This window comes from Ranitomeya variabilis, chromosome 1 (assembly GCF_051348905.1).
Source record: "Ranitomeya variabilis isolate aRanVar5 chromosome 1, aRanVar5.hap1, whole genome shotgun sequence".
NCBI classification, from domain to species: Eukaryota; Metazoa; Chordata; class Amphibia; order Anura; family Dendrobatidae; genus Ranitomeya; species Ranitomeya variabilis.
Window position 1 is genome coordinate 756675791 of NC_135232.1, and position 72089 is coordinate 756747879.

At 45.2% G+C, this 72089-nt stretch overlaps 2 protein-coding genes across 4 annotated transcripts; one reads left to right on the plus strand and one right to left on the minus strand.

The window, feature by feature from the left end:
- Positions 1–4183: 4183 nt before the first annotated feature.
- LOC143765746 (uncharacterized) lies at positions 4184–6041 on the plus strand. The gene is made up of 2 exons (XM_077252780.1): positions 4184–4649; positions 4725–6041. The coding sequence occupies exons 1-2, from the start codon at positions 4468–4470 to the stop codon at positions 5725–5727; spliced, it is 1185 nt and encodes a 394-aa protein (XP_077108895.1). The 5' UTR covers positions 4184–4467; the 3' UTR covers positions 5728–6041.
- Positions 6042–32148: 26107 nt separating this feature from the next.
- Positions 32149–41697, minus strand: LOC143783041 (cold-inducible RNA-binding protein B-like). 3 transcript variants are annotated; one of them, XM_077271229.1, is made up of 8 exons: positions 41543–41674; positions 41041–41154; positions 40860–40966; positions 40459–40579; positions 40294–40378; positions 37257–37324; positions 33063–33140; positions 32149–32215 (listed from the first exon to the last, which is right to left on the minus strand). In XM_077271229.1, exons 2-7 carry the CDS (start codon positions 41141–41143, stop codon positions 33136–33138), a joined length of 489 nt encoding a protein of 162 aa, XP_077127344.1. In that variant the 5' UTR covers positions 41144–41154; positions 41543–41674; the 3' UTR covers positions 32149–32215; positions 33063–33135. The 3 variants fall into 3 exon arrangements, with proteins under 3 accessions (XP_077127344.1, XP_077127334.1, XP_077127354.1); XM_077271219.1 differs by having other exon boundaries at positions 32149–32292; XM_077271239.1 differs by lacking the exons at positions 32149–32215; positions 33063–33140 and adding an exon at positions 35924–36686 and having other exon boundaries at positions 41543–41697.
- Between the last annotated feature and the right edge of the window lie 30392 nt (positions 41698–72089).

The following is a 72089-nucleotide window of genomic DNA, read 5'->3' on the forward strand; positions in this document are numbered from 1 at the left end:
ATTTGTTCTCGTTTAATGGCAGTATAAATGGAGCTCTCCGTACAGGTGCTGAGCTTATCAACAATACCAGATGCTGGATTCAGTGAGGGTATCCCCTTTTCTATTTGACTGTAGGAGTATAGGATCATACTCCTGGGGAATCAGGCCAGTACATTCCTAGCATTTTTAGTGCGCAAACATAACGCTTCTAATACAATACTACAGATTCGGGCACTTGATGGTTCATTGGTGTCTTCTATTAATGAAATACTTCGGTGTTTTCATGATTACTATAAATCATTGTATAGGTCTAGTGGTGGTCTTGATGTTTCTGAATGTAGACTATCGGATGTAGCGTTCCCCTTACTAAGCCCAACCCAACAGGCCTTTATGGATGCTGAGTTCACTTTGGAGGAGGTAGAACATGCTATAGCAGATATGGCTACTGGAAAAGCCCCTGGACCTGACGGGTTTCCCATTGAGTTATATAGAAAATATCGTGACAAACTGGCACTTTTGTTGACGGTGCTCCTGGGAATATGGGAGGGAGAATCCGTGCCTGAAACATTTTACGATGCAAATATTATTATGCTTAAGAAAGAGGGAAAGACTCCTTGGAATGTGGATCGTATCGTCCCATATCGCTGGTAAACGTAGATTATAAAATTTTCACCAAAATTTTGGCTACTAGACTGAACACGATCATACTAGACCTTATACACCCAGACCAAACTGGTTTCATGCCTGGAAAAAGTACTTCTATTAACATCAGGCGGGTCCAGTCAGTGATTCAATATAGTTCTCTAGAGTCAGATAATAATTGGGCACTAGCTTCGCTAGACACGGCCAAGGCTTTTGATTCTCTTGAATGGCCCTTCCTTTCCGCATGTTTATGGAAATACGGTTTTGGGGACAAGTTTTTGAGAGGGATAGGTACACTATATAGGAATCTCAGGGCGCGTATAATTGTGAATAACTCCATCTCTGAACCTTTTGCCTTACATAGGGGTACTCGTCAAGGATGTCCTCTGTCCCCGACTCTTTTTGCCCTTGCGATAAAGGCCTTGGCAATACGCATAAGGTACTCCACGGATATTAAGGGAATAAATATTGCGGGTCGGGTGGATACCATCGGTCTTTATGCTGATGATATGATAATATTTATGGATAAAGTAGAGGAAACGTTACCACAAGTAATAGCGACTATAGATAAATTTACTAAATTCTCCGGTCTCTAGATAAATTGGGATAAATCTACTCTGTTGCCTCTTTCTCACACCCCTATGCCCCGTCTTGAAACTCTCTCGTCACTACCTATTGTCACTAATTTCAAATATTTAGGTATCCATATGTCTCAACATAGTCGACTTGACCTACAACTTAATATCTCTCCATTATTGGATTTGGTCAAATCTAAATTTGCAACCTGGAACAAACTCCCTCTCTCTGTTTCTGGCCGTATTAACCTAATAAAAATGATATTGCTTCCCAAACTTACAGTCATGGCCAAAAGTATTGACACCCCTGCAATTCTGTCAGATAATACTCAGTTTCTTCCTGAAAATGATTGCAAACACAAATTCTTTGGTATTATTATATTCATTTAATTTGTCTTAAATGAAAAAACACAAAAGAGAATGAAGCAAAACATTGATCATTTCACACAAAACTCCAAAAATGGGCCAGACAAAAGTATTGGCACCCTCAGCCCAATACTTGGTTGCATAACCTTTAGCCAAAATAACTGCGACCAACCGCTTCCGGTAACCATCAATGAGTTTCTTACAATGCTCTGCTGGAATTTTAGACCATTCTTCTTTGCCAAACTGCTCCAGGTCCCTGATATTTGAAGGGTGCCTTCTCCAAACTGCCATTTTTAGATCTCTCCACAGGTGTTCTATGGGACTCAGGTCTGGACTCATTGCTGGCCACCTTAGAAGTCTCCCGTGCTTTCTCTCAAACCATTTTCTAGTGTTTTTTGAAGTGTGTTTTGGGTCATTGTCCTGCTGGAAGACCCATGACCTCTGAGGGAGCCCCAGCTTTCTCACACTGGGCCCTACATTATGCTGCAAAATTTGTTGGTAGTCTTCAGACTTCATAATGCCATGCACACGGTCAAGCAGTCCAGTGCCAGAGGCAGCAAAGCAACCCCAAAACATCAGGGAACTTACGCCATGTTTGACTGTAGGGACCGTGTTCTTTTCTTTGAATGCCTCTTTTTTTCTCCTGTAAACTCTATGTTGATGCCTTTGCCCAAAAAGCTCTACTTTTGTCTCATCTGACCAGAGAACATTCTTCCAAAACGTTTCAGGCTTTTTCAGGTAAGTTTTGGCAAACTCCAGCCTGGCTTTTTTATGTCTCGGGGTAAGAAGTGGGGTCTTCCTGGGTCTCCTACCATACAGTCCCTTTTCATTCAGACGCCGACGGATAGTAGGGGTTGACACTGTTGTACCCTCGGACTGCAGGGCAGCTTAAACTTGTTTGGATGTTAGGGTACCGTCACACAGTGGTATTTTTATCGCTACGACGGCACGATTCGTGACGTTGTAGCGATATCGTTACGATCTCGCAGTGTCTGACACGCTACTGCGATCAGGCACCCAGCTGAGAATCGTACGTCGTAGCACATCGTTTGAAACTTTCTTTCGTCGCTGGATCTCCCGCTGTCATCGCTGGATCGTTGTGTGTGACAGCGATCCAGCGATGCGTTCGCTGGTAACCAGGGTAAACATCGGGTTACTAAGCGCAGGGCCGCGCTTAGTAACCCGATGTTTACCGTGGATACCAGCGTAAAAGTAAAAAAAAACAAACAGTACATACTCACCATCTGATGTCCGTCAGGTCCTTTCCCGTCTGCTTCCCGCTCTGACTGAGATCCGGCCGTACAGTGAGAGCAGAGCGCAGCGGTGACGTCACCGCTGTGATCTGCTCTCACTTTCCGGCCGGCAGACAGTCACAGCGGCCCTGCGCTTAGTAACCCGATGTTTACCCTGGTTACCCGGGGACTTCGGCATCGCTCCAGCGCCGTGATTGCATCGTGTGACCGCAGTCTACGACGCTGGAGCGATAATCATACGATCGCTGCGACGTCACGAATCGTGCCGTCGTAGCGATGTAAATGGTACTGTGTGACGGTACCCTTAGTCAAGGTTCTTTATCCAACATCTGCACAATCTTGCCTTGAAATCTCTTGTCAATTTTTCTTTTCCGTCCACATCTAGGGAGGTTAGCCACAGTGCCATGGGCTTTAAACTTCTTGATGACACTGCGCACGGTAGACACAGGAACATTCAGGTCTTTGGAGATGGACTTGTAGCCTTGAGATTGCTCATGCTTCCTCACAATTTGGTTTCTCAAGTCCTCAGACAGTTCTTTGGTCTTTCTTTTCTCCATGCTCAATGTGGTACACACAAGGACACAGGACAGAGGTTGAGTCAACTTTAATCCATGTCAACTGGCTGAAAGTGTGATTTAGTTATTGCCAACACCTGTTAGGTGCCACAGGTAAGTTACAGGTGATGTTAATTAGGCTGGGGTCACACATGCATGTTTTACGTACGTAAGAGCGAAAAAACTACGTCCGTAAAACTCGCATTGCATACGGCACAATGATTCTCAATGGGTCTAGTCCTATCAGCCGTATCTTACTGATCCGTAATATACGGCTTTGTACGGGCGCAGAAAATCGCAGCCTGCTGCGTTTGTCAGCGTATCGCGCAAAAAATACGCCAATGCAAGTCTATGGGAGAGCGTATAATACGGAATGCTTACGGACCATGCGTGTGCCTTGCGAGAAATACGGAACTTAATGGCAGATGTCCTGAAACGTCCAAAGGCCTCAATTAGGCAGGTGAGACATGCTAATTAGCTGAAAAAGCCAGACAGTGAACCCGGAAGTCTGCTGCACGCCTCCACGGAGTGAGATTCACCATGTCTCACATTATCAATGTGGACATGCTCATTATTTTGGTCCAAGAAAGGCCTGTAATTTGGGACCAAAGAGATCCAAACTACGCCAACAGAGCCCAAAAAGAGGCAGCATGGAGGAGCGTGTGTGTGGCCCTCTTCCCACATTATGACCAGCAGCCACGTCAGGCACAGCGACAGATAAGTAAGTACACCCATGTTTGAAATGTAATGTTCTTTGGAATTATCAGGCCCTTTCTACTTTGAATTTACTAAATGTACTAAATAGTCATGAAGGAACTAGAAAGCCCACCAGTAGATCCAAGGTGTGGTACATGATATACGGATTTCATTAATGTTTACAATAGGTGTCCCTTTTACTTACTAACAGTGTTTCCCATTATTTGTCCTTTCTGTGATAGAGGTTAGTGGACTCTGTCCTTGTGGCTTTGCTTGCTAATTGGGGTTTTTGTTTCGATTTAAGATGAATTCTTCTCCCCAAAGGCCTATTTGGATGCTACACTTATAAATCTGTGTAGTCATTTACACCTTTTTGGAGCTCACTGATTAATGGTCTAAAGAATGTGTGTTTTTTTTGTTGTTTCAGTGGGTGATGTTACAACAAGGTGGCGGAGTATCCGCGACCAGTACAGGAGGGAGAGGCAGCAGCGGGAGAGAAGTGGAGCCGGGGCACCTCCCAAAAAAAAAAAGTACATATACTTTGACCGGCTCAACTTTCTCAATCCCAGCATGGACCTCAGGCCGTAAGTACCAATCTCAATAATTTTTGGTGTGGGTTTTGGTATTATTTGTGTTCTTACTTTTTTTTTTGGTTCCAGAACTCAGTCTAACCTCACTGACAGGGAGACAGGGTCTGACTCCGAACTGGTCATTGACCCAGTTGGGGAAGGTGAAGAGGTGGCTGGTCCATCTGCTGCTCCCTCTGGCTCCATCCCTCCTGGATCCTCCTCATCTCTTCATGAAGCTGGATCTGTCTCAGTCCCACACCCAGAGGACCCACAGTTTGCCTCTTCAGCGGCAGCCTCATCAGCAGCACCACCACCTAGCCAGGATGACCCTGTAAATAGCAGCAGCCCAACTGTTGCCCTGGCTCCATCCCCACAGGCTGCAGTCAGACCACAGCTTGCACGCCGCAGAAGAGAATTGAGACAAAGCCGCCAAAATGTCGATGCTGGGGTCCTGAGCTACTTGGCACGTGTTCGAGACGATGATGGGGAGGAGGGATTTACCAGGAGCATGGCCAATTACTTAAGGTCCATAGAGAGGGAGTTAAGGCTACGTGTGAGAGGGTGTTTTCAGATCCTTGTTGACGCATGCACCCCCCCAAATAACCCATACAATCTCATGCTGATGATTGAACAGTGGCAGATGTCACCTGAAAATGTTCTGCGGCCTCTGAGATTACAAGGCCTGGCAGCTCAACAAGGATCCGAACCACCCCCTCCACGTCAGCCAACACCTCAGCCCCAACCCCCATCAACCACACAATGGCCACCTCAGCAACATATGGCGGGATATGTTCAACCATCACAATATGGCCACTTGTCCACACCCAGTGCTGGAGGCTGGTCCCAACCTGGGTATGGACAATATGGTCATTTTGGGTTGGGTTATGATTCCCGGCCATATGGTTATCAGCAGCAGGGGTATGTCCAAAATCCACGCCCTACTCTTCCAAGTTCCCAGCATCCTAGCTGGCCAAATGTCCCTCAGGCCACAACATCATCTGCACAGGGTTCTGGACAATTGGGCCTACAAATGCCACCTGATGCAGACCCAGAGCAAGCTGCTTCTCCTGCCCCTACCTACCAGGACTTGTAATTTTTTGTTTTTAGGTTTGTTTTGTTTTTTATGTTTCTTTTAATTTTTTTTTTTTGTTTTTTTCTATGATTTGTATACAATTTGTATGCTTGTATTCTCACTACAGAGCATGGTTGCTTGTGTTCGGAGTGGCAATTTTGGGCAAAAAAAAAAAAAATATGAGACCCAAAAAAGGTTATGACAAAAGAATAACCTACACAGTTGAAAAAGTTACCCAGTAAGTAAAATGTTTTTGTACTAGCAATCACCGTCTGCCTGCGCTGTATTCATTCTTCCATCACACACACATGATATGCTGATAACCATATGTGAAATAAGAAAAAAATAAACACAGAGTTGGAAAATTGTTTCACACATACTTTATATAGCTAATTAATTACACATGCAAAAAGGCATAGTCTTGCCAGGGAATAGCACCTTGAGGAGACAAAAAAAAATTGGTAAAGATATCACGAACTTTCAGACCAGAAAGTGGCCGACGCGGAGGAGGGACATATGGGGTAGGCCTACGAACATTGATCATGAGGTTATCTTCCACGCTTGGTGATGAACAATCATGTATTCTTGTGAAATTATGTAGAATGACACAGGCTTTTATCACTTCGTTGATTGTCGCCTCACTCAGCTGTATGGCAGAGTGAAGAACCCGCCATTTGGCCACAAGAATCCCAAAGGCGCACTCAACCAGTCTCCGTGCCCTGGCAAGTCTCAAATTAAACACCCTCCGCCGGTGGTCAAGGTTGCGCCTGGGGTAAGGCCTCATGACGTTCCGCGACAGTTGGAAGGCCTCATCTCCAACAAAAACAAAAGGCACTGCTTCAGCATTGGAGCCTGGGAGTTGTTGTGGTGGTGGGAGATTCAACTGGTTGTCACGTAGCCGCCGACCCATTATGGACGAATTGAAGACCCTAGAGTCTCCAGTTCGCCCATAGGCCCCAATGTCTACAATGACAAACCTGTAGTTACTGTCAGCAACTGCTAACAGAACTACAGAGAAAAACTGCTTGTAATTGTAGAATTGGGAACCAGAGTTCGGCGGCTTACGCACCCTGATATGTTTCCCATCCACAGCTCCAATGCAATTAGGGAAGTCACAATTATTTTGGAAACCTGTGGCGATTTTAAGCCAATTGTCCTGTTTTGGCTCAGGCAACACAGCTTCATGTAGTTTCAGCCAGATTTGGGAACAGGTTGTCCTAACAATGCCTGAAATGGTCGACCGCCCAATCAAAAACTCCAGGTGGAGACCCGCATAGGACAATCCTGTGGCCAGGAAGCTGCAATACAACAAAAAGGGAAAAGAAAAAAACATGAGCACTAAGATCCAAGGAAGAAGCCCAAGTGTATATTTCATAGAATATGACATTATTTACAGTATACAAATTGGCAGTTGAAAAAATAAATAGACTATAATCTTGCCAACATTCTTGGATATGTGCTTGTGGCTTCATGTCCAAGTGAAGTTAATGAAACCTAGTAGTACACCTCACATTTGTTAAGAAAAACCCCCAAAAAACAGTATTTTCAAATGTGGAATACATACCGTAAGGTTAGGAGCAGACGCTCCTCAGCAGAGATGGCTTTTCTCATCCAGGTGTCCTTAAAGGTGAGCCCAGGACGTAAGAGCTCCAACAACATGTCAAAAGTCCGGATGGACATGCGAGTATACTGGTAAAACTTCTCTGGATGTGCCCTCAAAGCTGAATATAGTCTCTGGAAATGGCCTTTACTCTGGCGTTGGATCAATAGAGGATGGACCCACAATCTTCGTCTCCTCCTTCGCGGATCCACATTGACCGAATATGGCTGTCCAAAGCGACGAGACAACACCCAGTGAAGCAACACCCGCTGAGTTGTGCTTACATACACAGGGCCAGACATGGTTGTAATCTCCAAGCAACACAGCCAAAATATGATAGAGAACATATAGGGCAGATGGGAGGGCTCCACCTGTTGTAGAGGGCTTAAATAGTGTGGTTAATGATGGTTTAAATGATTTGCAGGCCTGAAAACCGTTAAATGTCCATTTTGTGATGGTGCGTGATAAATACGCCATACGGATCACACACGCATCACACACGCACAAGCACATGCGCAAAATACGCGACCACACCTCAGCAACGCCGGAACTACGGAAGTCGCTTACGGAGACATTTTGGCGTATTCAACGCGTAATACGGACGTATAATACGTTGCGTATTGTCTTACGCCATGTGTGACCCCAGCCTTACACAAATTAGAGAAGCATCACATGATTTTTCGAATGGTGCCAATACTTTTGTCCACCCCCTTTTTTATGTTTGGTGTGGAATTATATCCAATTTGGCTTTAGGACAATTCTTTTTGTGTTTTTTCATTTAAGACAAACTAAATGAAGATAATAATACCAAAGAATTTGTGTTTGCAATCATTTTCAGGAAGAAACTGAGTATTATCTGACAGAATTGCAGGGGTGTGAATACTTTTGGCCATGACTGTAGCTACTGCTTTCAACACATTGCTATGCCAATACCTAAGTCTTTCTTTGCAAATTTAAACTCCCTAATCACATCCTTTATATGGGGGAAGACCAGGCCCAAACTTAAGTTGTCTGCTTTGCAGAGACCGAAACGGGGGCGGGGCGGCCTTGCCATACTTTTATTTGTACTATCTTGCCGGGCAGGCTAAGGCGATAAACAAATGGATGCCCAATAATTCCCTACCTAATTCTGAGAGTCATCTGCTCCACTCTGCCCAGATTGATTGTCCACTGGGGTTTTTGGAGATGGAGAAAGTTAGGCTAGGTTCAGATTGCGTTAGTGCAATCCGTTTAGCGCGAGCGCTAGCGGATTGCGCTAACGCAATGTCTTTTTCGGGGCCGCGTTCAGGGGTCGCGTTAACGTCCCCGCTCTCGCAGATCCCCGATCTGCGAGAGCGGGGAACGGACCTCTGGCGCGCCGCGGACGCTGCAAGCAGCGTCCGAGGCGCGCTACAAAAGACCGGCACATCGCTAGCGCGTGCCGAAAATGACACGCGCTAGCAATGCGCTCTAACATTGCCGGCAATGGGAGCGCTAACGGACGCGGTGCACGGCGTTAATTTCGCCGTGCAACGCTGTCCGTTAGCGCTATCCCATTAACGCAATGGGAACCTAGCCTTAGTGCTCATCTGCTGCCTTTACTCCGGCTGGCAAGATTAACATGGAGGCAAATTAAGAGAGTCATTAGATTTGTAGATATAGCAGTTGAAATGCCATTGTGGAACAATAGTTATTTCCCGGGGTTGCTGAACCACCCATCTACCGATTTTTGGATTTAGATCTCAATTCTTCCATTATCTGCAGCTAAGGTCAGCTTTCCAATGGCATATGCGGAATATGGGTACAGGTCGAAAGATCTTATCTTTTCCTTTGATAAGCATCCTCAACTCACAGGGTCCTCAAGGACTCATTTCATCTTTATATACATACTAGCTGTACTACCCGGCTTCGCCCGGGTTAATGACTGCTGTTAGCAAAATAGAATGTGTTAACAAAAATTTATTCTGCACACAAAAACCACAAAACAAATAGATAGAAATGTAATTATTAAAAGGCAAAAACTAAGCAAATAGAAGCATTTCACAACATATATTAGCTTTGTTATACTGAGAATGTCTTTGTTGCCTATATTAACCAATCAGAGCTCAGGTTAATTAACTGTAGCAAAATAGAAGCTGAGCTGTGATTGGTTGCTATTGGCAGCCTGATAAATCCCCAGCCAACAGGAAGCCCTCCCCCCTGGCAGTATATATTAGCTCACACATACACATAATAGACAGGTCATGTGACTGACAGCTGCCGTATTTCCTATATGGTACATTTGTTGCTCTTGTAGTTTGCTTATTAATCAGATTTTTATTTTTGAAGGACAATACCAGACTTGTGTGTGTTTTAGGGCGAGTTTTATGTGTCAAGTTGTGTGTGTTGAGTTGCGTGTGGCGACATGCATGTAGCGACTTTTGTGAGATGAGTTTTGTGTGGCGACATGCGTGTAGCAACATTTTGTGTGTTGAGTTGCATGTGACAGGTTAGTGTAGCAAGTTGTGTGCAGCAAGATTTGTGCATGGCGAGTTTTGCGCGTGGCGAGTTTTATGTGTGGTGCATTTTGAGTATGTGCAAGTTTTGTGTGAGGCAACTTTTGCATGTGGTGCAACTTTTGTACATGTGGCAATTTTTCTGTGTGTGCAAGTTTTGCATGAGGTGAGTTTTCCATGAGGTGAGTTTTGCACGTGTGGCGAGTTTTGCGTGAGCCTAGTTTTGCATATGGCGAGTTTTGCATGTAGCGAGTTTTGAGTGGTGACTTTTGTGTTTCGACTTTTATGTGGCGAGGTTGGTGTGTGTGTGTGGTGAAATGTGTGCTGAGGGTGGTATATGTGTTCAAGCACGTGGTAGTGTGTGGCGCATTTTGTGTTTGTGTTCATATCCCCGTGTGTGGTGAGTATCCCATGTCGGGGCCCCACCTTAGCAACTGTACGGTATATACTCTTTGTCGCCATCGCTCTCATTCTTTAAGTCCTCATTGTTCACATCTGGCAGCTGTCAATTTTCCTCCAACACTTTTCCCTTCACTTTTTCCCCATTATGTAGATAGGAGCAAAATTGTTTGGTGAATTGGAACGCGCGGGGTTAAAATTTCACCTCACAACATAGCCTATGACGCTCTCGGGGTCCAGACGTGTGACTGTGCAAAATTTTGTGGCTGTAGCTGCGACGGTACAGATGCCAATCCCGGACATACACACATACATACATACACACATTCAGCTTTATATATTAGATATACCTGTATGTAATCTCCTGTATATAGTATATACCTGTGTGTCATCTCACCTATATATAGTATATATCTGTGTGTCATCTCCTGTATATAGTATATACCTGTATGTCATCTCCTCCTATACATAGCATATACCTGTGTCATCTCCTCCTGTATATACTATATACCTGTAGGTAATCTGCTCCTGTATATAGTATATACCTGTGTGTCATCTCCTCCTGTATATAGTATATACCTGTATGTCATCTCCTCCTGTATGTAGTATGTACCTGTATGTCATCTCCTCCTCTATATAGTATATACCTGTGTGTCATCTCTCCTGTATATAGTATATATCTGTGTGTCATCTCCTCCTGTATATAGTATATACCTGTGTGTCATCTCCCCTGTAAATAGTATATACCTGTGTGTCATCTCCTGTATATAGTATATAGCTGTATGCCATCTCCTCCTGTATTAGCCCTCGTTCACACGTTATTTGGTCAGTATTTTTACCTCAGTATTTGTAAGCTAAAATGGCAGCCTGATAAATCCCCAGCCAACAGTAAGCCCACCCCCTGGCAGTATATATTAGCTCACACATACACATAATAGACTGGTCATGTGACTGACAGCTGCCGGATTCCTATATGGTACATTTGTTGCTCTTGTAGTTTGTCTGCTTATTAATCAGATTTTTATTTTTGAAGGATACCAGACTTGTGTGTGTTTTAGGGCGAGTTTCGTGTGTCAAGTTGTGTGTGTTGAGTTGCGTGTGGCGACATGCATGTAGGGACTTTTGTGAGATGAGTTTTGTGTGGCGACATGCGTGTAGCAACTTTTTGTGTGTCGAGTTGCATGTGACAGGTTAGTGTAGCAAGTTGTGTGCAGCAAGTTTTGCGCATGGCGAGTTTTGCGCGTGGCGAGTTTTATGTGTGGTGCCTTTTGAGTATGTGCAAGTTTTGTGTGAGGCAACTTTTGCATGTGTTGCAACTTTTGTGCATGTGGCAATTTTTCTGCGTGTGGCAATTTTTCTGCGTGTGCAAGTTTTGCGTGTGGCGAGTTTTGCACGTGTGGCGAGTTTTGCATGTGGAGAGTTTTGCGCGTGGCGAGTTTTGAGCGGCGACTTTTGTGTTTCTACTTTTATGTGGCGAGGTTGGTGTATGTGTGGTGAAATGTGCACTGAGGGTGGTATATGTGTTCGAGCACGTGGTAGTGTGTGGCGCATTTTGTGTGTGTGTTCATATCCCCGTGGTGGTGTGATTATCCCATGTTGGGGCCCCACCTTAGCAACTGTACAGTATATACTCTTTGGTGCCATCGCTGTCATTCTTTAAGTCCCCCTTGTTCACATCTGGCAGCTGTTAATTTGCCTCCAACACTTTTCCTTTCATTTTTTCCCCATTATGTAGATAGGGGCAAAATTGTTTGGTGACTTGGAAAGCGCGGGGTTAAAATTTCACCTCACAATATAGCTTTGACGCTCTCAGGGTCCAGACGTGTGACTGTGCAAAATTTTGTGCCTGTAGCTGCGACGCCTCCAACACGTTTCCTTTCACTTTTTCCCCATTATGTAGATAGGGGCAAAATTGTTTGGTGAATTGGAAAGCGCGGGGTTAAAATTTCACCTCACAACATAGCCTATGACGCTCTCGGGGTCCAGACGTGTGACTGTGCAAAATTTTGTGGCTGTAGCTGCTACGGTTCAGATGCCAATCCCGGACATACATACATACATACATACATACACACACACACACATTCAGCTTTATATATTAGATTTGCTGTCCTTAGGACTTGGGTCTACCATAGACTCCATCAAAGGGAAGTGGGAGGGACATCTTCCTGATGTATTGGGAGAAGAATGGGAAGATATTCTGGAATCTCCAACTAAAGTCTCCCTTTCAATTAATAATAGGATGACCTAGTTATATATTATATATCAATCTTATCTGACCCCGACACGACTCTTTAAAATGGGTCGCCTCCACTCGTCAGATTGCTTGCGGTGTCATACACGTGATGCAGATTTTATTGATATGATTTGGAGGTGCCCTGTAGTTCATTATTGGAAGGAGGTGACGACATTACTAACATCTTTGTCGATCCCTGTCCCACTTGAGCCACTGACCTGCTTGTTCTGGGTATGGGATGCCGAAACCTGGGATCATTACACTGGGATCTTTCTACGAGAGACGCTCTTTATGGCACGGAAGGTGTTAGCGTTAAGGTGGTTCTCACCCGTCTCTCAGAGCTTGGATTGATTTAGTGAACTCGATTATCCCGTATGTACCAAAATAGAGGATGTCCTGGTAAATTTGAGAAGATTTGGGGTAGATAGAGTATGATAAGAGGAGTTCCATAGTTTACACTAACTGGACACTTATGCAAGAAGCTGGTTTATGGTTTCGGGGGGCATCACTTACAGGGCGGGACTTATGTATAATTTCCTTTTGGCGACTCACTATTGGTAGTTAAAGTAGTTAATTTTATACAATAGGTGATTTATAAGATACTAAGGATTTAACATGCACAGTTTGCTATTTCTGTAAAACTTTGGTTACGATGATGCACTAATTATTTGTGTTTCATGTTATAATTGATAATAACGAATGCAACTTTGTGTAATGTTTAATTTATTCTGGAATCAATAAACGAATTTAAAAAAAAAAAATCTAGTCGAAAAGGCTTTTGTTGAAAACAGCTGACATGTCGCGGCTTTGAGGTGGGCTCACCGCCGGAGCCCACCCCAAAGCGGGGGATACTGCCAGCTGACAGAAAGAGGTTAATAACAATACTTATAAAACACATCTAAACGGACCCTTACTAGATAAGTTAGATTGGCTATTTCTCTACCCTATTCAGGCAGACACCCAACTCCTCTACAAGTGTGGCATCTACCTTGTGGTCAGAAAGGGCTAATGTCTCTCAAACAAATCTGCAGAACAGCAATTTGGTCTTCACCATCTAAATTTTTTAAGCACTATCAGTTGGATTGGGGTTTTTCTGATCTTTGCTTTGGGAGAAATGTTCTTCAGTGGTCCATCTCTAAGTATTTGTCATCTCTCGCATGACACTGTCATGGGTTCTGTAAAAAAAAAATTAAATTACTGATAACTATCATTTTTATTTTTACTTTAACCCCTTCCTGACATCTGATGTAATAATCCATCCATGTGCCCTGGGTCTATCTGACCAGGGACAGATTATTACGTCATCATGATTGCCTGCACACACGGGTTGTGTGTGGGCAATCGTCGACGGGTGTCAGCAGATTCTGACAGGAACAGTCACGCATCACTCTTGGCACTTTAACCCCCTAAATACTGCGATCGAACGCAATCACAGCATTCTGGGAGCTGGCAGAGGGCTGACAGCCCTTTGGATCGTAGACCCCATGGCGTGACGACATCCGGGTAACTAGAGCTAAGAAAGTTGCTGATCATGCGCAGTGCATGACAGACAACTATCTATGTCGGTGCAGAGCTGACAGTTTGTACAGCATTGGGATGCTGCTGCTTCCCCACACTGTACAAGCGATCAGCCTGCAAAAAATGATATTCCCATAGTCGGACAAAGTGTAAAAAAAAAAGATTTTTTTTTAAATGTAAATAATTGTAAAAATATAAAAAAATGAAAATTAATAAAAAAACAAACAAACAAAAGATATTGTATCAATAAATAAACATTTTTATGAAAAAATGCTTAGTTACTTACCGGTAATGGTGTTTTTCGGAGCCCATGACAGCACCACGAGAAGTGATCCACCCTTCAGGGACATAAAAGGGTGGCACCTCTCTCCCGCATCAATTGGATTACAGCGCATGAGAGGATCTCCCAAGTTAGTAGCAATATATAAATATTATTCCGTACACAAAGTAGCATAATCACATGTGAAAAGTTAAGGCAAAGGGAAGTGCTCACCCACATGTGAAGGTAGGGAATACAACGGTGCCGAGTATGGGTTCTGAAAAACAGTTACCGGTGTGTAACTAAGTATTTATTCGTTCTCCCATGACAGCACCATGAGAGATTACAGAGAGGTAAGAAAAATTAGGGAGGGACTACAGCCTGAAGCACCCTTCTCCCAAATGTGAGATCGGAGGAGGCACCCATACCAAGCCTATAATGTTTGAAAAACGTGGCGGGAGAAGACCATATAGCCGCCTTATAAATTTCCTCAATCGACACCTCCGATCTCTCTGCCCAGGAGTCGCCACAGCTCGTGTGGAGTGAGCCTTCAGAACCTCTGGAACCAGGGTCGTACTGGCCCACCGGAGAACCGGAGGATTCTCCGGTGGGCCCAGGCACTGACACCTGCTGGCATACTGGCCAGCAGCTGCCTAAGACCCTCACCAGCCAGTGGTTATGGGGCCCGAGGCAAGGGGGCCCGCACTGTGCCAGTGGAGCAGCAGCGGGTGACAGGAAGCCACGCCTGTCCCCACTGCTAAAGAGAAATGAGTATTCACGCTTCTCCACACCCCCATGGGGGCGTGGAGAGTGAATACCATTTCACTTTAACAGGGAGCAGCGTTAGCCGCAGGCGGCAGCTGACACTGCCTGAATTTAAAGCCCCACCACTGCACCACTCACGCACACACAAAGCACCACACCACATACACACACCTCGCAGCACATCCCGGCATCCTGCCCGGCGCTTCCTGTGAGACAGCGCAGCTGGATGACATCATTCAGCGCGCGGCTGTTCCAGACAGAAAGCTGCCGGCGAGGAAGAGGCTGCCAGGATGTGCTGCGAGGTGAGTGGTGCTGTGTGTCTGTCTGTGTTCATGTGTATGTGGTGCGATGCAGTGCTTTGTGTGTGAGTGGTGTGTGTGAGAGTGGTGCGGTGTTGTGTGTTTGTATTGGAGATGTGTGTATTGGAGATTGGCAATAATGGGGTGGTTGGGAAGGAGGCAATGATGGAGGTGGTGGGGAAGAAGGCACTAATGGTTATGGTGGAAAGGACAATAATAGTGGTGGGGGGAGGCAATGATGGGGTGTTGAAATGGGCAATGATGGGGGTGGTGGGGGTGGAGAGGGGCTGCATTATACCCCATGAGGAGGCTACATTATATTCTGTGGGGGGAACTGCATTATTCTCTCGGGGGACTACAATATATTCTTGGGGCAACATCATACTATATGAGGGGGCTACAGTATACTCTATGGGGGGGCTACATTATATTCTGTGGTGGGGTTGCATTATTCTCTCAGGGGACTACATTATAATTATATTCTGGGAGACTACATCATACTATAAAGGGGGGCAGCATTATACCCTATGAGGGGGCTACATTATGGACCCACACCTCCCCCAAATGAGCCCCCCAACCTGTGGGGCTGGCATCTGTAGTGATAATCCAGGAGATATGGTTTATCCAGGGAACCCCTCTGGACAAGTTTGATAAGTTTAACCACCAAAGAAGGGACTATATCGTAGAGGGGGACAGAGATTTTCTTTTCCAGACAGCCCCCCAAGCTGGCAGTCGTTTTATAATTTATGCCACTGCAATGCCCTAGTATAGAATTGGGCCCAGCGAACTGCCGGAATGCAAGAAGTGAGTGAGCCTGAGAAGGGACATCGCCCTTCTAAGCAACATAGATGAAATCAATCACTGCCTTCTGAACTTGATGCCGAATACCATCTAATTTAGACATCGGTAACCGACATTGCTGATTATCAGAGTACAGCACCAGACCCAGGAATTCCTGCACCTTCAGGGGCTGTAACCATGACTTTTTGATATTCACAAGCCACCTCAACCCTTCTAGTGTGGACATAACCCTTTTCAACTGAGTAGTGCAGTGCAAGACTGAACTGCCACAGGTAAAAAGTCATTCAGATGGGGGACCACCACAATATCCTGTTCATCGAGATGTGCCATTACCTCTGCAATCACCTTGGTGAAGACCCATGGAGCAATGGCGAGACCAAACGGGAGGGCTCTGAACTGGAAATGTTTAATCGTACCTCCCAGTGATACCGCCACCCTAAGGAACTGTTGGTGATCTGTATGTATAGGTATGTGGTTGTATGCGTCCTTAAGATCCAATACTACCATAAAGCAATCTTTGAAAAGCAACTTTAAAAATGGAGTCTTTTAGGTCAGCAATAAAGGGACGAACCACCAGGAATTTGTTCAGACCTTTTAGATTAATAAAGGTCCGAAAAGAACCATCCAGCTTTTTAATCAGGAACCTCTACCAAGACCGGCTTGTTCCAGGACTTCTGATTCCAGAGCCTGGTGTTCCGTCGCTGAGGAACGAGTGGGAGTAATCATAAATTTGTCCGGAACTCCAATTTTAGTCCTGAACTGATATTATGGATCCATGCGCTATTTGAGATTTTTGACCAGGCCGGGTAGAAAGCAGACAGCCTTTCCCCTACCTGGGCTGGCAGTCATTAGGCCGGTTTCCTGCGATCCTGTGAGGATCCAAACATGTGTCCTCTACCCCTCTTTTTCCTGTCATCCCATCTGCTTTTATCCATGGAAGACATCCTACGGCTGAATCTTCTCCTGTTGAAGGTACTCCGTAGAAGGACCAGACAGGTTCGGGAACTTCTTTTCCCCGCTTTTTCCAAGAGTTCGTCCAACACTGGTCTGAACAAGTGCTCGCCTTCACAGGGGATGGTGCAAAACTTTGACCTGGCCTGGATGTCTCCCAGCCAACACTTTAGCCACAAAGCCCTTCGTGCTGCATTAGAAAAGACCGCTGCTCTTGCGACTGGCTAACCTGAGTCCGCTGATACGTCAGATAAAAAAGCTGCAGCATCCAGCTTCAGGGCTTTATCCCACAAGGATGAGGCAGACTCCTCGAACAGGTACCTTCTTTTGAAGGCCGGAGGTAGGGAGCCTTTCCTCTCTGGTCTCTTCCATTCCCGTAAAATAAGAGAACAGATTTTATCGTTCAGTGGAAAGGATCTGCGAGCTTTCTGGTCCAAACACCCGAAAATCACATCCTGCATGGATTTTTCAGGAAGGGCCCCAACCATCCCATGGTATTAGAATATCAAAAAGAGAAAAGTAAAAGCGCACTCACCGGTGATGAAAAAATGCGGTTTATTCACACATAATTATGTGGTGCAGGGAGGGTTGTGAACACACCGCGTGTGTTCACAACCCTCCCTGCACCACATAATTATGTGTGAATAAACCGCATTTTTTCATCACCGGTGAGTGCGCTTTTACTTTTCTCTTTTTGATATTCTCATATGAACTGTTTTTTCTTAAAAGCGGCACCCAGGTGGAATATTTATGGTGAAAAAAGATTTTTGTTTGACAAAAAGGCTGATACGATATATCATCACATATTCCTGAGGAACGAGGGTCTAATTACGGTGGTGCAGATGTGATATTTCTCCAGCTTGGATTCATCCCATGGTATTATTAACCGCCTTGACCAGTTTGTTCACCCGGCCGACAGGGAAGCATCAGACGATGAAGCTGAAGCAGATGAGGCCGAGATAATCTCCAGAGTCACTACCACTATCAGAGAATGGGGACCTGGGCCTCCTTACTCTTTCCTTACGGACACATTCCTGGGAAAGGGATCTTAGGCTACGTTCACATTTGCGTTGTGCGCCGCAGCGTCGGCGCCGCAACGCACAACGCAAACAAAAACGCGGCAAAACGCATGCACAACGCTGCGTTTTGCACCGCATGCGTCCTTTTTTCTATTGATTTTGGACGCAGCAAAAATGCAACTTGCTGCGTCCTCTGCGCCCGGACGCGTGCGCCGCAGTGACGCATGTGGCGCAAAACGCAAGTGCACCGCATGTCCATGCGCCCCCATGTTAAATATAGGGGCGCATGACGCATGCGGCGCCGCTGCGGCGCCCGACGCTGCGGCGTGGACCGCAAATGTGAACGTAGCCTTACAGAATCCCTAACATTTGCCCTAACGATCTTCCCCTCAGGTAGGATGCAAAGTCTGGTGTCTCTTCCGCCAACGTCCGTTGAATGTACGGCTGGCAAAGCTTCTTCACATAAGAATATGGTAGCAAGGCCCTGCAAATTGTGCATTCTTTATGCTTGGTCTAGAGGTATATTTCTTTCTCTAGCAGAAATTAGGGAGAGAGAAGGGAAAGACAACATCACGGAGCTAACTTTCACGAAGATCACTTACCAGTGAAGTGTAACTAAATGGTATCGGAATGGGGACATCTCAGCCGAAGGATCCTGGAGCAGACGGACTGGAGACTCCTTCTGGTCTGCTGGAACTCCTCTGACCGTATTTTCTATCACCCATACGACCACCTCCTACACAGTCATCGTTGGGTCACTCAGGTGGGGCTCCTCAGCGAGCTGCTGTTGCACAGGTGAATGCTGCACCTGTTCCTGGAGCTCTAGCGACTTCCACGATTCCTAGGTGGATTATGGGTCTGGAAGCACCTGGTTTCGCTCGTGGCCTGCTTTAAATATCCAAGGCCACTCCCCCAATCTGGTACTTCCCCGGACTACCAGGTCAACAGGTCCTCTACGTGGCCTGCCAGGTGCTTCTACCACCGGTCTGCCGGACGTGCCCCCCGAGACTGCATCCACAACGCTCCCATGTCTGGCAAAACCTCCCCACCAATGACCCAATCAACAAGACCCGACTGGTGCCGCCCATTACCCTGGACATGCCTGCCCATTGCCCCAGGAACCACGTCACCGCCCCAGACTTACAGCCGCGGCAGCCACCATATTGCCGGCATCAGAGGGACAGTCCAAGCCTCGTCACAGTGGAGTACATCCAATGGCAATATACCCCACTTTGATGTGGGCTCCGGTGGTGAGCCTGCATCAAAGCTGGGACAGCGGACATGTGCCCACAATTGGTGCAAATTTAGTTCCCAACACCTGCTTTGGAGACCACCTGCTCTGTCTGCCACATGAGGCCTTGATTTTAGCAGGACAAAAATGTCTTAAAATACAATCTCCCATGTAAATTATTATACTTTTCATGCAGCAGTATGATTAACTCTTCATGAGAAAACGTTTCAACCCTTATGTAGTCTTCTGTCATAGTCTACTTTAAGGCAAGTTCCAGCACTGAGCCCGCGTTTTCTGAAGCTCTGGTATGTGTAGCACAAGCGATCAGATGATTGTAGCTTCAGGGGAGATTTTGAATTAGGAATGTTTAAGATTAAAAATGTAAGTTCAAATCACTCCTTTTGACCCATTCAAAATAAAGACATTTAGTATCAGTGTTCAGAAACACCACATCAAAAAATATAGTTCTTACCAATAACGGTATTTCTCTGAGCCCATGACGGCACCACGGAGAGGGGATCCGCCCACCAAGGACAGGAAACCTACAGATAAAAAGGCGGTACCTCTCTCCCGCATCAGTTGTTTACTAGAGAACGATGGGAGAGTAAGGAATAGAGTCTTGATTTTAACATTACTTAAAGACTTAACTGAGATACCGCGTGACTATTTATACCATTAGCATAAGGCACTATATTAATGTGCACACCCATAAGTGAAGGGAGGGAATGTACGGGTGCCGTCATGGGCTCAGAGAAATACAGTTATCGGTAAGAACTATATTTTTCTCTGACGTCCATGACGCCACCACGGAGAGAATTGCAGAGATTGTACATTAGGGAGGGACCACCGCTTTCAGAACCCTTTTACCAAAGGTAAGGTCCGAAGAGGAGATAAGGTCCAATCTATAGTGCTTATAGAATGTTGACGGTGAAGACCAGGTAGCAGCTCTACATCTCTGATCAATTGAGGCTCCGGCCCTCTCCGCCCAAGAGGTTGCTACTGCTCTCGTTGAGTGTGCCTTGATATTTCCCGGGACGGGTATGCCACTCGATGAGTACGACAGGCTGATGGCGTCCGTGATCCATCTTACCAGGGTGCCCTTAGATGCTTTCTTCCCCTTCCGGGGACCCTGAAAGCACACAAAAAGAGAGGCATCCTCCCTACTCTCTCTGGTGGCTTCTATGTAATGCATCAGACATCTCCTCACATCCAATGTATGTAAGGACTCTTCCTCCTTGTTTTTAGGATTAGGACAAAAGGAGGGAAGAGATATCTTGTGTCCTATGAAATCGGGATGCTACTTTTGGGAGATACGCCGGATCAGTTTTTAGGACGACCCTATCATCCAGAAATTGAGTGAAAGGGGGGTTCGCGGATAGAGCCTGTATGTCACTAACTCTACGTGCAGAGGTGAGAGCGACGAGCAGGGAAGTTTTAAGGGACAAGATTTTTAACGGGACATCCCCCAAAGGCTCAAAGAGAGGTTTAGTTAATGCTTTGAGGACTAAATTTAAATCCCACTGAGGGGTAGTTTTTACAGGGAGTGGCCTTGATCTACCGGCTGCCTTGATGAACCTGGAAATCCACCGATTCCCTGCTAAATCATAGTTGAATAAAGCACCTAAAGCTGCTATATGAACTTTCAGGGTACTTGTGGCCAGACCAATCTCTAATCCATTCTGACGAAACTCTAATATGGCTTTAAGAGCGACACCCTCCTCTATTTTGGCGCCTGAGGTTGAAAGGAATTTTTTCCATACTTTCCTATATTGTTTGGTTGTAACAGGTTTTCTACTTTGTAGCAGTGTAGATACCAGCCCTGGAGAAAACCCTGTTTTCTAGTAGCTCCCTTTCAAATGCAAGGCTGTCAAGTGTAAACTTGCCACCTGCGGATGATGAACTGGGCCCTGGGAGAGGTTTGGGAGGGCCGGTAGTACCCATGGGTCGGAGATGGACATTCTCATCATCCAGGAAAACCAAGGCCTCTTCGGCCAGAACGGGGCTATTAAGATTACGTGAGCCCCGTCCTCCCGAATCTTCCTCAGCACTGCCGGAATCAGAGCAATTGGGGGAAAGGCATATGCTAGTTGATGGTACCAGGGAATCATGAACGCATCTCTAGTGAAACCGGGCTCCCCAATGGCGTTATTGAGCAAAAGGTGTCCACTTTTTTGTTCAGATGGTTTGCGAAAAGGTCTGTTTGGTACCCCCCCATTTTCCTGAGATGAGTGAACACCGATTGATTTAGCGCCCATTCCCGTTTTAGACGGGAACGACTCAGGAAATCCGCTCTGTAGTTGTCCACCCCCTTTATATGAAGGCCTGATAAGGATTGAAGGTTGCCCTCGGCTATATGGAAGATCGATTTGGTTACCTCCATCAGACTCTGAGAACGGGTACCCCCTTGGTGATTTAGATATGCTATCACCACTCTGTTGTCCGACATAATTCTGACATGGTGAGACCGAAGGAGACCCAGGAACTCCAATAGTGCGAACTTGACTGCTAGTAGTTCCTTCATATTGGAGGACACTTTTTTTTTTTTTTAGATATGTCGGCCAAGCCCCCTGAGCTAACAGGTCGTTCAGGTGTGCCCCCCACCCGCTGGGACTCGCGTCCATTGTTACTATTTGAGAGACTGGAGTTACCCATGGGACTCCTCGAGAAAGATTGTCTTGCGATGTCCACCAATCTAGTGACCGAATCGTGTTTGGAGATAAATTGAACCAACTTTCTAAATTCCGTTTTAGAGAGACTTCTTCTGACAAGATTTGCCATTGAAGGTCCCTTGAATGTAGTTGAGCCCATTGGACTGCAGGGATGCAGGCCGTCATGGATCCCAAGAGGGACATAGCATGGCGGAGGGTTATGGAGGGGAGATCTCGCCTTCTGGATACTAGTCCTATGTTTTGGACTTTTTCCAATGGAAGACGGCATTCTTGTTTTATAGAGTCCAGAGTAAGACCCAGATACTCCTGGTTTTGGCATGGTAACAACCTGGATTTTTTTTTTTAAGTTCACCAACCAGCCCAGTTTTCCTAATGAATGCATGATCATCTCTAGCTGTTTTTTGCAGTGTTGGGGAGAGGAGCAGATTACCAAAAAGTCGTCGAGGTATGGCACTATCAGGGTGTCTTGTTCCCTCAGGTGAGCCATTACCTCTGCAACTAATTTTGTGAAGATTCGTGGAGCTATAGCCAGCCCGAAGGGGAGAGCTGAAAATTGAAAATGGTATATCGCTCCCCGATGTAGACTGCTATCCTGAGGAATTTTTGGTGAGCTTTGTGGATAGAGACGTGATAGTAGGCATCCTTCAGGTCCAGGACTGCCATGAAACAGTGGAAACAGCATTTTTATTGAAGTTTTTATTGTTTCCATTTTGAATGACTGGACTTCTAGGAATTTGTATAGATTTTTCAGATTTATGATAGAAATCGGACGGATCTTTCAGGACTTTCTCAGGAATAGAGGGGAGTAATATCCTTGCCCTTTTTCTTGTAGGGGAACCTCCATGAGAAGCCCTTTGCTCACTTGTCTCATGACTTATTTTTCCAATGCTAGTTGTTCTTCCTCTGAAGACCTTAGCGATGTGGTCATGAAGGAGCGACGAGGAAGTTCTTGAAATTTTAGCTTTAGTCCCGATTTTATTATATTCAAAATCCAAGGACTGCTGGTAATTTTCTCCCAGGCCGAGAGAAAGAGGGACAGTCTTCTCCCCACCTGGGGAAAGCTTTTTGTTGTCATTAGGGTTCTTATTGAATATGAAATCCTTGTTTTTGTTTCGCTTGTCTTCCCACTTATCTTGTTTTCCCGGCTTCCTTCAGAAGAACCTTTTGCTCCGAAAGGGCCTCCTGTATGAAGGGAAACCAAGGGAGGGAAATGGTTTCTTTTTATCACCCGCCTTCTCTAATGTATCGTCTAAAGTGGGCCCGAATGGGAATTCTCCCTCACAGGGGATGGTACACAATTTAGACAGTCTGGAGATCTCCTGGCCAACATTTTAGCCAAAGGGCTCGTCTTGCGGCATTAGAAAAAGCCGATGACCTAGCAGATAGTCTGATTGAATCCGCAGAAGCATCTGCTAAGAAGGCAGCAGCTCCACGCATAACTGGCAAAGTATTTAAGATTGAGTCACGAGATGACCTGTTCTTAAGCTGGATTTCTAATTGGTCTAACCATACCATTAGGGAGCGGGACGTACATGTGGCAGCGACCGCCGGTTTTAGACCTCCACCAGCTGCCTCCCATGAACTTTTGAGGAAGGCATCTGCCTTCTTGTCCATCGGGTCTTTCAAGACCCCCATGTCCTCAAATGGAAGGGCATATTTTTTCAGATGCCTTAGCGATGGCATCATCTAAAATAGGCGCCTTATCCCAAAAGGAACAGGATTTGGCAAATGGATATTTCCTTTTAGGTGTAAGTAGTGCTTTCCTTATAGGTTTTTTCCACTCCTTAATTAATGCCTGGACTTTCTCAGTAAGACGGAAGGCCTTTCTCTTTTTTTGGTCGAGACCTCCGAACATTATATCCTGGACCGATCTTTTCAGATGAGGGTCTGTTAGCCCCATAGTGCTCCTGACAGCTTTAACAAGACTGTCGGTTTCCTCTAAAGGAAAGTAACTACGACCTCCCGAGGAAGATGAGGAAGAATTGGACGTATCCGAATCCACATTTTCCCCTGAATCACTGGACTCAGGAGTTGGGGATCTGTGCTTGGTCTTCCTTCGCTTTTTTCCCCCTCTCTAAGTCTACGTTCACATTTGCGGTCGGGCGCCGCAGCGTCGCCGCATGCGTCATGCGCCCCTATATTTAACATGGGGGCGCATGGACATGCGTCGCACTTGCGTTTTGCGCCGCATGCGTCCCTGCGGCGCCCGCGTCTGGGCGCAGAGGACGCAAGTTGCATTTTCGCTGCGTCCAAAATCAATCAAAAAAAGGACGCATGCGGCGCAAAACGCAGCGTTGTGCATGCGTTTTGCTGCGTTTTTGTTTGCGTTGTGGCGCCAACGCAAATGTGAACGTAGCCTTAGGGATCTAAAGGTATCTTCTACCTGGTCTCTGATCAGGTTTTTAAGGTCTGCTGCGAACCCGGGAAGCCCTTCTGACACTTTCTGTTGAATCCAAACACTGCAAAGTCTCTTTTCCCACGAAGATGGAAGATCCTCTCTACACAAAGCACATATCTTATGCTTAGATTTGCCTGTGCTTTTCCTCCCCTATAGCAAGAAAAAAACAAATATATGCACTCACTATTTACTAGCTTTCACGGAGATCACTTACCACCTTATGGACCCATAAATACCTGTTGGGGACGATCCGTGTCTGTTATCAGTTTATCCCTTGTGCCGGACGCTGTAGTGGACTCCTTGCTGTGCAGTGATCCAGAGCGTCCTTTGCTGGTAGTATCCTGGTGTCCTTTCTGGGGTCATCGCTTCTGCTGCGGCGGTGGAGATGCCCTGGCTAGGGAAGATGCCTGCTCTGCGTCGCTCACAGCTGGTCAATCTCCACTGGAAGCGTTTGCACCCAGGTGTGCCTTCGTTAAATTATTATTATTTATATAGCACCATTAAATCCATGGTGCTGTACATGAGAAAGGGGTTACATACAGGGTTAGAGATATCATTTACAGTAAACAGGGTTACAGTGACACTGGTACAGAGGGGAGAGGACCCTGTCCTTGCGGACTTACATTCTATAGTTAAATATTGGTGGAAGGTGCCATTTTTCCCTGCCATCGCATGTGCAGTTCATACGCAAGACCGCGTTCATAATCTCGCGGCTGCGCAGTTCGTACAGGGGCCTGGGCGTGCGCAGAAAGCGCTGATCGTGGCGCACATGCACGGGATATCGGCCGGCCGCACATGTGCAGAATCCCCACGCCGTGCGAAATCTCACCCGATCTCACTCCTGTGCAGACGGGGATCCAAGATGGCACCGTGCATCACCGCATCTTGCGGATTCCCTGCACCCCTTGGGAACTTCAGCCTGCAGGCTGACGCTAGAGGAGCAGAATATTGGCTCCTATCCATAGAGGGAACCCCCTTGGATACCAGCTGCTGCAGTTTGTCTTATCTAGAGAGGTGGCTGCCCCCTCCTGGGCCCCCATGCCACCTCTCTCCACGCACCCTAGAGGCCCACTAGCCCCAGCGGTGGCGCTTCGGGTCACCACACCAGCTGAGGTAGGGGGACCCTGCTGCCTGAATCGGACACATTGGCCCCAGAATTCCCACGACTGTCTTCTTCTGAGGTGAGTAGTTCTCTCAAGGACAGGAAACCAACTGCGGGAGACGTACTGCCTTTTTTATCTGTAGGTTTCCTGTCCTTGGTGGGCGGATCCCCTCTGTGGTGCCGTCAGAGAAATATGAAATGATTTAATCCAAATTTGTGAACAGTACAAGGTGGGAAATCAAAGCATTTGTTTACAAACATCAGTTCAGCAGGCAAAATTTAGTCCTCATCCAGCCCCAGGAAAAAGATGCTACAAGTTCTTGGAAACTGGTGCTTTGTTAACCCCTTTCTGCCAGCTGACATAGTACGTCAGCTGGCAGAACCCCCGCTTTGAGGTGAGCTATGGCAGTGAGCCCACCTCAAAGCCGCGACATGTCAGCTGACATGTGCACGAGTGGAATCGCGATCCGCCTGTGCCCATTAACTAGTTAAATGCCGCTGTCAAGCGCTGACAGGGTCATTCCATATCAAGTGAACCAATGATTTTTACCACTATATTTTTAATTCTTTTGAGATTTTGTTATTTGGTAATAGGGTGTCAGAGAATGCAAAATGTGAAGAAGAAAAAATTCTAGATATTTTTTTTTTTTTTTATTGATTTTCAAAGTTCGGAAAAAGTGCGAATTTCGGTGTTGCCTGCCTTTACATTTCTCCCCATAACTCAGGCTAGAAAAGAGATAGAGAAACAAAATAAACACCATTCTACTCAGAACTATACAGGCTTTCACCAGATATGTCACAAGAGTATCTTTGATAATATTTTACCTATGCGAACGCAAGCGCAAAACTTTAAAACGCATTTCCGAAAAAAACGTTTAATTTAAAAATTTCAAAAACTGCACATGTGCCTGCTATGCTCCTAGCCACATCTGTACCAAAAAACATGTTGGGATCGTGATGGGATCATATTTTAAAAAATAAAATTATTACAGTGTCAGTTCAAAAATCTTGATTTCAGATCTGTTCAGCCTGTGGTCTAACAGTGTGGGGTCTAGATTTACCAAATAATCCATGATTTTTAGATATTACTGTATTATTTTATTATGTTACCACTTAGAAGCAGGAGAGGACAGAGGAGGAAGCTTTGTTAGGGCTGAGGATGACCAGGGGTAGACGGTGACTGCAGAGCAGATGACAGGCCGGCAGCTCGGGTCTCCAGAGGCCGTATTCACACCAAATCTTATCACCCAGGCAACTCCTCAAATGGAGGGAGAAAAATACTCTTAGGGTATGTGCACAAGTCAGGATTTTTTGCGGGTTTTTTCTGCGTTTTTTCCGCTATAAAACCGCGATAAAAACGCGAAAAAAACGCTAACATATGCCTCCTATTATTTACCGTGTATTACGCATTTTTTGTGCAAATGTTGCGATTTTTTTCCGCGAAAAAATCGCATCGCGGAAAAAAAAGCAACATGTTCATTAAAAATGCGGAATTGCAGGGATTCCGCACACCTAGGAGTCCATTGATCTGCTTACTTCCCGCACGGGGCTGTGCACACCATGCGGGAAGTAAGCAGATTATGTGCGGTTGGTACCCAGGGTGGAGGAGAGGAGACTCTCCTCCACACACTGGGCACCATATAATTGGCCAAAAATAAAAGAATTAAAATAAAAAATAGTCCTATACTCACCTTCGATGTCCCCCGCAGTGTTCCCGCCTCACCGCTGCATGCTGCCGCTTCGGTTCTCATAGCTGGTGTGCGGTGAAGGACCTGTGATGACGTCACTGTCTTGTGATTGGTCGTGAGCGGTCATGTGACCGCTCACGTGACCGCTCACATGACCGCGACGTCATGGAAGGTCCTGCGCGCACACACCAGCTATAGGAAGAGGAACGGACGCCGCTGAGGAGATCCTCTGGGTGAGTATAAGCATTTTTTTTATTTTTATTATTTTTAAACATTCTATCTTTTACTATTGATGCTGCATAGGCTGCATCTATAGTAAAAAGTTGGTCACACTTGTCACACAGTATGTTTGACAAGTGTGACCAACCTGTCAGTCAGTTTTCCAAGCGATGCTACAGATCGCTTGGAAAACTTTAGCATTCTGCAAGCTAATTACGCTTGCAGAATGCTAAAAAAAACGCGAAAAAAACGGAAAAAAAACGCAAAAAAAAAATGCGGATTTCTTGCAGAAAATTTCCGGTTTTCTTCAGGAAATTTCTGCAAGAAATCCGGACGTGTGCACATACCCTTAAGGCCGGTTTCACACGTCAGTGGCTCCGGTACGTGAGGTGACAGTTTCCTCACGTACCGGAGCCACTGACACACAGACACATTAAAATCAATGCATCTGTGCAGATGTCATTGATTTTTTGCGGACCGTGTCTCCGTGTGCCAAACACGGAGACATGTCAGTGTTCGTTGGAGCGCACGGATTACACGGACCCATTAAAGTCAATGGGTCCGTGTAAAACACGTACCGCACACGGACGTTCTCCGTGTGCCATGCAGGAGATAGCGCTCCAGTAAGCGCTGTCCCCCCCACATGGTGCTGAAGCCGCGATTCATATATTCTGTGCAGCAGCGTTTGCTGTAAAGAAGATATGAATAATCCATTTTTTTAGTGGTATTTCGTGTTTAAAATAAAGATCCCTGTCCCCACCCATAGGGGTGGAGCCGCATATTCATTACTGTAAATGAGCGGCCCCACGTGACCGCATACAGTAGAAGGTGGGGCCAGGACAGGAAGCAGCGACAGCCAACAAGGGAGCCGGGTGAGTATTTTCAGAACAGCAGGGGGGCGCACAGGGGGTGGGGACATGGAGCTTTATTTTAAACACGAAATACCACTAAAAAAATTGATCATATCTTAACAGCAAACGCTGCTGCACAGAAGATATGAATCGCGGCTTCAGCACGATGCAGGGGACAGCGCTAAACTTTAGCGGTCTCCTGCACGGTGCGTGTGGTACCCAGTGGGCACACAGGAGGCACACGTGTGCCACACTTTTGTGCCACAGAAACGCAGGGGCACACGGACACGGATAATTCCGGTACCGTTTTTTTCCGGTACCGGAATTATCTGGACGTGTGAGACTGGCCTAACATCCAGTTCATGTATTGTACAAACCAGGACTACGAAGAGGAGGAGAGTTTGTTATAACATCGGTTACAGGAAGCAGAACCCATCACAGGGTCTCAGCAATACCAGACTGTCATCCCATGTAGTGGAAATAAAGACAGTGACGTCCATGACGTGGTAGAAGGCGGCACAAGATCGGCAATGGATGACAACTGGCTATGTGACCTGTGAATATGATCAGGGCTGGCGGCTACTGGACTCTCCAAAGATTGTGAAAATGAAGACGTAGAAGTGACTTTTTTGCCTCCTTCTGGTCCAGCGCCGTCCTTTGTGTATCCAAGAAAACCAGACATTGTAAAAGTGAACAAAAATCAGATATAACTCAGGTGGAGCCGAGCACTATGACAGGCCGTCCATGCTCTGACACAGAAGGAAACGGTCATTGCTAGTTAGCGCTTATGGACAAGATGACATTTCACCCACTAGAAGGGACACTGATGATAGAAGGCCAGTGTAAAAACCTACGATTAATGGTTTGATTAGTTCATATTTTATAGAAAGAGGATTTAACTACTGGACTATTCTTCTTAAACACTTCATAAATTACATGTTTAGTGATATAGTAGAAAAAAAATTGTTCCATGTATAAATAGGTGGTAGAAATATTGGTTCTTTTAATCTTGTTTTTAACATATAATTAGGATCAGACTATTTAGAAAACCACACTTGAGGATGTGATCACGTTTTTTCTGAATTCAGGTTTAAAATGCTGAGCAGGTTGTTATGATGATTAAGATGTATTTATTCTGGCACTTCAGTAGTTGTTTTTTGTGTTTCTTTATTGTTACATATAAATGTTGAATGCAATAAGTTGTAATTTGAAAAGAAAAAAAGAAACTCACACAAACAAAATCAGATGATTCAAGGCTTAAAAAAAAAAATACAAATTTGATAGATCCCAAGTTGAATCCCTGTACAAATATAAACAAGGACACGAGAAACACACATGCATGTTTTCACAATTTTAAGACATACGTTTTTTTCAGAATTGCGCATCAAAATTTTTTATTTGATTACTCCAAATATAGAAAACCATAGTCTTGTGACATATCAAATGAAAGTCGGTACCGTTCTGAGAAAAATGATGCCTCTCCCACCTTTATATCTTAATTCTAGCCTGAGATATGATAAAAATGTAAAGCCATACCAGGCCAAAATCCGCGCTTTCAAAACTTCAAAAATCTGTAAAAAAATTAACTGATGAAGAAAAAAATTCTAAACTTTTAATTTGTAATTAACTAAAGTTTTACTTCATAAAAACAAAAAATAAAAAAAATCTAAAGACGTAAGGTAAAAAAAATATTCATATTTGGATCACTTGATATGGAATGACCTGACAGCGGGATTTAACTAGCGCTCCCGGCCAGAAGTGCTCGCACTGCTGACCCGTCACATGATTGGGGGTCATCGGTGCATTGCCATAACCACCAAGAGGTCTCCTTGAGACCTCTATGGTTGTTGATGGCCGATTGCTTTGAGCGCCACCCTGTGGTCGGCATTCAACGCAACCCTGCATTTCTGCTACAGAGGTGATCTGTGCTTCACCTCTGTAGCAGAGGCAATCGAGTTGTGCATGCGTCTAGCCTCCTATGGAAGCTAACCAGAATTAAAGTGTTATACACACACATACGTTCAAATCACCCCCCTTTGCCTTTAAAAAAAAAACAAAAAACCAACCTACACATATTTTGTATCTCCGCGTTCAGAATCGCCTGATCCATCAATAAAAACAAAGGAATAACCTGATCGCTAAATGGCGTAGTGAGAAAAAAAAAACAAAATGCCAAAATTACGTTTTTTGGTCGCCACAACATTACATTAAAATGCAATAACTGGCGATCAAAAGAACGTATCTGCACCAAAATGGTATTAAAAACACCAGCTCAGCACGCAAAAAAATAAGCCCTCACCCAGATCATGAAAAATGTAGACACTGCGGGTATTGGAAAATGGCGCAATTTTTGTTTTTGTAAACGTTGGAATTTTTTTTTTTAACACTTAAGAGAACCTAGACATGTTTGGTGTCTAGGAACTCGTAATCACCTGGAGAATCATAATGGCAGGTTGGCTTTTTTGCTAGGTTCACCAAATGCTAAAACTAAACAAAACACAAGTATGATATTATGATATACTTTTGCAATATCACACTAGGAATTTTTTCCCGTTTTCTGTTACACGGCATGGTGAAACCAATGGTATCGTTCAAAAGTACATCTCGTCCCGCAAAAAATAAGCCCTCATGGCCATATTGATGGAAAAATACAAAAGTTATGGCTCTGGGAAGGAGGGGAGCGAAAAATGAGACCTCTGGGGGTGAAGGGGTTAAACTTTAATTTTTTACCACTAACCCCTTAGTGACAAGCAAAATTTTTAATTTCTGGAAAGCTCAGTATTGACAATTCTGGACCCCTTCATTAGTTCTCATTGACTGAAATAATGGAACATTTATGCAGACATTTTTGCATTTATACAAATCAGAAAAGTGGCAAAAAATTCAAAAAAGTAACAATTTTCAAACTGAATTGATTATTCCTTGAAGAGTCAGACCACAAAATAGTAATTCAGTAACATTCCCCTTGTGTGCTTTACATTAGCATGATTTTTCAAGTTTCCTTTTATTTTATTAGTACTTTAGAAGGTTTATAAAATTGTAGCTGTAATTTTACACTTTGTTCCCTTAGGGAATTCTAGGGACCTATTAAGTTTGTGACTGTCAGGGGGTCCTACATTTTGGAAAAGCCCAAGTGATATTTTACAAAAACCACACCCCTCAATGTATTCAAAACTGCAGTCGGGTAGTTTATTAACCCTTCAGGTGCTCTTCTGGAATGAATACAAAGTGGCATGACAGGAAGGAAGTTTACCACCTAAATGTTGCCAACTTCTGAACAGGTCACTATAGCCAGACAATAAGGCCGTTATTTGGCTGAGAATTGCCATAAACATCAGGACCACAATCTCAGGGTGCTGATGGGGATAATGAGAGCCCCAAACACTGAAGACTATTTAGATTCTGGAATTGCTAATGAAAGCAGCATCTAAGGGTTAAAAATACATTATTGGTGCCAAAAACAATCAGGGATTATAACAGCAAATTGTAAGCTATAGTGTACAGTCAACTAGTGTTACATTTTCACTAGTCAGGGGACACAATTGTGTGATGTGCAAGGTAAGTAAAAAGATGTATTGTGGTCACTCAGTGGTTAAAGAAAAAAATCTTTACATGTTTGTTTTATGTGAACTCTTAGTGACTGAAGAATGGCAGGTCAGTTTTAGCATTTAGTCACTGAAAAAAGTGGAATTACAATTTTTTTGTATTTCCCCATTTGGATTTTTAGCTCTGGCACCAGCCCTGCCTGTCACCTAGACCTTAGGGATCAGTCAAGCTGTGCTCCTGGATGTAATATTGGAGTCAAAACTCCTGTATAAGTATGTACATCAATGTGATATGCAATACTAGGTTACAATGAAGTTAAGAGTGTAAGGAAGGAGTTAGATGCTGAAAATCTAGAAGCTGGGCATGTTCCAACATTTGACCCAATATGGAGAGGTTTGGAAGAAATACAGTACTCAATTCCTTTTAAGAAACTTTATTGCAAAAATAAGAAAACAAAACATGTCTTCCACATCCTTGAGGCCAGCTGGAAGAAAAAAATAAAAAAAATTATGTTGCCGCTTGTATAGATTTCCCACTGCATTCATTACAGGTACCAGTTTGCTGCAAAGTGAAGAAAATGAAGCTAAATGAAGTTGTAACAGATGAAGTCCAACACTATCCCCGTTGCCCAACAAATCTTTAAAATGTTTGCATTTAAGTGTTACACAACACCTTAAGTCTCAGCTGCTAGTTTGTGACTCACTTAAATAGAAAAGTAACTGAAGCGTCTGATCCATTAAGTGTTTACTGGCAAAACATATGCAAAAAGTGTGCAACTATTCAGTTTTTTCATGCGAGTTTTAAGCAGTGCTGTACATGTGTCAACTCATGAAATGTAGAGATTATGCAAGAAATTGTTAACATTCGTGGACTGACATAACATTCTGTTAGGCACATTGAGTCTGAAGGTTCTTATTGAATGACTATTATTTATTTATATAGCACCATTAATTCCATGGTGCTGTATAGCACTAGTCAACTACTTACAGTTGCTCATTTTACCTTTCAACCCGGTTAAGGCAACTTAATTGGCAGAAATTAACCATATACAGGTTGATTGATGTTTACAGCCTGCTTACAGGCCAACAATGCAGGGAACAGAACAATCACGAATACAATTGTTCTGACCTGGCACAACTGCACATGAAGCACATTCTGTTTGCATGGGCCATGTGCTGCCAACCCAAGAAATAAGTGGTTTGCCTATTCATTGTAGGATTATCTGCCTGCATAAACATGCAGGCACTGCTGGTCAATTATATGCTTGTCTAAACGAGCCTTCATATGAAGGATACACCATGCACTTTAGTTGAATATTTACACATACTGACCTCTAAGAGGTAGATACAAAGAAGTTTCTGTTTGTCCAGAATGACTAACAGGTCTGGAATCAGAAGTTACTCGTTATTCTGAAAGATAAAAATAGACATTGAGATTTAAGCAACAAAAAACACAAGAAGTCACATATAGCAAATAAATCTAAACAGTTGCTGCATGACCAAGAGAAGTCATTCAGTAGATACAACTTCAGTCTACTGCAGAATTCACTGCAAACATTCATATAGATTAGTTTGCACAGGGTAATGATCCCTTTGGGTATGTGCACACGTTGTGGATTTTGCTGCAGCGGATTTGGAAAATCCGCAGTGCAAAACCACTGCGGATTTTCACGCGGTTTCTTCTGCGGATTCCCAACTGCACTTTCCTATTGGTGCAGGTTGAAAACTGCGGTGGAATCTGCAGAAAGTGACATGCTACTTTGTTTCCGCGCGGAATCTTCTGCAGCATGTGCACAGTGTTTTTTTCCCCCCATAGGTTTACATGGTACTGTAAACTTTAGGAAAACTGCTGCGGATCCGCAGCGTCAAATCCGCTGCGGATCCACAGCGTGTGCACATACCCTTTAGCTACACAAAATGCAACCCCATTCATTATGAACCCTCCACCCCATGTAAGTTTTAAAGTGACAACTGAACTCTGTTCTTGCTTGAGCACTTTGGATATATATAAAAAAAAAGTAAATGAGATCTCATTTTAACAGCACTGGTATGTTTAAAGATGCAGTTGCATGTTATTCTTGGCTGGAAGTATTAAAGGGGGTGTCAAAGCATAAGGCATTGCTTAACCTATGTGCCTAGACATTCTTACACCCACAGACTTACAGGGCATGTAACTGCAGGGCCTGCATTTGTGCCTGGCATTTAAACAAACTATAGTAAATCCTTCAAAAGTCCACATCTGAGAAACCTACTGTAAAGTGGATTGAAACAAAGTTTGAAATTGGTTTTCCAGCACATTGGCTGGCCAACTTGTGAACAAAGTTATTAATGAAAGATAAAAACCAGTGTTTTATACATTTTAAAAAGGTGAATGAGCAAGTTGTACACTTAAGCATGGTGTGAGCTCAAGGAAAAGGGATGTGGACATGAGCAAAAGAGTTACCTCAAAATACCGGACTAATTCCACAATTGAGCTAGCCAAGAGCAGCTTTCGGCAGGCTTCACAGGATGCACAACAGTTGACTTCTCCAAGGATATTGCAGAGTCTGTACTCTAGTAGAGGATTCTCAGAAGGCAGTTTTGTACCAGCTAATACATGGTATGAACCTTAAGACTGCAGAACATTCTAACTAAAATATTCCATTCACAAATGCATCTTATCCAACTATGCCAATTCTATAACTGGAATGTGTGTTAGTTTCACCCTCGACCATGTTTTAGGAACATTGGCAGATTGAAGATTGTTTTTATGCAACATTTAAAAAAAATATCTGAAGTCTAGGGATGAAGATGTACATCCACAACTGTTAAAATATGAACTAGTTATCAATGATGTCTTTAGAAACCCACTAAAGTCTGAGCTGCTGTACTTGTCCTCTCATATGTTATACTTACACACCTCTCACTCAGCCAAACCAGATCTCCACTTTGCACCGACGAAGGTCAGTACCCTGAAACAGGGTCTGCAAATGGAGATTCTGGTTTGGTTTTTATCCTAAATCATGTGGCAAGGCTCATTAAAGTGTCGACATTGATTGTTAGGCTACGTTCACATTTGCGTTGTGCGCCGCAGCGCACACAAAAACGCAGCAAAACGCTATGTTTTGCGACGCATGCGTCTTTTTTTGGTTGATTTTGGACGCAGCAAAAATGCAACTTGCTGCGTCCTCTGCGCCCGCCGCAGTGACGCATGCGTCGCAAAACGCAAGTGCAACGCATGTCCATGCGCCCCCATGTTAAATATAGGGGCGCATGACGCATGCGGCGACCGACGCTGCGGCGCAGACCGCAAATGTGAACGTAGACTTAGTATTGCCAATTCCAATAGGTGGCACTGGAGTTCTAGTCCTCTTCCTCTCTGAAGAGAATTTGCATATTTCCCAGAGAAGCATTGTAGCTTTAAAAGGAACCTGTCACCCCGTTTTTTCCGTATGATAAAAATACTGTTAAATAGGGCCTGAGCTGTGCATTGCAATAGTGTATTTTGTGGACCCCGATTCCCCACCTATGCTGCCGAAATACGTTACCAAAGTAGTCGTTTTCGCCTGTCAATCAGGCTTCAGGAAAATGGCCGCCGCGATCTCCATCTGCGCACGCGTGGCATCCCGTGGCCATTTTCCTGAAGCCACGGCCAGCAGAGCGCCGCTTCTGCGCACGCGCGGCCAAAGGAAGATTGCCGCCCCCACCGAGCACCAATGAAATAGCACACATCGCGCTCTTTTCACTCCCCTGTGCAGTGGATTCGGGACCTTGGACATGCGCACACCACTACGCCACCAACGGAAAACTAAGACCTGGGGGAAGACACCACGCCCATCTGACCAGACCAGCCTGATTGACAGGCGAAACGACTACTTTGGTAACGTATTTCGGCAGCATAGGTGGGGAATCGGGGTCCACAAAATACACTATTGCAATGCACAGCAATGCACCCATTTAACAGTATTTTTTTAACAGTATTTTTATCATACGGAAAAAACGGAGTGACAGGTTCCCTTTACCCTTTAAGTCTCCTCATCTTGACATGCTTAACATGTCACTCTCTGCAAGGAGAAACGATACTTCTTGGATCCATGTTATACTTAGCAAAGGCCACAAGTTCTATTTGATTTAGCTGCCTAATAAAGCAAACCCCAGTGTGCATCATGCCCAGCCACATCCATGTTGTGCAGAAGGTAAATGTCAGGAGCATGTTTCTTTTCATACGGTCTTTTAATAGGCTTCGTGAAGCCAAACGCAAGTTGAATACAAGAATTCTGTAACCACTTCAATACAATTCCATCCAGTAAAAAAGGACAATATAAACAAACATTTTCAAGAACTTCTTGTGACCGTTATTGGAGATTGGACAGAGTTTCGCTTTAAGTATATCAAGGAGGCTTGGCCACTATTTACATCGCACCCAGGCTCTGATCTACCTTGTTACACTAAAGGAATGTTTTCAAAAGGATTCTTAAAGAATTTGGGGACATTAACCCCTGGCACTTTATACAGCAGCAACAGGAAAGTACAAGACAGTGTTGCGTCAAAAGACCAAGTCCAACAGCAAACAGGTAATAGTTTGCAAAGGTGCCAGAAAAAAAAACAAAAAAAAAACACCCTGTTGCTGGAGGAGCTGATCACTCCAATACACTCCACATAATGCAAGGTAAACGCCAACTAGTTTGCCTCAAATGAAACAGCTCTGACAGGAAATCATGCCTGCCAATGCATTAGTAACATTATAAAAGAAATATTTACCAAAAGTAAGATCAAAATAAAAGCAAGTGCCCCAGGTCAGACCCTATAGGACAGCCGTTTCACAAAACTTAAGAGGCAGTCAGGAATATGAAATGTATATATATAAAAAGGGAACAGAAGTACATAACGATTCTGCGAAGCTCCAAAAATCTTTATAAATACAGCCATTGGAAGGACGATCTTGAGTCAGGAGGGTATTTTACTCGTTGTGTGTAGCTGAGGACAAGAAGCAGGCACAGTTGTAAAGTCACTTGCATATGGACAGATGTCAGAACAAACTCCACTATTCTAATTTTGCCCCTTACCCCATTCTGGTCTAGGCTGGGTCTTATGGCAATTTAAACTGTAGACCAGAACCTCAACATGCATTACAATAACTTTTGTACTAAAGAAGTTGACCTTTACATAAAAGCCTTGTCCCTTAGATGTACGATGCCAATTCTCACCCTTCCCATGTCCAGCACTGCCCTCAGTATCATTGACCCTCCAGACATTACATTAAAAGAATTGTAGCCAGTAAAGCAGCCCTGCCCCAAGGTGATGGCACAAGCTGCTACTGACTGCAGCACTTTCAGCATGACAAACACAGTAGGCAATGACACTGGTGGGGAAGCAGCAAACTCGGACTGGAAAAAAAGCCTCACGCTTAAACTGAAGCCAGGGGACTTTAAGCCAGAAAACCCCCTTTTTTTAAAAAAAAAAAAAAAAACGCACTTGTAATGTCAGCTACAAAGTAGAAACATGCGCCCAAACCCTTATTATATCCCTCTGTCAGCAATTACTTACCATAACTGTCATAGCTGTCTCTATATGAGCCTCCAGACCTGTCACCATAACCGCCTTGGCTTCTGCCACTAGAGGGGAAAAAAAAAAAAAAAAATATATAAAATAAACCCACACACACTTTAAATTAAATTTGAGATCAATGACCAAAAATTGCCGATGTAGCAATTTACCACCAGAAACCAAATCACAATGAAGGGGTGGGAAGTGTGCAGTCCAAGTTTTCATTTTTAGGGGCAGTTCTATCTGTGCTAATGGGGGGCAAAATTGACAGCCTGCAAGTTACTGATTAGTTTGTAATGTAACATTAGTGGAGTACTGCTTCATAGAAAGCTGAGAGGTAGCCTGACTTCAAACAATGCCATCTACAGGCAGTGTCCAACCTTGCACCCATGGCATATCGAGCAATGCTAGGTTCATCTCTGATGTACATTTAGAGTAGGTCAGAAGAGCTTTTAGACAATGTACAGTGTAGTAGACAGCAATGTTGGAAAAAAGATATCCATGAATGACTCATGAAAGGTACTCCTTCCTACACAAAATATACAACTTAGGGTACTGTCACACATTGAAATTTCCATCGCTACGACGTTACGATTCGTGACGTTCTAGCGATATCGTTACGATATCGCTGTGTCTGACACGCTACTGCGATCAGACACCCTGCTGAGAATCGTACGTCGTAGCAGATCGTTTGGAACTTTCTTTCGTCGCTTGATCACCCGCTGACATCGCTGGATCGTTGTGTGTGACAGCGATCCAGCGATGTCTTCGCTTGTAACCAGGGTAAACATCGGGTAACTAAGCGCAGGGCCGCGCTTAGTAACCCGATGTTTACCCTGGTTACCAGCGTAAATGTAAAAACACAAACCGTACATGCTCACCCGTCGGTGTCCTTCAGGTCCCTTGCCGTCTGCTTCCTGCTCTGAGTGCCGGCCGGAAAATGAGAGCAGAGCGCAGCGGTGCTGCGATCTGCTCTCACTGTACGGCTGCACTCAGAGCAGGAAGCAGACGGCAAGGGACCTGAAGGACACCGACGGGTGAGCATGTACGGTTTGTTTTTTTACATTTACGCTGGTAACCAGGGTAAACATCGGGTTACTAAGCGCGGCCCTGCGCTTAGTTACCCGATGTTTACCCTGGTTACCCGGGGACTTCGGCATCGCTCCAGCGCCGTGATTGCAACGTGTGACCGCAGTCTACGACGCTGGAGCGATGATTATACGACGCTGCGACGTCACGAATCGTGCCGTCGCAGCGATGAAAATTTCAATGTGTGACGGTACCCTTACAAGACAGGAGCAGAACTTCATAGAAATCTAATCTTTATAAACAGTTAGATAAAACAGACCTCAGAGGCAGACCACAGGATGTCACACAATTTTAAGTGTTCATGTTAATTATATAAAAATACTAAAGTACAGACCACATATTGGACTAAACGTATGAAAAAAATAAATCTAATACTAAATTAGTAGTACTGCTGCATGAAAGTGGACAGTCCTACTTGATAAGTGTACTCGAAAGTATAGAGTGCAATACAGATTAGTAGTGGTATGCTAAACCCATTAGTCTATATAGCAGTGGGCATGGTCTTAATCATACTAGCTCTTAATATACGATCAAAATGGTTTTGAGCAAAACCAAGGTGGCACTTTCCAACAAAGCTAGCATCTGAAGTGAAGCTTACCTGCAAGGAAAATAAGACTGGAGTTTTTCCCAGTTTTGCCTTGCAGGTACATGCAAGCCTAACTTCAGAGGCTTACTTGGAATGTGCCACCTTAGATTTACCTAAAACAATTACTACAAACCATTTGTGTTTATACTGTTAAATGAGGTCCATTATGTTTATGGACTAGGTGGTCAGTACAGGACATTTATTACTTTCAAATAAAGGAGGCTGTCATACAATGTGTGGTGGGCAGATCAATATAAACCTTTGAAATCAGCCCTTCAATTAGCTTGCGTTTTTAAGTATCTGAGCAGCAATACTGCTGTCTGCTCGTCGTCCTCTTTCTGAGGCCGCGCGTGCGCAGATGGAGTGCTCTGCTGCCCGGGTCTTCAGGAAAATGGCCGTGGTATGCAGCGCGTGCGCAGATGGAGATTGCAGCGGCCACTTTCCTGAAGCCGAGTTTGTCTCGGCTTCAGGAAAATGGCCGCCACGCTCTCCATCTGCGCACGCGTGGCATCCTGCAGCCATTTTCCTGAAGCCCCGGGCAGCAGAGCACTCCATCTGCGGCCTCAGAAAGATGGCCGCCACAGAAAAGCCGGTGAATAGCGCAGATCGCACTCTTTGTCTGCAGCTGCGCAGTGCATTTGGCAGTTGCGCATGCACAGAACACTGCCAACGCCGGGAAGATAAGAGGTGGGGGAGAAAAAGCCATTTCACCACGCCATTTTGACAGAACAGTGTGATTGACAGGCGAAAACGGCGACTTTGGTAAGGTATTTTGGCAGCATAGGTGGGGAATCGGGGACAAAAAAAATATACTATTGTAAAGCACAGCTCAGGCCCCATTTAACGGTATTTTTATCTCATACTGAAAAAACTGAGTCACAGGTTCCCTTTAAGTGATAGGGATGAGCAAACAGCAATACTCACAGGTACATGTGTAAACACCGCACTTGTAGAGTTTTATAGCAATATGCCCACTACATACAATTGGACAACCAGTCTAGAACATAATTGTAACATCCTTTATGGTTTACCTCTTTAGTCCTTTGTTCTTGTTTTTTAATCTAAAAATACGTAATTAATTATATTGGCAGTTTTGCCCTGTCTCACTTATAGGTTGTATAATGTAATAAGACCTACCCCTTTAAGCAGAGCCTATAGGAGGAAAGCTGAAAGGCTTAGTGACTAGGTGAAAGAACCAAATGCAGAAGGGAGTTAAATTTGAGTGGATCTAAATAAGTGAATATGGAATGGGCATTGCATGATTGTCTGCTGGCTTTCAAGCTATTTGGACAAGGTGAGGGATTAAGAAGATTTATATTAAGACATACAATTTATTTAACCAAGGCATTGCCACCTCCTCACCTTCCATAGTAGTCCCGAGATCCACCACCATATCCTCCACTCCTGCTATCAAACCGGCTGCTTCCATAGCCTCTGTCTCCACCACCTGGAGAGATTACAAGAGCCTTTTAGCACCATCCATACTGCTCATGAGAAACTACTGCAGCGCTATATTTGGATACATACCACGTCCTCTACCACCACGGAAAAAGCCTCTGCCACCTGAAGAGCCTCCTCGGTAACCCCCACGTCTATCACCAGAGGACTTGCCAGCCTGATCTACACGAATCTGACGCCCATCCACAGACTAAAGGGAAGGAAGAGTAACAAGGCAGGAAAGTTAGTCATACAGCACGAACCTGCAGGACAAGCATTGTTCTAATAGAACATTAGTGACTGCTGCCAAATCCCCCCCTTGTGCCACAGGTTCAGGATTGCTTCAGGCCACGGCACAACAGCCCAGCAGTGACTACTGCAGCCCAAACTGCTTGGATCACCACACACCCATTAGTGTGTTTTTATTTGGGTGCAAGTGTTAAAAAGGTATTCTGTTTCCAGCCCTCTAAAGCAGTAATGGGTGCACTCACCTTCCCATTCATTGCTTGCATGGCATCCTTGGCATCATCGGGGCTTTCGAATGTAACAAAGCCAAAGCCTCTTGACCTCTTTGTCTCCCGATCCTTCACTACCACCACTGCAAAAGCACAAGAAAGCATTAAGTCGCCATAACTAAATTAGACATTAGAAAAAAGGCGCCATCACACGAACCTTCGGATATCTGGCCGTATTTGCCGAACACCTGCTCCAGGTTCTGCTCATCGGTGTCGAAGCTCAGACCACCGATAAAAAGCTTTCCTTCATCTGAAGACATGATGACGATTTCTGTGGAGAAAGAGCGACCAGATGTAGCTTCACAATGGGCTAAGATGGCGCCCACCACGTGCTATGGGGGCGGACCCTGCAGTCCGAGTCACGCCACAGCAGCCCACCTCGCGGGGAGCCGCCCGCCATTACGGGGTCGCCACGTTCTCTGCCGATGGCGTCGCATACAATGGGCTATTCCCGCCCGCCCCAATTCCCGCCAAAACAGCACTGCGGCATTTCCCTGTATAGTCACTGCGGCGCCAGGTGGACCCCGGGTAATTACCCGGCACAATGCTTCCATGGCGAGAGCACGTATAATCATGGGGAAAGATTCCACATGCCCGTACAGCAATGTGGAGCGCCGTACAAAGCCGCTGTCCCGCCGCGCCCACACCCCGCCACTTACCGTGCCTCTGCTGAGGATGGACAGACAAACGAACAGCTGCAGACAAAGGACCCGAAATGCCGCAGTGCCGCCTACACCTCCTTATATTGCTTCGATAGCTCCGCCCACCTAATCTACAATTCAACACCACGGCGGGAATGAACCATATCAGCGTAGGGAGACAGATGAGGCACAAGAAAGTTACCAACCAATACAGTAACACGACGGACAATGAAAACAGGTTGATCACAGTTATTATAACGTTTCATTGCTCATTCGGCAAGTTATTATATAAAGTCCATATATAGCACAATGGTATATTCCGACTAGCAATTGCGTCATCAACTTAATATGCGTCCCGCGCTTTGTAATGCCAGCGCTCTGATTGGTGGGCACTGTTGCCGGGCGGTGTGGGGGCAGGAAACAAAGGACAGTGTTTGGAGAGAGACTCCATTTTGTAGAAAGCGCGTGGCCGGGCGAAATCTGGCCTAAGTCAAACAAGGAAGTGTTCCCTTCCTGAGCGCTGGGGAGCGCGTGTTAAGCGTGAAGGCGGTAAAATATAACGTGTCAGTGAGGAAATCCGTGTTCTGAAGGGCTAACGGTCACAGCTTCACTAGCTGACATTCCTCAGCTATAAGGGTTCATCTCTCAGGCTATGTGCACACGTTGCGGATCGGCAGCAGTTTTCCATGTGGTGTACAGTAACATGTAAACCTATGGAAAACGAAATCCGCAGTCCACATGCGGCTTATATTCCGCAGCATGTCAAAAGCCACCGTTAAAACACATTGCGTTTACCTGTGGATTTTGCAAAATCGGTGTGGAAAAATCCGCACACGATTCCGCAACGTGAGCCCATAGCCTCACTGGATGTTGTGACTGAGTCGCTAACTGCACGTTACTTATAGCGCCAGGGTTTATCACTGTATACAGAGCGCACTGCCTGTGTCTCCGCTCCAACTACAGCTCCATAGACACACATAGCTGTACGGACCATGAAGTATGCTCATGTACCCCTGGCTTTTCACAGCCATCATCCTATGCTACCATCTCAGAAATTGGCCAATTTTTTTCCTCGCTGTCTCGTTTTCCACTGGAACAGCTAGACTGAACTCTTGATCTATTGCCTCTTGGCAAAGGATCAGTTAATAACATATGGACACAGGTGGTGCTCCAAAGTACAATGATACCAGCAGTAACTGAGCGGCTCAGTGCACCACCCATAGGTCTGGGTTCACACCAGCTCTCCTTCCTCAGATCCCCATAGATTTGGCCCTCTAGTCCACAAAACAGCTGAGAATAGGACATGCTCCGAGTCTCACATCAGAAGACACCGATCCATTTTTGGGTATAGATCAATACAATTCTATGGGTCAGTGAGCTGTCTGAGGAATAACCCTTTAAGCCCCGAGGGTGGTTTGCACATTAAAGACCCAGCCAATTTTTACAATTCTGACCACTGTCCCTTTATGAGGTTATAACTCTGGAACGCTTCTATGGATCCTGATGATTCTGACTTTGTTTTCTCGTGACATATTGTACTTCATGATAGTGGTAAAATTTCTTTGATATTACCTGCGTTTACTTGTGAAAAAAATGGAAATTTGGCGAAAAGTTAGAAAATTTCGCAATTTTTCAACTTTGAATTTTTATGCCCTTAAATCACAGAGATATGTCACACAAAATACTTAATAAGTAACATTTCCCACATGTCTACTTTACATCAGCACAATTTTGGAACCAACATTTTTTTTTGTTAGGGAGTTATAAGGGTTAAAAGTTAAACAGCAATTTGTCATTTTCACAACACCATTTTTTTTAGGGACCACATCACATTTGAAGTCATTTTGAGGGGTCTATATGATGGGTATTTTCTAAGTGTGACACCATTCTAAAAACTGCACATCTCAAGGTGCTCAAAACCACATTCAAGAAGTTTAATATTAACCCTTCAGATGTTTCCCAGGAATTTATGGAATATTTAAAAAAAAAAAATGAACATTTCACCTTTTTCACAGAAAATTTACTTCAGTTCCAATTTGTTTTATTTTTCCAAGGGTAACAGGAGAAATTGGACCCCAAAAGTTGTCCAATTTGTCCTGAGTACGCTGATACCCCATATGTGGGGGTAAACCACTGTTTGGGTGCATGGCAGAGCTTGGAAGGGAAGGAGCGCCATATGACTTTTCAATGCAAAATTGACTGGAATTGAGATGGGATGCCATGTCGCGTTTGGAGAGCCCCTGATGTGCCTAAACATTGAAACCCTCCACAAGTGACACCATTTTGGAAAGAAGACCCCCCTAAGGAACTTGTCTAGATGTGTTGTGAAAACTTTGAACCTCCAAGTGTTTCACTACAGTTTATAACGCAGAGCCGTGAAAATAAAAATTATTTTTTTCCACAAAAATTATTTTTTAGCCCCCAGTTTTGTATTTTCCCAGGGGTAACAGGAGAAAGTGGACCCCAAAAGTTGTTGTCCAATTTGTCCTGAGTACGCTGATACCCCATATGTTGGGGTAAACCTCTGTTTACTGTTCAACGCTCTGTTCAACGCAGAATGGTCTGGAATTGAGATCGGATGCCATGTTGCATTTGGAGAGCCCCTGATGTGCCTAAACAGTGGAAACCCCCCAATTCTAACTGAAACCCTAACTCAAACACACCCCTAACCCTAATCCCAACCATAACCCTAACCACACCCCTAACCCTATTCACAACCCTAATCCCAACCGTAAATGTAATCCAAACCCTAACTTTAGCTCCAACCCTAACCCTAACTTTAGCCCCAACCCTAACTTTAACCCCAACCCTAACGGGAAAATGAAAAATAATTTTTTTAAAATTGTATTATTTTTCCCTAACTAAGGGGGTGATGAAGGGGGGTTTGATTTACTTTTATAGCTTTTTTTTTTTTTTTTTTACAGATTTTTATGATTGGCAGCCGTCACACACTAAAAGACGCTTTTTATTGCAAAAAATAGTTTTAGCTTCTCCATATTTTGAGAGCTATAATTTTTCCATATTTTGGTTCAAAGAGTCACGTGAGGTCTTTTTTTTTGCGGGACCAGTTGAGGTTTTTATTGGTACCATTTTCGGGCACGTGACCTTTTTGTGATATCTTTTTATTCTTTTGTGAGGTAGAATGAACAAAAAACAGCTATTCATTAATTACTTTGGGGGGGGGGGGGCTTATACCATTCCACGTTTGGTAAAATTGATAAAGCAGTTTTATTCTTTGGGTCAGTACGATTACAGCGATATCTCATTTATATCATTTTTTATGTTTTGGCGCTTTTACACGATTAAAACTATTTTATATATAAAATAAAAAAAAATTTCAAGAGCAGTTTTGGTTATTCCACGTAATCTTTATGTGTTTAAGTGCGCTGAATCCGAAAATGACCTCCGTTTTGTCATAGGACACCACGTTTTCTGACAATTTAAGTAACTATGTTAAATAAGACAATACCTCAAAATAGATGTCCACTTCACCACCTGGCTACCTCTTTTCCTCTCAGCCGACATCCCCACTATCATCATGGGTGACTTCAATATCCCCATTGACACTTCCACCTCAGCCGCCTCTAAACTTTTATCGCTCACTGTCTCCTTTGGTCTCACTCATTGGTCATCCGCAGCCACCCATAAAGATGGCCACACATTGGACCTCATCTTCACCCGCCTCTGTTCCCTTACTAATCTCACTAACTCAGGGGTGTCTGACCACAACCTACTGACATTTTCATCTCTCTCCCCTCCTAGTGCGCAACCTCCACTCCACAAACTCACTCACCCTCCCAGAAATCTCAAAACCTCAATTTACAATCACTCTCTGATTCCCTTCTCCCTCTTACAGACATAGCTTCCTTCCATGACACAGATGCTGCTGCCTCTTTTTATAACACCACAATAACAGCAACTCTTGATTTGGCGGCCCCACTCATGCATAGCAAAACTCGTAGAATCAACAGGCAGCCCTGGCTAACCAGCCTGGCCAAAGAACTGAGACGGGCTTCCAGAATCGCTGAACGGCGATGGAAGAGATCTCATTCTGATGAGCACTTCACTGCATACAAGCAGTCCCTCGCCAGCTTCAAGTCCACGCTCACTGCCGCAAAACAAACTTACTTCTCATCTCTCATATCCTCCCTGACTCACAACCCTAAACAGCTCTTCAACACTTTCAATTCTCTACTCCGTCCCCAGCATCTCCTCCCTTCCCCTCTCATTTCAGCTGAAGAATTTGCCTCTTTCTTTAAGTAGAAGATAGATAACATCAGACAAATGTATTTATTGGAACAATATATATATATTTTTTTTTTCTTTATTTAGGATTTCTTTTTACACGTAAATATTTTTTTTTTTTTTTTTTTTACTTTGTCCCTGGGGGGGACATGACTATATATGGTCAGATTGCTGATCTGACACTTTGCTGTGCACTATGTCAGATCATATCGCGTTGCTCCGAGGGTCTCAGGGAAGCACGCAGGGAGCCCCCTCCCTGCGCGATGCTTCCCTATACCGCCCGAACACTGCGATCATCTTTGATCAAAGTGTGTCGGGGGTTAATGTGCCAGGAGCGGTCCGTGACACCTGGCCCCAATCGGCCGCACTCCCCCCCGTGAGCGCGGCTGATCGGTGATGACGTACTATCCCGTTGGTGGTCATACGGGACCATACCACCTCGACGGCATAGTATGTCCGATGTCAGAAAGGGGATAAAGCTCTTAATGTGAGGCCACGTTCACATGTTCAGTATTTGGTCAGTATTTTAAATCAGTATTTGTAGGCCAAAACCAGGTGTGGGTGATAAATACAGAAGTGGTGACGTGTTTCTATTATACTTTTCCTCTGATTATTCCATTCCTGGTTTTGACTTACAAATACTGGTGTAAAATACTGACCAAATAATGATGGTGTGACCGTAGCCTTGAAAAACAATATAATCTTGTAGTTATGATACCTTTTAATGGCTAACAAAAATAAATGATATTATTTGCTATTTTCCAATTCCGTCCCTCCCGAGTCTCACCGTATGGCTAAGCAGTACTGTACAGCCACATATGGGGTATTTCTACATTCAGCAGAAATTGTGGGACAAATTTTGGTGCTATTTTTACCCCAGTGTAAAAAATGTAAAATCTGGGGCTAAAACAAAATTTTGGTGTTAAAAATATAATAATTTTTTTTTTTTCATTTCCCAATGGTATAAAATTTTATAACACACTCATGGTGCCAATATATAATGACTGCACCCCTAGATTAATTCATTCAGAGGTGTAGTTTGTAAAATGGGGTCACTTATGGGGGGAGGGGTTCTGTTCTGGCACCTCTGTGTCTCTGCCAATGTAACATGGCAACATCAAATCCGTCCAGCAAAATGTGAACTACAATATGGCACTTCTTGTTTTCTGAGCTTTTCACTGTGCCTCAAAAGTAGTTTTCGATCACATATGGGGTATTGGTGTACTCAGGAGAAATGGCACAACAATTGTTTAGGGTCAGTTTTCTCCTGCTATGCTTGTGAAATTTAAAATAATGAAGTAAAATATTTTTGTGGCAAAAATGTGATATTTTTTTATTTTCACAGCTCAATGATATAAACATCTGTGAAGCACCTGAAGTTTCCTGAAGAGTCTAGTTTCAAAAATGGTGTCACTTGTGGGCGGTTTCCACTGTTTAGGCACATCAGGGGCTCTCCTGTTGTGAATTCTGTTCTCGGACTCCCTCCTGTGGTCATGAATGGTACTTTGGTTGGTTCTGCTCTTGGACTCCCTCTGGTGGCTTTGAGCGGAACTGCTGGTCACTGAGGTTGGCCTTATCAGCTGCTCTCGTTTATTGCTATGCTGCTTCCCTATTTAACTCCACTTAGATCGTTACTTCATGCCAGCTGTCGTTGTTTCAGTATTGGTTTAGATCTCTCTTGGACTTCTCTGAGGACCTGTCTACTCCAGCAGAAGCTAAGTCTTTGCTAGTTCATTTTGTTGTTACTGCTAATTTCTAGTCCATGAAAACAAACCAACAGAAATAATATGGGCCCCACACACTCTGTGTGCAGGTATAAGAAAAAAGTTATCTCTACCCATGTATATATTAGAGAGTGATAACGTATACTCCGGATACTTGAATATTATACAAAAAAAGGAGTTCTATACGAATATATAAAATTAATTTTTATTACAACAATCATTAAAAGAACATAACATAGTTCAAAATAATTTTTGACAATATAGTGATAGAATAAAGGAGACCTTAGTACAAAGACATCCGAGTCTCAGGCAAGAAAAAAACCCAGTACAAAACACCATGGTATGTAAATGAGCGCAAATATCAGCACAAGAAAAGCATGGCAAAGTATTTAGTATAGTACTAATATCCGTGTGGCCATGTATCCGCCATACTTAAATCAATTGCTGTGCAAAACTGATATACATTCGCTTACCCATGGTGAAATAATAATCTGCCTGGGACTCCGAGTACCCCCTGACGCGCGTTTCGCGTTGCTTTCCCTCTTTGAGAAAGCAACGCGAAACGCGCGTCAGGGGGTACTTGGAGTCCCAGGCAGATTATTATTTCACCATGGGTAAGCGAATGTATATCAGTTTTGCACAGCAATTGATTTAAGTATGGCGGATACATGGCCACACGGATATTAGTACTATACTAAATACTTTTGCTATGCTTTTCTTGTGCTGATATTTGCGCTCATTTACATACCATGGTGTTTTGTACTGGTTTTTTTTCTTGCCTGAGACTCGGATGTCTTTGTACTAAGGTCTCCTTTATTCTATCACTATATTGTCAAAAATTATTTTGAACTATGTTATGTTCTTTTAATGATTGTTGTAATAAAAATTAATTTTATATATTCGTATAGAACTCCTTTTTTTGTATAATATTTAATTTCTAGTCCAGCTTGCTATCATGATGTTCCCTTGCTAGCTGGAAGCTCTGGGGTGCAGAGTGGCACCTCCACACCGTGAGTCGGTGTGGGGAGTCCTTTTGCTTACTCTGCGTGGTTTTTTGTAGTCTTTTGTGCTGACCGCATAGATCCCTTTTCTATCCTCTGACTATTTAGTGAAATCTGGCCTCCTTTGCTAAAACCTGTTTCATTCCTGTGTTTGTGACTTTCCTCTTAACTCACCGTCAATATATGTGGGGGTCTGCCTTTACCTTTGGGGAATTTCTCTGAGGCAAGGTAAGGCTTCTATTTCTATCTTTAGGTGTAGTTAGCTCTTAGGCTGTGAAGAGGCGTCTAGGGAGAGTTAGGTACGCTCCACGGCTATTTCTAGTTGTGTGTGATAGGAGTAGGGTTGCGGTCAGCAGAGTTCCCACTTACCCAGAGCTAGTTCCGATTTTGAATTTACTCATCAGGTCTTTCCGGGTGCTGCTAACCACCAGGCAATCATAACAGTACAGCTGGCCCGAAAGTGTTAATGCATCTCAAAAGAGGGATAAGAGAAGTTCTGAACCCATTTTTTTTTCTTTGCAGTGTGTTTTGTCTCTCTTTTCCCCTTAATCTCTGGGTGGTTCAGGACTCAGGTGTAGATATGGATATTCAAGGTCTGTCCTCTTGTGTGGATCATCTCACTGCAAGGGTACAATGCATTCAAGATTATGTAGTTCAGAATCCGATGTTAGAACCTAGAATTCCAATTCCTGATTTGTTTTCTGGGGATAGATCTAAGTTTCTGAATTTCAAAAATAATTGTAAACTGTTTCTTGCTTTGAAACCCCGCTCCTCTGGTGACCCCATTCAGCAAGTAAAAATTATTATTTCTTTGTTGCGTGGCGACCCTCAAGACTGGGCATTTTCCCTTGCGCCAGGAGATCCTGCATTGCTTAATGTAGATGCGTTTTTTCTGGCGCTTGGATTGCTTTATGACGAACCGAATTCAGTGGATCAGGCAGAGAAAATCTTGATAGCTTTGTGTCAAGGTCAGGATGAAGCGGAGATATATTGTCAGAAGTTTAGAAATTGGTCTGTGCTTACTCAATGGAATGAGTGTGCCCTGGCAGCAATTTTTAGAAAGGGTCTTTCTGAAGCCCTTAAGGATGTTATGGTGGGATTCCCCACGCCTGTGGGTTTGAATGAATCAATGTCCTTGGCCATCCAAATTGATCGGCGTTTGCGTGAGCGCAAAATTGTGCACCATTTGGCGGTGTCCTTTGAGCAGAGGCCTGAGCTTATGCAATGTGATAGAACTTTGACCAGAACTGAACGGCAAGAACACAGACGTCAGAATAGGCTGTGTTTTTACTGTGGTGACCCCACTCATGCTATCTCTGATTGTCCTAAGCGCACCAAGCGGTTCGCTAGGTCTGTCACCATTGGTACTGTACAGCCTAAATTTCTTTTGTCTGTTACTCTGATTTGCTCTTTGTCATCCTACTCGGTTATGGCATTTGTGGATTCAGGCGCTGCCCTGAATTTGATGGACTTGGAGTTTGCCAGGCGCTGTGGTTTTTTCTTGGAGCCTTTGCAGTATCCTATTCCATTAAGGGGGATTGATGCCACGCCGTTGGCCAAGAATAAACCTCAGTACTGGACTCAGTTGACCATGTGCATGGCTCCTGCACATCAGGAAGATATTCGCTTTTTGGTGTTGCATAATTTGAATGATGTGGTCGTGTTGGGTTTGCCATGGCTACAGGTTCATAATCCATGAATATCAAAATTTCCAGATTCATGTTTCGTGACTACCATCAGTCACAAGCAATACTTACTCCCATGTAAAACTGATATGAAAATAAGGAGAACAAATGGGAAGTTTTTTTTAGAAAATTTAAAAACAAACTTTATTAACAATATCAAATGGGTAAAAACACAAGCCACTGTCACATGATAACAGTGCCATGGACATACAAAGTGCAAAAAGAAGGACACCGGACATGCAAGTCCACCAAACACTAGGTATAATATATAAACTAACAACACTGAGTCTGTACTCAAGGTGCAATGCAAGCAGCATGTATGTAAATATTTAACCATATGCCCTAATGACTTTGATCCCATGAGGGATAACCCATGTATGTAACTAACAAATAGTCCATATTTATATATCAAGGCAGTGTGCCTAAGTTATACACAGTTATTTAGTGAGGATTACTACATGGGTATGGAATTTCCCTGGATAGGGGACCAAGACCATACCTGGTACCCCATATCAAATGTCAGAATTATAAAGGGTAAAAAGGTATAGCATACTTCACCTGAAGGTTGGAGGACGAATTGCACATACCCCGACGCGCGTTTCGCCGCTATTCGCCGTGCTTTCTCAAGGGGAATGTGATTTCTATTGCCTATACAGCGTTTTAAATACTATCACCCAGTCACCAAATCAGTCACATGGCCATCACAGCTGTGAGCAAGCGGCGCGTGCGCACACCGCCGCGCCGGGTCCGCCCACCCCCGCCCGGACCTGACCAGCGCCGGGGCCAGACGGGCACCAATGGGTCCCGTCTGTACCAGACGCAGGAAGTCGCCGGAGGGAGGAGAGCGGAGCCGCGAGGCTAGTGCGCGCACGCGCACCACAGCCGGAACCAAATATGCATGCCGCAGAAAAGGGGGAAGAAAAGGGAGTGAACCCATGGTGATCCAGGGCGCAGGCGCACCACAGAGCGTGGAGTCTATCTAAGCGCCGCACATCAATCAAGAAAGGGGCGGTACTAGGAACTGCACAGAGCGTGGAATCTGTCTAAGCCCCACCTATTAAGCAAAAAGAGGGGCATAACCGGGGGCTGGACACGTGAGAGTGCTGTGCGCAGGTACACTTTAAATCACGAAACATGGAGTCTATCTAGGCCCCACATGTCGATCAAAAGAGGGGCCCTACTACGTTAAGATAAATGTACACACGCATGATCATACACCACAGGCGTAGCCTATTATGAGTCAAAAAATATGATGCACTGAATAATCACTGTAACCGCTACTATGAAGACAATATCACCAATGTATACTAGCACTTCATGTTGCTAGACATTCGTCATGTACACCGATTCTCAGTATGGTCCATGATGGAATTGCTGGAGTGATAGAGAGTCTTCACATATATATGTCATGGAGCCGCATATCTTGATTTTTATATCTATCACGTTTTTTCACCCAATTGAGTCTTATTCGCATGAACACATATCTCTCCCGTATGACCAAAAAGGGGATGAGGCCATGTAGACCGGACACACGTACAAAATCACCTGGATACAAAAAACATATAAGCATTAAAAACAGATTATGTACAATAAAATACAGGGAAGAAGGGATGGGTATGCCAAAAGGGGGAGGAAGAAAAAGAGTAAAAAATAAAAGAAAAAGGAAGAGAAAAAAACAAGACCGAGAAAATATGAAAAGAGAGGGGCAAAGATAACGTGCGGCCCAGATCACGCCACACCTAACAGCATCTATAAGTAAACCCTGTTGTGAATTTACCTTTTGGCTCCCTCTAGTGGCTACTAGTGTTTTTACTCTGGGTATTTCTATCATTCCTTGTATGCTCACCTGGGTCGTTAGGTCAGGGGTGTTGCTATATAAGCTCCCTGGACCTTCATTTCAATGCCTGGCAACGTTGGTATCAGAGCTAATCTGTAGTGCTCTTGTCTACTGATCCTGGTTCCTGCTTGATTAAGCTAAGTCTGCTTTCTTGCTTTTTGCTATTGTTTTTGTTTGCATTTTTGTCCAGCTTGTACATAATCTGTATCCTATCCTTGCTGGAAGCTCTAGGGAGGCTGGAGTTCTCCCCCCGGGCCGTTAGACGGTTCGGGGGTTCTTGAATCTCCAGTGTGGATTTTTGTAGGGTTTTTGTTGACCATATAAGTTATCTTACTACATTCTGCTATTAGTGAGTGGGCCTCTCTTTGCTGAACCTAGTTCATCTCTGTGTTTGTCATTTCCTCTTACCTCACCGTTATTATTTGTGGGGGGCTTGTATTCAACTTTTGGGGTCTATTCTCTGGAGGCAAGAGAGGTCTTTGTTTTCCTCTTCTAGGGGTAGTTAGTCCTCCGGCTGGCGCGAGACATCTAGCGACCAACGTAGGCATGTTCCCCGGCTACTTCTAGTGTTGGCGTTAGGAGTAGATATATGGTCAACCCAGTTACCACTGCCCTATGAGCTGGATTTTTGTACTTCGCAGACTTGCTGATATCTCTGAGACCCTCGCCATTGGGGTCATAACAGTTTGCCAGGCCAGTAGTAAATGTTAAATGCATTGCAGAAGCGGGATTATAATAAAGAAAGTTCTGAGTTTTTTTTTCCTCTCTCTCATTTTTTTTTCTTTTCCCCTTTACCTCTGAGTGGCTTGTGATTGCTGCAGACATGAATGTCCAGACCTTGATTACAAGTGTGGACCAGCTTGCTGCTCGTGTGCAGGGCATACAAGATTATGTTACCAGAAATCCTATGTCAGAACCTAAGATACCGATTCCTGAACTGTTTTCCGGAGACCGATTTAAGTTTAGAAATTTCAGGAATAATTGTAAATTGTTTTTGTCCCTGAGACCCTGTTCCTCTGGAGACTCCGCTCAGCAAGTGAAAATTGTTATTTCTTTTTTACGGGGCGACCCTCAGGATTGGGCTTTCTCGCTGGCGCCAGGAGATCCGGCATTGGCTGATATTGATGCGTTTTTTCTGGCGCTCGGTTTGCTTTATGAGGAACCCAATCTTGAGATTCAGGCAGAAAAAGCCTTGCTGGCTATGTCTCAGGGCCAGGACGAGGTTGAAGTGTATTGCCAAAAATTTCGGAAATGGTCCGTGCTGACCCAGTGGAACGAGTGTGCATTGGCTGCAAATTTTAGAAATGGTCTTTCTGAAGCCATTAAGAATGTGATGGTGGGTTTTCCCATTCCCACAGGTCTGAATGATTCTATGGCCCTGGCTATTCAAATCGACCGGCGGTTGCGGGAGCGCAAAACCGCAAATTCCCTCATGGTGTTGTCTGAACAGGCACCTGAATTAATGCAATGTGATAGAATCCTGACTAGAAATGAGCGGAAAATTCATAGACGCCAGAATGGCTTGTGTTACTACTGTGGTGATTCTACACATGTTATCTCAGCATGCTCTAAACGTCTTACTAAGGTTGTTAGTCCGGTCGTCATTGGTAATTTGCAACCTAAATTTATTCTATCTGTAACTTTGATTTGCTCACTGTCATCGTATCCTGTCATGGCGTTTGTGGACTCAGGTGCGGCCCTGAGCCTTATGGATCTGTCATTTGCCAAGGGCTGCGGATTTGTTCTTGAGCCATTGGAAAATCCTATCCCTCTTAGGGGTATTGATTCTACGCCATTGGCAAAAAATAAACCGCAGTTTTGGACACAGGTTACCATGTGCATGACTCCCGAACATCGGGAGGTAATACGTTTTCTTGTTCTTTCATAAAATGCATGATTTGGTTGTTTTGGGTTTGCCATGGTTACAGACCCATAATCCAGTCTTGGACTGGAAGGCTATGTCAGTGTCAAGTTGGGGCTGCCATGGAATTCATGGAGATTCCCTGCCCTTGTCTATTGCTTCTTCTACGCCTTCGGAAGTTCCGGCGTATTTGTCTGATTATCAGGATGTCTTCAGCGAGTCTAAGTCCAGTGCACTGCCTCCTCATAGGGAATGTGACTGTGCAATAGATTTGATTCCTGGCAGTAAGTTTCCTAAGGGGAGACTGTTTAATCTGTCGGTACCTGAACATACCGCGATGCGTTCATATATCAAGGAGTCTCTTGAGAAGGGGCATATCCGTCCTTCTTCTTCCCCTCTTGGTGCGGGATTCTTTTTTGTGGCCAAAAAGGACGGATCTTTGAGGCCTTGTATTGACTATCGGCTTTTAAATAAGATCACTGTCAAATTTCAGTATCCTTTGCCGTTGTTGTCAGATTTGTTTGCCCGGATTAAAGGTGCCAAGTGGTTCACCAAGATAGACCTTCGTGGTGCGTACAACCTTGTGCGCATTAGGCAGGGCGATGAATGGAAAACCGCATTCAATACACCCGAAGGTCATTTTGAGTACTTGGTGATGCCATTTGGGCTCTCTAATGCACCTTCAGTTTTTCAGTCCTTCATGCATGACATTTTCCGGAAGTATCTGGATAAATTTTTGATTGTTTATCTGGATGATATTCTGGTTTTTTCTGATGATTGGGACTCGCATGTGGAGCAGGTCAGGATGGTTTTTGAGATTTTGCGTAAAAATTCTTTGTTTGTAAAAGGCTCAAAGTGTCTCTTTGGTGTACAGAAGGTTCCCTTTTTGGGGTTCATTTTTTCCCCTTCTGCTGTGGAGATGGATCCAGTCAAGGTCCGAGCTATTCATGATTGGACTCAACCCTCGTCAGTTAAGAGTCTTCAGAAGTTCTTGGGTTTTGCTAACTTCTACCGTCGTTTTATCGCAAATTTCTCTAGCGTTGTTAAACCGCTGACGGATATGACCAAGAAAGGCTCTGATGTAGCTAACTGGGCTCCTGCTGCCATGGAGGCTTTCCAGGAGTTGAAACGCCGGTTTACTTCGGCGCCTGTTTTGTGCCAGCCTGATGTCTCACTTCCCTTTCAGGTTGAGGTGGATGCTTCGGAGATTGGGGCAGGGGCCGTTTTGTCGCAGAGAGGCCCTGGTTGCTCTACTATGAGACCTTGTGCCTTTTTCTCTAGGAAGTTTTCGCCGGCAGAGCGAAATTATGATGTGGGCAATCGGGAGTTATTGGCCATGAAGTGGGCATTTGAGGAGTGGCGTCATTGGCTCGAGGGTGCTAAGCATCGGGTGGTGGTCTTGACTGATCACAAAAATTTGATGTATCTCGAGTCTGCTAAACGCTTGAATCCTAGACAGGCCCGCTGGTCATTGTTTTTCTCCCGTTTTGACATTGTGGTCTCGTATTTACCAGGTTCTAAGAATGTGAAGGCCGATGCTCTGTCTAGGAGCTTTGTGCCTGATGCTCCTGGAGTCGCTGAACCTGAGGGTATTCTTAAGGAAGGAGTTATCTTGTCAGCGATTTCTCCAGATCTGCGACGTGTGTTGCAGAGATTTCAGGCTGGTAGGCCTGACTCTTGTCCACCTGACAGATTGTTTGTGCCTGCTAAATGGACCAGCAGAGTCATTTCCGAGGTTCATTCCTCAGTGTTGGCAGGGCACCCGGGAATTTTTGGCACCAGAGATCTGGTGGCCAGGTCCTTTTGGTGGCCTTCCTTGTCAAGGGATGTGCGGTCATTTGTGCAGTCCTGCGGTACTTGTGCTCGAGCTAAGCCTTGCTGTTCTCGTGCCAGCGGGTTGCTCTTGCCCTTGCCTGTCCCGAAGAGACCTTGGACACACATCTCTATGGATTTCATTTCGGATCTCCCGGTGTCTAAAGGCATGTCTGTCATCTGGGTGATATGTGATCGTTTCTCCAAGATGGTCCATCTGGTTCCTTTGCCTAAGCTGCCTTCCTCTGCTGATCTGGTTCCTGTGTTCTTCCAGAACGTGGTTCGTTTGCACGGCATTCCTGAGAATATTGTGTCGGACAGAGGATCCCAGTTTGTTTCCAGGTTCTGGCGATCCTTTTGTGGTAGGATGGGCATTGATTTGTCGTTTTCGTCCGCTTTTCATCCTCAGACTAACGGACAAACGGAACGAACTAATCAGACTCTGGAGGCGTATTTGAGGTGTTTTGTCTCTTCTGATCAGGATGATTGGGTGACCTTCTTGCCGTTGGCTGAATTTGCCCTTAATAATCGGGCTAGTTCTGCCACCTTGGTTTCGCCATTTTTCTGCAACTCCGGTTTCCATCCTCGTTTTTCCTCGGGACATGTGGAGCCTTCTGACTGTCCTGGAGTGGATTCTGTGGTGGATAGGTTGCAGCGGATCTGGAATCATGTGGTGGACAACTTGAAGTTGTCACAGGAGAAGGCTCAGCGTTTTGCCAATCGCCGCCGCGGTGTGGGTCCCCGACTTCGTGTTGGGGATTTGGTATGGCTGTCTTCTCGATTTGTTCCTATGAAGGTCTCCTCTCCCAAATTTAAGCCTCGATTCATTGGTCCTTACAAGATATTGGAGATCCTTAATCCTGTATCCTTTCGCCTGGATCTTCCGGTGTCGTTTGCCATTCACAACGTATTTCATAGGTCCTTGTTGCGGCGGTACGTTGTGCCTGTGGTTCCTTCTGCTGAGCCTCCTGCTCCGGTGTTGGTTGAGGGCGAGTTGGAGTACGTGGTGGAGAAGATCTTAGATTCTCGTCTCTCCAGGCGGAGGCTTCAGTACCTGGTCAAGTGGAAGGGCTATGGTCAGGAGGATAATTCCTGGGTGGTTGCCTCTGATGTGCATGCGGCCGATTTAGTTCGCGCCTTTCACGCCGCTCATCCTGATCGCCCTGGTGGTCTTGGTGAGGGTTCGGTGACCCCTCACTAAGGGGGGGGTACTGTTGTGAATTTACCTTTTGGCTCCCTCTAGTGGCTACTAGTGTTTTTACTCTGGGTATTTCTATCATTCCTTGTATGCTCACCTGGGTCGTTAGGTCAGGGGTGTTGCTATATAAGCTCCCTGGACCTTCAGTTCAATGCCTGGCAACGTTGATATCAGAGCTAATCTGTAGTGCTCTTGTCTACTGATCCTGGTTCCTGCTTGATTAAGCTAAGTCTGCTTTCTTGCTTTTTGCTATTGTTTTTGTTTGCATTTTTGTCCAGCTTGTACATAATCTGTATCCTATCCTTGCTGGAAGCTCTAGGGAGGCTGGAGTTCTCCCCCCGGGCCGTTAGACGGTTCAGGGGTTCTTGAATCTCCAGTGTGGATTTTTGTAGGGTTTTTGTTGACCATATAAGTTATCTTACTACATTCTGCTATTAGTGAGTGGGCCTCTCTTTGCTGAACCTAGTTCATCTCTGTGTTTGTCATTTCCTCTTACCTCACCGTTATTATTTGTGGGGGGCTTGTATCCAACTTTTGGGGTCTATTCTCTGGAGGCAAGAGAGGTCTTTGTTTTCCTCTTCTAGGGGTAGTTAGTCCTCCGGCTGGCGCATCTAGCGACCAACGTAGGCATGTTCCCCGGCTACTTCTAGTGTTGGCGTTAGGAGTAGATATATGGTCAACCCAGTTACCACTGCCCTATGAGCTGGATTTTTGTACTTCGCAGACTTGCTGATATCTCTGAGACCCTCGCCATTGGGGTCATAACAAAACCCCAAAGTTCAGTGATTCATTAAGCCCATCAGGTTTCATTGTCCCAAGGGTCACTATCCACTTCAGTTCTCGTTGGGCTAGTAGTTTTTTTATATTACCACCCCTGATGCCCATATGTATAACATCAATAGCTCTTACTTTAAAATCCTTAGGATCACAATTGTGTACCAGGCGGAAGTGTTTTGGAATCGTTTTGAGGGTTGATATATCTTCCACCGTTCGCGCTGCCGAAATATCCCTCACGTGTTCTCTGACACGTACCCTCAACTCCCGTGACGTCAGTCCCACGTATATGAGGGGGCAGCTACATGTCGCATAATATATAACATTCTGGGTACCGCATGAAATGTACTCCCGAATGTGATACGTTTTCTGATCCACTGAACTGAATGTAGACGTTTGGTACATATTGGCGCATGCCAAACAGTGGCCACATTTAAAGAAACCCTTTCTAGGGTGCCTAGTACCAAAGAAGTTTGGGGTAGGTGCAACATAATGGCTTTTAACTAGTAAGTCACTAAGATTTCTAGAGCGACGAGGAGTCATAAGGGGTCTCTCGGTGAGGAAGGGTCTCAGGGAGGGCTCTGCACTGAGGACAGGCCAATATTTGTTTAAGATGTTACGCATATTATCCCACTCATGATTATACACCGATATAAAGCGTATATTCTCATCTTTCCTCTCGGTTTTTGTCTTTTGGTATAATAATACATCCCGAGACACCGACTTGGCTCTATTGTATCCATTTTTGATAGATCTTTTGCTATAGCCGCGTTGTTGAAATCTCTTTTTCAAATCTATGGCTTGCTTCTCAAATTTTTGATCCGTGGAGCAAATCCGCCTCACCCTCAGGAACTGTCCAACCGGGATGGCCCTAACCGTGGAATGGCTATGCGCAGTAGATGCATGTATTAAAGAATTGACAGATGTTTCTTTCCGATAGACATCAGTCTGGATGGTGGAGGATGAGTCCACCCCCAGACTGATGTCCAGAAAGTCAATTTGAGCTGTGTCATATCTATATGTCAATTTGATGTTATAGGTATTATCATTGAGCATAGCCATAAACCCATCCAACTGCTGCACCGTTCCCCGCCAAAAAAATAAAACGTCATCAATATAACGCAGCCAGCACAGCACATGGTCAGCGGCCCCCGCCCCCGAGTCGGGCCGCTGACCATGTGCTATAGCACAAGATCTATCAAAAATGGATACAATAGAGCCAAGTCGGTGTCTCGGGATGTATTATTATACCAAAAGACAAAAACCGAGAGGAAAGATGAGAATATACGCTTTATATCGGTGTATAATCATGAGTGGGATAATATGCGTAACATCTTAAACAAATATTGGCCTGTCCTCAGTGCAGAGCCCTCCCTGAGACCCTTCCTCACCGAGAGACCCCTTATGACTCCTCGTCGCTCTAGAAATCTTAGTGACTTACTAGTTAAAAGCCATTATGTTGCACCTACCCCAAACTTCTTTGGTACTAGGCACCCTAGAAAGGGTTTCTTTAAATGTGGCCACTGTTTGGCATGCGCCAATATGTACCAAACGTCTACATTCAGTTCAGTGGATCAGAAAATGTATCACATTCGGGAGTACATTTCATGCGGTACCCAGAATGTGATATATTATGCGACATGTAGCTGCCCCCTCATATACGTGAGACTGATGTCACGGGAGTTGAGGGTACGTGTCAGAGAACACGTGAGGGATATTTCGGCAGCGCGAACGGTGGAAGATATATCAACCCTCAAAACGATTCCAAAACACTTCCGCCTGGTACACAATTGTGATCCTAAGGATTTTAAAGTAAGAGCTATTGACGTTATACATATGGGCATCAGGGGTGGTAATATAAAAAAACTACTAGCCCAACGAGAACTGAAGTGGATAGTGACCCTTGGGACAATGAAACCTGATGGGCTTAATGAATCACTGAACTTTGGGGTTTACTTATAGATGCTGTTAGGTGTGGCGTGATCTGGGCCGCACGTTATCTTTGCCCCTCTCTTTTCATATTTTCTCGGTCTTGTTTTTTTCTCTTCCTTTTTCTTTTATTTTTTACTCTTTTTCTTCCTCCCCCTTTTGGCATACCCGTCCCTTCTTCCCTGTATTTTATTGTACATAATCTGTTTTTAATGCTTATATGTTTTTTGTATCCAGGTGATTTTGTACGTGTGTCCGGTCTACATGGCCTCATCCTCTTTTTGGTCATACGGGAGAGATATGTGTTCATGCGAATAAGACTCAATGGGGTGAAAAAACGTGATAGATATAAAAATCAAGATATGCGGCTCCATGACATATATATGTGAAGACTCTCTATCACTCCAGCAATTCCATCATGGACCATACTGAGAATCGGTGTACATGACGAATGTCTAGCAACATGAAGTGCTAGTATACATTGGTGATATTGTCTTCATAGTAGCGGTTACAGTGATTATTCAGTGCATCATATTTTTTGACTCATAATAGGCTACGCCTGTGGTGTATGATCATGCGTGTGTACATTTATCTTAACGTAGTAGGGCCCCTCTTTTGATCGACATGTGGGGCCTAGATAGACTCCATGTTTCGTGATTTAAAGTGTACCTGCGCACAGCACTCTCACGTGTCTAGCCCCCGGTTATGCCCCTCTTTTTGCTTAATAGGTGGGGCTTAGACAGATTCCACGCTCTGTGCAGTTCCTAGTACCGCCCCTTTCTTGATTGATGTGCGGCGCTTAGATAGACTCCACGCTCTGTGGTGCGCCTGCGCCCTGGATCACCATGGGTTCACTCCCTTTTCTTCCCCCTTTTCTGCGGCATGCATATTTGGTTCCGGCTGTGGTGCGCGTGCGCGCACTAGCCTCGCGGCTCCGCTCTCCTCCCTCCGGCGACTTCCTGCGTCTGGTACAGACGGGACCCATTGGTGCCCGTCTGGCCCCGGCGCTGGTCAGGTCCGGGCGGGGGTGGGCGGACCCGGCGCGGCGGTGTGCGCACGCGCCGCTTGCTCACAGCTGTGATGGCCATGTGACTGATTTGGTGACTGGGTGATAGTATTTAAAACGCTGTATAGGCAATAGAAATCACATTCCCCTTGAGAAAGCACGGCGAATAGCGGCGAAACGCGCGTCGGGGTATGTGCAATTCGTCCTCCAACCTTCAGGTGAAGTATGCTATACCTTTTTACCCTTTATAATTCTGACATTTGATATGGGGTACCAGGTATGGTCTTGGTCCCCTATCCAGGGAAATTCCATACCCATGTAGTAATCCTCACTAAATAACTGTGTATAACTTAGGCACACTGCCTTGATATATAAATATGGACTATTTGTTAGTTACATACATGGGTTATCCCTCATGGGATCAAAGTCATTAGGGCATATGGTTAAATATTTACATACATGCTGCTTGCATTGCACCTTGAGTACAGACTCAGTGTTGTTAGTTTATATATTATACCTAGTGTTTGGTGGACTTGCATGTCCGGTGTCCTTCTTTTTGCACTTTGTATGTCCATGGCACTGTTATCATGTGACAGTGGCTTGTGTTTTTACCCATTTGATATTGTTAATAAAGTTTGTTTTTAAATTTTCTAAAAAAAACTTCCCATTTGTTCTCCTTATTTTCAGGTTCATAATCCAGTATTGGATTGGAAATCAATGTCTGTGTCTAGTTGGGGTTGTCAAGGGGTACATGGCGATGTTCCGTTGGTGTCAATTTCTGCTTCCACTCCTTCTGAAGTCCCTGAGTTTCTATCGGATTTCCAGGATGTATTTGATGAGCCCAAATCCAGTGTCCTACCCCCTCATAGGGATTGTGATTGTGCTATAAATTTGATTCCTGGTAGTAAGTTTCCTAAGGGCCGACTTTTTAATTTATCTGTGCCAGAGCACGCCGCTATGCGGAGTTATATAAAGGAGTCCTTGGAGAAAGGGCATATTCGTCCGTCTTCATCACCGTTGGGAGCAGGGTTCTTTTTTGTGGCCAAGAAGGATGGTTCTCTGAGACCCTGTATAGATTACCGCCTTCTCAATAAAATCACGGTCAAATTTCAGTACCCTTTGCCTCTGCTGTCTGATTTGTTTGCTCAGATTAAGGGCGCTAGTTGGTTCACCAAGATAGATCTTCGAGGGGCGTATAACCTTGTGCGTATTAAACAGGGCGATGAATGGAAAACAGCATTTAATACACCCGAGGGCCATTTTGAGTACCTGGTAATGCCATTCAGGCTTTCAAATGCTCCATCTGTGTTTCAGTCCTTTATGCATGACATCTTCCGAAAGTATCTGGATAGATTCATGATTGTATATTTGGATGATATTTTGGTCTTTTCGGATGATTGGGAGTCTCATGTGAAACAGGTCAGAATGGTATTTCAGGTCCTTCGTGCTAATTCCTTGTTTGTGAAGGGGTCTAAATGTCTCTTCGGAGTTCAGAAGGTTTCCTTTTTGGGCTTCATTTTTTCCCCTTCTACTATCGAGATGGATCCTGTTAAAGTTCAGGCCATTTATGATTGGACTCAACCTACATCTGTGAAGAGTCTCCAGAAATTCCTGGGCTTTGCTAATTTTTACCGTCGCTTCATCGCTAATTTTTCTAGTGTGGTTAAACCTTTGACTGATTTGACCAAAAAAGGTGCTGATGTGGTGAATTGGTCCTCTGCGGCCATTGAGGCTTTTCAGGAGCTGAAACTTCGTTTTTCTTCGGCCCCTGTGTTGCGTCAGCCAGATGTTTCGCTCCCTTTTCAGGTCGAGGTTGATGCTTCTGAGATTGGAGCAGGGGCTGTTTTGTCTCAAAGAAGTTCTGATGGCTCTGTGATGAAGCCATGTGCCTTCTTTTCTAGAAAGTTTTCGTCTGCTGAGCGTAATTATGATGTTGGCAATCGGGAGCTGCTAGCTATGAAGTGGGCATTCGAGGAGTGGCGACATTGGCTTGAGGGAGCCAAGCACCGCGTGGTGGTCTTGACGGATCACAAAAATCTGACTTATCTCGAGTCTGCCAAGCGGTTGAATCCTAGACAGGCTCGATGGTCGCTGTTTTTCTCCCGGTTTGATTTTGTGGTCTCAAACCTTCCAGGTTCTAAGAATGTGAAGGCGGATGCCCTTTCTAGGAGTTTTGTGCCTGATTCTCCGGGAGTCCCTGAGCCGGCTGGTATTCTCAAAGAGGGGGTAATTCTGTCTGCCATCTCCCCTGATTTGCGGCGGGTGCTGCAGGAGTTTCAGGCTGATAGACCTGACCGTTGTCCAGCGGAGAAATTGTTTGTCCCTGATAGATGGACTAGAAGAGTTATTTCTGAGGTTCATTGCTCGGTGTTGGCTGGTCATCCTGGGATTTTTGGTACCAGAGATTTGGTGGCTAGGTCCTTTTGGTGGCCTTCCTTGTCACGGGATGTGCGTTCTTTTGTGCAGTCCTGTGGGACTTGTGCTCGGGCTAAGCCCTGCTGTTCTCGTGCCAGTGGATTGCTTTTGCCCTTGCCAGTCCCGAAGAGGCCTTGGACGCATGTTTCCATGGATTTTATTTCAGATCTTCCTGTCTCTCAAAGGATGTCTGTCATCTGGGTGGTTTGTGATCGCTTTTATAAAATGGTCCATTTGGTACCCTTGCCTAAATTACCTTCTTCCTCTGATTTGGTGCCATTATTTTTTCAACATGTGGTTCGTTTGCATGGCATTCCGGAGAACATTGTGTCGGACAGAGGTTCCCAGTTTGTCTCTAGGTTTTGGCGGTCCTTTTGTGCTAAGATGGGCATTGATTTGTCTTTTTCTTCGGCTTTCCATCCTCAGACAAATGGCCAAACCGAACGAACCAACCAGACTTTGGAAACCTATCTGAGATGCTTTGTTTCTGCTGATCAGGATGATTGGGTGACCTTCTTGCCATTGGCTGAGTTCGCCCTTAATAATCGGGCTAGTTCGGCTACTTTGGTTTCGCCTTTTTTTTGCAATTCTGGTTTTCATCCTCGTTTTTCTTCGGGGCAGGTTGAGCCTTCTGACTGTCCTTGTGTGGATTCTGTGGTGGACAGGTTGCAGCAAATTTGGACTCACGTAGTGGACAATCTGACGTCCCAGGAGAAGGCTCAACGTTTCGCTAACCGCCGTCGTTGTGTTGGTCCCCGACTTCGTGTTGGGGATTTGGTTTGGTTGTCTTCTCGTTATGTTCCTATGAAGGTTTCTTTTCCTAAGTTTAAGCCTCGTTTCATTGGTCCTTATAAGATTTCTGAAATTTTCAACCCTGTGTCATTTCGTTTGGTCCTTCCAGCTTCTTTTGCCATCCATAATGTGTTCCATAGGTCGTTGTTGCGGAGGTACGTGGCGCCTATGGTTCCCTCCGTTGATCCTCCTGCTCCGGTGTTGGTTGAGGGGGAGTTGGAGTATGTGGTGGAAAAAGTTTTCGATTCTCGTATTTCGAGACGGAAGCTTCAGTACCTGGTTAAGTGGAAGGGCTATGGTCAGGAGGATAATTCCTGGGTTGTTGCCTCCAATGTCCATGCTGCCGATTTAGTTCGTGCCTTTCATTTGGCTCGTCCTGATCGGCCTGGGGGCCCTGGTGAGGGTTCGGTGACCCCTCCTCAAGGGGGGGGGGTACTGTTGTGAATTCTGTTCTCCGACTCCCTCCTGTGGTCATGATTGGTACTTTGGTTGGTTCTGCTCTTGGACTCCCTCTGGTGGCTTCGAGCGGAACTGCTGGTCACTGAGGTTGGCCTTATCAGCTGCTCTCGTTTATTGCTATGCTGCTTCCCTATTTAACTCCACTTAGATCGTTACTTCATGCCAGCTGTCGTTGTTTCAGTATTGGTTTAGATCTCTCTTGGACTTCTCTGAGGACCTGTCTACTCCAGCAGAAGCTAAGTCTTTGCTAGTTCATTTTGTTGTTACTGCTAATTTCTAGTCCAGCTTGCTATCATGATGTTCCCTTGCTAGCTGGAAGCTCTGGGGTGCAGAGTGGCACCTCCACACCGTGAGTCGGTGTGGGGAGTCCTTTTGCTTACTCTGCGTGGTTTTTTGTAGTCTTTTGTGCTGACCGCATAGATCCCTTTTCTATCCTCTGACTATTTAGTGAAATCTGGCCTCCTTTGCTAAAACCTGTTTCATTCCTGTGTTTGTGACTTTCCTCTTAACTCACCGTCAATATATGTGGGGGTCTGCCTTTACCTTTGGGGAATTTCTCTGAGGCAAGGTAAGGCTTCTATTTCTATCTTTAGGTGTAGTTAGCTCTTAGGCTGTGAAGAGGTGTCTAGGGAGAGTTAGGTACGCTCCACGGCTATTTCTAGTTGTGTGTGATAGGAGTAGGGTTGCGGTCAGCAGAGTTCCCACTTACCCAGAGCTAGTTCCGATTTTGAATTTACTCATCAGGTCTTTCCGGGTGCTCCTAACCACCAGGCAATCATAACATTCTCCAAATGCAACATAGCGTCCGCTAATTATTCCAGAAAATTTTCCATTTAAAAAGTCAAATGGTGCTCCTTCCCTTCCATGCCCTGCTGTGCGCCCAAAGAGTAGTTTTCCCCCCACATATTAGCTATCTGTATGCCCAGGAGAAATTGCACAACAAATTGTACGATGCAAATTCTCATGCTCTTGTGAACTTGTGAAAATGCAAAATTTGGGTCAAAAAAGTTTTGCGGGGAAAATGTGATTGTTTTCTTTATTTTCACAGCTCATTATTATACACTTCCATGAAGGATCTGGGGGGGGGGGTTAAAGGTGCTCACCACACATCTAGATAAGAACCCTGAGGGTAGAACCACCCCTCCCAAAAAAAAGTGAAAATAAACCAAGAGGAAACAAGAACCCTTTTAAAATTTAACTTTTCATTATATTAAAAGTAATCAATTCACAATTTGTTTAAAACATAAAGTAGCACCTCCCAAACCCTTGAAATAGGGCGATATTGTACAAATATTAGAAGACAGGGAGTTAACCTCCTGTCACCTCCAGCTCAAAAATATTTCCAGAATCCATCCTTTCCTCAACAGTCAATCTACTAAAATGCTTGTGCATGCCCTCATCATCTCTCGCCTTGACTACTGCAACATCCTTTTCTGTGGCCTCCCTGCTAACACCCTTGCACCTCTCCAGTCCATACTTAAGGCTATGTGCACATGTTGCGGATTGGTGTGTGGATTTTTCCGCACTGTTTTTGCAAAATCCGCAGGTAAACCGCACTGCGGATTACCCGCCGATTTACTGCGTTTTTTGTGGGGATTCCACCTGCCTTTTTACACCTGCGGATTCCTATTGAGGAGCAGGTGTAAACTGCTGCGGAATCCGCACAAAGAATTGATATGCTGCCGAAAAAACACTGCTGCGTTTCCGCGTGTTTTTCTCCGCAGCATGTGCGCTGTGGATTTTGTTTTCCATACGTTTACATGGAACTGTACAACATATGGAAAACAGCTGCAGATGCGCAGCATCAAATCCGCTGCGGATCCACAACGTGTGCACATAGCCTAACTCTGCTGCCCGACTAATTCATCTCTCCTCCTACTCCTCCGCTCCCCCCTCTGCAAATCTCTTCACTGGCTCCCATTCCCTCAGCGTATCCAGTTCAAATTACTAATACTGACCTACAAAGCCATCCATAACCTGTCTTCTCCATATAACTCTGAACTAATCTCTCAATATCTTCCGTCACGTAATCTCCGGTCCTCCCAAGACCTCCTTTTCTCCTCCACACTAATTCGCTCCTCACCCAACAGACTTCCCCGAATATCCCCCCATCCTCTGGAATTCTTTGCCCCAACACGTCCGACTATCAACCACATTCGGATCCTTCAGACAGAACCTGAAACCCCACCTCTTCAGGAAAGCCTACAGCCTGCATGGACCCCGCTGCCTTCTCACCACTACAGGAGCTACCGCCTCACCAACACGGAGCTCCTGCAATCCTCGACCTACTGTCTCCTTCCCCACCATCCTGTAAAATGTAAGCCCGCAAGGCCAAGGTCCTCACTCCTCTGTATCAGTCTGTAATTGTTAGTTTGCTTACTGTGAGTGATATCTGTAATTTGTATGTAACCTCTTCTCATGTACAGCACCATGGAATCAATGGTGCTATATAAATAATAATAACCACAGTATAGTGTAGCAATCCTACATTGGCCCTAGTGGGCCCTTTTTAACTGGCATCCTACCTAACAGCGGAGTTTGGCACCCTAGAATTCGATGTGGCGCCCCCGCGCTCAACGTCAGCAGTCCCTTAAAGTCCCAGCATGCCCCTATTCTAGAGTTATAGCAGTAAACCAACATGCACACACCATAAAGCTATTTGTCTATGATACCACTAAGCTGTGTCTATGAGGGAAAATACATCTGGTAATTTGACTATAGATGGCAATATTGTTTAAATACCAAAAATCCAGAGGTTCATATGTGTGGTGAAATATGTGTGTGTGTGTGTGTGTATATATATATATATATATATATATATACCATATTTTCCGGCGTATAAGACGACTTTTTAACCCCTGAAAATCTTCTTAAAAGTCGGGGTCGTCTTATACGCCGGGTATCATCTTGTACGCCGGGTGTATATGGTGGGTGGGGGGGGGAGTGGTCCTGATGACGACGAGGGGGCGTCTCAAAGGAAAGTGCGTGGAGTATCCCCCATTACCTCATCGTAGCGCTGCAGCGTGGGGTCTCTGTGCTGGGAGCGGCGGCTGCTGCTCCTCTTTGTGCCGCGTGGGTGCTGTGCTGTGGGGCGGCGGCTCCTCTTCTGCAGTGTGGGGCCTCTGTGCTGTGGGGCGGCGGCGGCGTATTTTCATGTAGTCAGTCGGGGCTCCTCCGGCATCTCCTTAAAGCCCGGAGGCCCCGCCGGCAGCTGCATTGCTGCGATGCGGTGGCCTCCGGGAAAATGGCCGCTGCTCAGATTCAGATCTCGTCTCCCGAGATCTCGGGACGAGATCTGAATCTGAGCATGCGCCGCCCCCAGCGGCCATTTTCCCGGAGGCCACCGCATCGCAGCAATGCAGCAATGCATATATATATATATATATATATATATGTGTGTGTGTGTATATATACTAGATGGTGGCCCGATTCTAAAGCATCGGGTATTCTAGAATATGTATGTCCACGTAGTATATTGCCCAGTTACATAGTATATTGCCCAGTGACGTAGTATATTGCCCAGTGACGTAGTATATTTCCCAATTAAATTGTATATTGCCCAGTGACGTAGTATATTGCTCAGTGACGTAGTATACAGCACAGAGCCACATAGTATATTGCCCAGTGACGTAGTATATTGCCCAGTGACGTAGTATATTGCCCAGTGACATAGTATACAGCACAGAGCCACGTAGTATATTGGCCAGTCACGTAGTATATTGCCCAGCCACGTATGACACAGGTTAAAAAAATAAAAAATAAACATATACTCACCTTCCGCAGGTGCGTTGTAGCTCTGTCGCCTGTGTGGGGTGCAGGTGGCAGCTTCCGATCCCAGGGTGTGATGACGTAGTGGTCACGTGACCGTGTCGCTGTCACATGACCATGACGTCACGGCAGGTCCTTGTCGCGCAGGACCTGTGATGACGTCGCGGTCACATGACCGTGTAGCGGTCACATGACCGTGACGTCACGGCAGGTCCTTTCCGCGCAGGACTTGTGATGATGTCGCGGTCACATGACCGTGACGTCATGGCAGGTCCTTCTGCCAGACCATCCTTGCTGCCGGAACGTTCTGCTTGCATCGCGAGGAGCGGGAAAGGCGGCGTAGGTGAGTATATAATCATTTTTTATTTTTTTTATTATTTTTGACATTAGATGTTTTTACTATTGACCTTGCATAGGCTGCGTCAATAGTAAAAAAACCTTGGTCACACAGGGTTAATAGCAGCGGTAATGGAGTGCGTTACCCGCAGCATAACGCAGTCCGTTACCGCCGGCATTAACCCTGTGTGAGCGGTGACCGGAGGGGTGTATGCGGGCGCCGGGCAGTGAGTACGGGGAGTAAGGAGCGGCCATTTTCTTCCGGACTGTGCACGTCGCTGATTTGTCATGGGCGTTTAGCCACGACCAATCAGCGACTTGGATTCCATGACAGACAGAGGCCGCGACCAATGAATATCCGGGACAGACAGACGGAAGTACCCCTCAGACAATTATATAGTAGGATATATATATATATATATATATATATATATATATATATATATATATATATGCAGCGCCCCAGAGTCCTGGTCGTTGCAGTACTGTGGCTCCGCCACTATGGGGAGCCATGGTGCGTCCGATGGCACTGAAGGAGTTCATCTGATCAGGTATCACAGACACCAATACATTTCACAGCCGGGCCTCCGGGGGGAGCTAAGGGTTCTATTCATTAGGCCACTCCCCACCATAGTGGGTAAACTGGGGGTCAGGCAGGAAGTTAGATCAGAAAGCTGACTGGATTGGACGAAGCAACACCTAGTGGCAGAGGGTGTTGTGGAGGAAGAGACAGTAGGGTCTCTGTCAGGGGTGGGATCCTGACAGAGGCTTGGCATTGGAAAGAACGTAACGGGTCCGCGCCAGCTCCGGGAAGCGGCGGGGCCCAAGAAAGGACTAGAAGCGAGATAGATTGTGCTGAGTGAGAAACGAGATCAAGCGATAGGAGAATTCCAGTAGGGGTCGTGCTGTAAGACCGGAGCAACACCCTACTGAGGCGCACTACCGGTGGCCGGAACGCCGAGGGAGTATTATAACATTCAGCTTCAAGCAATACTCTAAACAGCGGCAGGACAGTCAGTTTAAGGCGGGCTGTCTAACACATATCACCTATGAAGTCTTGGGAGGCAATTGCGGGAGAGGGGCGTCTCTAGGGTCCCGGAAGAACTCCAGGCCTACCCGACAAACGGGTGCCGTTCTAACTGTAACATCAGGAAGGGACGGACGATTAGAAGAACATCATTTAATCGAGTTGTGAGGGAACTTAAGAAACAGACACAACAGTTGTGGGGTACTTTCCGTAAGCACAGCAGGGAAGGACTACAACACATAGCGCTAAGAAGGAAGGCACCGATTTCCACCTGTGAAGAGAACTCTGGAGGTGCCATTGGACCGGCCGGACTTGCGCAGCTTGGTGAACCGTATTCTGGACTGAGGACTCAGAGATCTCCAGTAAAGAGGTAAAGAGACTGCAACCTGGTGTCCTCGTTATTTACCGCGACCTGCACCCCACAACTGCACCGTTACAACACCACTTACTGCACCGGACGTCCCCCACTGACAGACAGGGCCACGGACCGGGTCTAGCCACCGTGACAACCCCAGGACTGAGACCCAGAGGCCCGGCTCCGGGTACCCCTCGGCCCTGCGGTGGTGTGGGGGCGCTCCAACTTGGCGTCACGAACAGGATCTACTTAAGCCTGAAGAATCAGGTCATGTGTGCCTTGGAACTGTGATTTACTGTGCTTGGACTGTACTTTATTGCAAAGACTGTGGATTGTCACTTGCCGCCAAAAGTTCGCGCCAAAACCGCCGCCATTACAGCGCTGAGGAGAGCGCAGGAGAAGAAGAAGGGCGTGGAAGTGGGCATGAACAAGCTGAAGAGCGCGAAAGACAATGGCCGCCCAGTCTAAATATCTCGGCCCCTTGAGGACGTGTCCGTCAGCAGCCGAGATCCGCCTCCTGATCCTCAATGGTGGGCAGAGACAGAGGAAACGAAACCGCCCACGAAGGAGAGAGCGGGAAAAGGACCAGGAAGAAGAATTCAGCGACATGGAGGACGCCATGGCCAGGCGCCCGGAGCCGGAGCGTGGGGTCGGAGCCGAGGACTCCCCCAGCTACCCGGAGAGGCACCGCAGCCAGACCTCCATAGTTGACGCTGACCTCCTGCAGACCGGAGCGGACGAGCTGATCCACCAACTCCCGCAGACGCAGCTGAGCACTGAGGCCGGGTGGAAGAAGGCCATCATCAGGAGCCTCACCAGACATCTGTCGGAAGCCTCATCTGGTCCGGAGCAGGAAAGAAGTCCCAGCGCTCCGAAGCCAGAAAGCAAGGCTCTGCCGGAAAGCGAGATGCTGCAAACGGAGATGACCACGCCGCAGCGCAAGGCCCTGCAACCAGCATTCCAGACCCCAGCGGAGGCAGAGCAGATCGGCACCGGAGGAACCGCGTCTGAAGCAGGTATGAAGGACGACCCTGCCCTGACGACCGACACCACTCCAGTGACTGCTAATGCCACAGTTGCTGACTCTGCTCCAGTGACTGAACTTGCAGCAGCCGCTACCTCTGCTGCAGCAAATGCCCATATTCAAGCTGCGCAGATCTCCATCGCTGCGCACGATTTAACCGTACATGAAAGACGGATTAACGGCGTTTGTCCAGCACTGGGTGCAACCCTGGACCTCACTTTTCCCAGGCCAGGAAGGGTTAAGTGCCAGGTGCAGCCCTGGAAGCCGTCCAACTAAACCTCGGAAACCTGAAACTGTAAATAGTTAACTGTTTATTTCCTTGCTGTTTTGCTGCTAAAACCCGTCCTGGGTTAACTCTTAAAGGGATCCCTTTGTTTACCCGGGATCCCTTCCTCTGCTTTTGCTTTTGTTTCCTGTTTCCTCATTGTTGAAAAGAACTGCTGGATCATGAACAATGCATGATACAAACTCCTTGTAAATAGTTTGCCCCTTCTTAAAGGGGCTTCTTACTGGTTTTACATAAAAAAGTGACTCTTTGTGAAGATACCACACTGGAACCTTTGCTGAGTATGGACTGGTAGCTTGAGAAGATACGCTACCTCATAGAGACTTGGTTCCCTCTTAAAGGGGATGTTCATTTGCCGCATTTCGATAGAAATATTGCTTAAGACAAGTAGCAATAATGTTGATGAGAGAAAAGTGATGATAATGTTGTACGAGAAAGTTATATGTGTTTAATTAGTTAAATGTGAAGAAATACTGATGATGTGCTCTGAGAAGTAAAAAGGTGAAAGGTAGAAGAAGGATGCAGTGGACCCGTAGGGATAGATGTGGAGTCCAGCATGCATGATAGAAAGAAAGATAATGAGAAGGCTTAATGTTCAGAAGAAAATGCTTGATAATGTTGATAGATAGTTAGGATAGAAGGTAAACCCTGAGTCCTCATGGGAGTCATGTAGAGATGGCTCAGTGCTCTTAAACTGAAAGTAATGTTATGTTCTATACTGTGTATAGTAGTTGAAAAGGCAGTAGGCCCTGGCTGAACGGGGCGGTCCTGTAACTGAAAGGAGAGGCAGAAGGTCTGGTGCCGATAGGACAGGCGGTCCTGCAGATCCAAAGTAGGAGAATGAAAAAGTTAAAATACCTTGTAATGTGATTATAGGAAGGTCTTTAGCGGACTAAGAGTGTATATCCTTAAAGGCAAAGTTAAATTATTGGTTAATAATGTTTGCACTTAGTAGAATACCCGGTTGGGTAAGAAAAGTTAATTATAGCATGTTGCTATGATATTTTTGCCATGTTTGTAACGTTCAAGTG

Excerpts from the sequence above, each read along its gene's own strand:
- LOC143783041 (XM_077271239.1), bottom strand. The coding sequence starts at position 41,143 with ATGTCTTCAGATGAAGGAAAGCTTTTTATCGGTGGTCTGAGCTTCGAC. Across the intron at positions 40,967-41,040 it reads ATACGGCCAGATATCCGAAG|TGGTGGTAGTGAAGGATCGG; the intron begins GTTCGTGTGATG and ends GTGCTTTTGCAG. Across the intron at positions 40,379-40,458 it reads CCGTGGTGGTAGAGGACGTG|GTGGTGGAGACAGAGGCTAT; the intron begins GTATGTATCCAA and ends TAATCTCTCCAG.
- LOC143765746 (XM_077252780.1), top strand. The coding sequence starts at position 4,468 with ATGTGTGTTTTTTTTGTTGTTTCAGTGGGTGATGTTACAACAAGGTGG. Across the intron at positions 4,650-4,724 it reads CCCAGCATGGACCTCAGGCC|AACTCAGTCTAACCTCACTG; the intron begins GTAAGTACCAAT and ends TTTTGGTTCCAG.